General features: G+C 46.8%; 1 protein-coding gene across 1 annotated transcript; it reads left to right on the top strand.

The window, feature by feature from the left end:
- The first annotated feature begins 31,922 nt into the window (after window positions 1-31,922).
- Window positions 31,923-66,641, top strand: MRGBP (MRG domain binding protein). The gene is made up of 5 exons (XM_063959288.1): window positions 31,923-32,298; window positions 35,084-35,205; window positions 37,124-37,205; window positions 65,235-65,309; window positions 65,695-66,641. The coding sequence occupies exons 1-5, from the start codon at window positions 31,938-31,940 to the stop codon at window positions 65,889-65,891; spliced, it is 837 nt and encodes a 278-aa protein (XP_063815358.1). The 5' UTR covers window positions 31,923-31,937; the 3' UTR covers window positions 65,892-66,641.
- The last annotated feature ends 5,448 nt before the right edge of the window (window positions 66,642-72,089 follow it).

Below are 72,089 nucleotides of genomic sequence, written 5' to 3'. Positions count from 1 at the left end.
ATATTAGATAGGAAAAAACAGACTCCCAACTGACTTTTGAAACAATTCCCCCATTATTGTCTACCATTTGTAGGTTTAATTTTTAGGCCTTTCTGAGCTTGACCTTAATGCTCTATTATTTTATTTTTATTACTTGATTAGGTCTATCATAGTTTTAGAAGAGAATATGAGAACTTGTGCTAATGGTGGTAATGTATAAGATGTGATTGGAGAACCAAACGAGCAATGAATCGCGCACCCTCCTCATGGGGCAGGTCATGGCTAATCCATCCGTGGAGCTGAAATTGTTAAAATCAAAGAGCCACTCATGGAGGTAAGAAAAAGAATGACTTGTCTGAGGCTTAGCCCAGAAAGGTGATGAGGATTTTATGATTAATGTGTCATTTCAGTTTTGTGACATACTGTGCAAAAACACAGCATAGCCTCCCTCGCAGCCTCCGGAAACTGACACTGTGTGCATGTGCAGTGTCACATTCCCATGGAAAGTCTTTTGAAATGGGGTAACTCCTCGATGGGGCCAAGATGTAATGCTCAGGGACAACAGTTATCACTACCGCTGTCCCTACAAGTTACATTTAGTACATAGAAGGGAAACTTTGTTAAAAATGAAAAAGTCTGTTGTGATAGGGACTGTAATACCCCTTTCACCACACAAATAACCTGTCACAGACCCGGCATATTGCCGGGTCGACACGGGTCAGCGTGCGGTGTGAAAGGGGCATTGCTGAAATCCCGGGTCGCCTGACCCGGCAATTCAACCCGGGAATAAAGTAGGGTTAGTCCCGGGTTGAATACCGGGTCACTGGCAGCGTAAACGGGCTCCCGGGTCGATGCGACCCAGGACCCGTTCACTACAACAGGGAGAGGCAGCACGGAGATGATCTCATCTCCCAGCGCCGCCTCCGCATCCACCCCCGCCACTATGGCAACCCGCCCGGCATATTGCCGGGTCAGGGAAGCCAGCGGCAGCGTACAATGCCGGATCCCACCCGGGAAGGACCCGTTTCCATTTCCCGGGTGGGATCCGGCATTGGCAGTGTGAAAGGGGTATTAATAATTCTGGTACTGCAACTATTATTAATACATAGGCCCCATAATCTTTATTTAAGTTTTGCAAATATGAGGATACAAAACAAAAAAAATAGCAGTAACAAAAGAACTAAATTATATAAATAGGTGTAGCAGAAAAAAGGATTTAGATACATTTAGGAATAATTATACTAAGCAATGCTTTTCAAACCTCTGTATCTGGCAATTTTGGGTCACCAGATTTAGGGGGACATTTACTAAGCAGTGATAAGAGCAGTGAAGAGAGCCAGTGAAGAAGTTGCCCTTGGTAACCAATCAGCACTGAAGTAACATCTATAATTTGCATACTATAAAATGATACAGAGCTGCTGATTGGTTAATGAGGCCACTTCTCCGCTCTAATCACTGCTTAGTAAATGTCCCCCTTAAAGAGGCAATAATATTAACTGCAAAACCAGACAAGTTCTACATTTAATATTAATGCCCTTAAATGCAGTGTCCAATACTGCCCAAATATATGGTGGCTTTGAGAAATGTAGCTTAGTAAATTTACCCCTTAATAGAAAACAAATAAGAGGGGGCAAGTGATATGCAATTTGTCACAAGGCAAACAACAAAGATGTTCTGGAAATGGAACTGTTATACGGATCGGTTGGCTATAGGGTTTTCATCTGGGACACTTCTTATCCCGGCCTCTGAACTTCAAGTTCAAGAAGTGCACAGACAACGGAGTCCGTAGGTCAGGTGACCAACTGTTTATGTGGTTGCCTAGCTACGGACCGGGGAATTTGTCCGCGAACGGAAGTGACGTGTTCTGTGCCGGAGATTTGTTTACTCAGCACAGACACGTACGCGCCGTGAGCGCGGGTTTGCGATCGGCCTCTAGATATATAGGAGAGCCGGCATCACTTAATCTGTGGTCGATCCCGCAAACAGAATACTTATAGTTAAGTGACTGTCAGGCCTTCCTGGGGACAAGGTATAACATATTGTTATGAATGAAGGTTGCTAGGCAACAGTACCATATGACCCAGAAGCAACCTAAGTAATTGGAGCTAAAGGAATCACATGACTACTAAGATATAGAGTAACCTGGAAGGAATATATATTAAATGGATTAAACTTATGTTTTTTCTAAATATATCCTTTATGAAAATGTCCAGTACAATAGAGTCTAACTTGTATTACATTTTATGTATCATGTATACCGTATTTGCTGGTGTATAAGACGACTTTTTGGCCCTGCAAAACATGCCACCAAGTGGGGGGGTCGTCTTATACGCCGGGGTCGTCTTATACGCGGGGGGTCGTCTTATACGTCGTATACGCCGCAGTGCCTCCCGATGCACTGCGGCCGCGGCGGGTCATCAGCGTGGCTGCGGCGATACAGGGGTGCCAGCCTTTTCTGCGTGACCGGCCCGTTCTGCTCGGGAAGCAGCGTCGCTCCGGCCCGCCCCTTGCAGTCATAATACAGTAATGTCACTTGGTATTAATAGACTGCTGCTAGTGACAGGGAGACAGGGAGGGCAGACAGGGAGCAGGGACCAATCCAATCAGGCTTTGTATACAGCCAACAGCCAACCACAGTACTGCACCATTGTACAGTACAATACAGTACAATACAGCATAGAAAAAGTCCAGCCGTCAAACGCCTATCAACCCTATCATGGCACCAGCAAAAAGAAAGAAATATGATGCAAGTTTTAAACTTCTTTGTTCTTTTACGTTTCATTTGGTGTGTGGAAGGTGTGCGGAAGAGGGGGTAGTCTTATACGGCGAGTATATAACAAACTCTATATTTTGAGTGGAAATGTTGGGGGTCGTCTTATACGCCCAGTCGTCTTATACGCCGGCAAATACGGTATATGTTTTGTGGAGGAGATTGACTAGTTTGGAGGTGAATGGATCAAACAGGTGTGGCCAATTAGCAGCCATCTTTAGGGTATAAATATAGAGGTATTTGGAAATGGTAGGTTAGCGCGCTCTGCGGGGATCGGGTGGGGGAGGGGTGATGGGAAAGAGGCAGGGGATCAGTATGTGCTATAAAGATGATCGCAATATATCTGTGAGTATATTGATGTGCATGAAGCATGAACCATATACCTTGGATATGGATTTGTGATTTTATTTGATACACAAAGTACAATGTACAATTGGTGGACCCTCTTCAGGTATGTCTTGCAGACTACCCTTTCTGTGTGTACCTTCCTTAATGGTACACTTATGTTAGGGCTCTTTATGTGTAGTGTCCGTATACCACTTTCAGGTGTGTCTTGCAGACTACCCTTTGTTGGTATACCTTCCTGATGGTATACCTTATCAGAGAACCCCTGCTGGGGTAAATGTCAGGTGTACCTTAATAGGTTACCTTTACCATAGGTGTGGCGAGCCTATGTATTTCTGGTGGGTTTGTTGGTGTGTATTTTTAGTGTGCCAGTTTGCGGCGTCCCGCCTGTCACACTGTTACTTATGTCCTTGTCTGTGGGTAGCGGGTGTGGGGCTGTGAGATCTCACTTACCGCCGGGGAAGAGATTGTCCGTCTGCCGCCGGTGTCTGCAGTCCCGTGCCCGCTTGCCTCGTTTCCTTGGTGTGTCTCAGTAGAGGCGCCGGTCCCCGTCTCTGTAGTCGGCGCCGCTTCTCTCTGCTCCTTCCGTGGTCTCGTCTGTTTCTCCCTGATGCCGGCGTCACGTGTGTTGTCACGTGAGCGGGCGATCGGGCTCCGGGTCTATGTCTTTCTCCTTCTCCAGCCGGAGAGAGGAGTGTGTTTAGCGTGGAGTGGTAATTTTTCGTGTGTGTCTTCTGGTCTCCAACGCGTTTCAGCTTTCCAGCCTTTTTCTAGGATTCCGTTCCTGCTGATCTGGATGTCATTTAAACTAATGTCTGATTCGTGATTGGTTAAGTTAATTACCGCCCTCTTATTCGATTGGTTCCCTCTCATGTTGCTAATGTCAATCAATTAATTGTCTGGTTCGTGTGTCTTGGCTGTTAAGTGTAATGTATTTGTTAATTAAACTTGGAGTGATGTATGTAAAGCGGCGGGGTGTATGTTTATGTAAATCTCATTAGTGACTATGAAGAATTACATATCACCATGATATGATGTATTCTGTGGAGTATCAGATTAGTGAGCCATGATTTAATATTCCGGTGACGAGGTCTGGGTTTGTGTATATCTTCCTAATGAGTGTAAAGATTTACACATCTCCAATTGTATCTATATATCCAATTTATGTTGTACAGGTGTGTATTAACAATCCCGTGTTTATGAGTCTGTATGTTTGTCAATGAAGTGTATTTTGCTTCCTTACCCCCACTATTCTGCGTGGGTGCTTAATTTGTTTTTGATTGGGTATTTTGCATCACAGGTGGATCTTATCATTGTGTGTTGTGTCGGTTGTGTAGATTACAACATTATCTCTGTCACCTCCAGGGGGATGTATCCTTCATCCCGGTGGGTGGTGTGGGTGTCAACTAAATTTCGTGCATTTGTGTGTCCACTATATAACAGAGGTGATGTTGTAATCTATGTTAAGTCCCTTCGGTGTGAGAGTCTTTAAAGTGAAAATCCATTTGAGTTCTTCTCTGTTGATCTTTTTGAGATAATCTCCTCCTCGCCAGTTCTTGTTTATTTGCTGTATTGCCATGAATTGCATCTGGGTGGGGTCTTGCATGTGTTTCTCCTTGAAATGTTGTGAGACACTGTGTTTCTCATATCCTTTTTTTATGTTTTGTATGTGTTCTGATATCCTGACTTTTAATGCTCTGATGGTCCTTCCAATGTATTGGAGACCGCATGAACATGTGATGAGGTATATTACCCCTTTAGTGTGGCATGAAATCTCATCCCTCACTATGTGTGTCTTTCCTGTGATGTTGGATACAAATTGTGAGATGCTTTTGGTTGTTCTTGTACTTGTGGTTCTGCAGCCTAGACATGAGCCACAGTAGTGGAATCCCTGCCTTTTGGTGGTGCCGTCTATTCTCGTCTGATGGATCTCTGTTGGTGGAATGTGGTTGTGTACCAATTTCTGTCTCAGGTCGGGGGCCTTTCTATACACTATTTTAGGTTGCATCGGTAGTATTCTTGCTAGTGTTTCATCCTGCATTAAAATGTCCCAATGTTTTTTGATGCTTTGTTTGATCTTCCCGGCTGCAGTGTTATATTGAGTTATGAAGTATATGTCATTGTCATGTTGAGCTTGATTTTTATTTTTGTATGTCAGAAGTGTGTCTCTATCTGTTTCTTCCAGTTTCTGATACGCCTTGTCCACCGTCTCTTTATCGTATCTTTTGTTTAGGAACTTTTGTTTTAATTCATGTCCCTGCTCTTTGTAATCCTCTATTTGTGTGCAATTCCTCCTCAGCCTTGTAAATTGTCCTGTGGGGATGCTTTTGAGCCAGTTCGGATGATGGCTACTTGTAGATAAGATGTAACTGTTCACATCCACTTGCTTGTGGTGTGTGCGTGTTTCTATCTTATTGTTGGTGACACGAATCTCTAAATCTAGAAAAACTACCTTTTCTTTACTGTAGATGGTTGTGAAATGTAGGTTTCTGTCATTGTCATTCATATGAGATGTGAATTATTGCAAGTCTCTCTCTGTTCCCTTCCAAATGAATAGTATATCATCTATATATCGTCGCCAGAGGACCAGGCTTGCCCCGAAGTCATGCCCCTGCCATATGTGGTCTTCCTCCCACTTGCTCATGAACAGGTTAGCATAGCTCGGAGCAAACCTGGTCCCCATAGCTGTCCCTGTGCGTTGTTTGTAATATCTGTTATCGAACCATGTGTAGTTGTGTTCTAAAATGAATGTAATGGCCTTAAGAATGAAATCTGTCTGTGCTTTTTGAAGTGTGTCGTCCTGTTGTAGGAAATGTTTTGCGCTTTCAATACCTTGTGTGTGTTTTATTACTGTGTAGAAGGATGTTACATCACTGGTCACTAAGAACATGTCTTCTGTCCATAAATATAGAGGCCCTTGCACTGACCAGATCACCTTTGAGAAAGCTGCAGGTTCTGCAGCGAAACGCGTCAGGTGTTTGAATCAGGATCACCTTCAGCAATTGGGAGCAACATTTGCCATACCCGGACCTTTAGTGGACTACTACAAACATCTGCAGAGAAACAGGTGAACAACTCTGCCAACTGGTAACACAGTCTTGCCACTCAGCACTGAGGACTCCGCATTCTGGTGAGGACATAAGATCTGCATGGTTCTACCCGTTTAAAGGGACGCTACCCAGAGAACCCCCTCCTCCAGCGGTAACTACTGTGGTAATATTGCCATCAGGACTGTGCCATCAGCCCAGTTTTTACTTCTTTGATTATCTATCAGTCCACAAAAATTAAGGAACGGATAGCATGATTGAGGCAGCTCCATGGTGATTCTGTTTTCTACTTTTAATCATTCTCTTTTTTACTGTTACATTGTATGTATTTTTATTAAATAATTCCTTTTTTCACCTTTAATCCATTCAACTCCACGTGTCTTAATCTCCACCACAATCATGAGATTTATATGTTGATTATTATACTAATTAATGTACAGCGCTGCTACTTTGTTTTATGTTTATCACTACCGCTGTCCCTACAAGTTACATTTAGTACATAGAAGGGAAACTTTGTTAAAAATGAAAAAGTCTGTTGTGATAGGGACTGTAATACCCCTTTCACCACACAAATAACCCGTCACAGACCCGGCATATTGCCGGGTCGACACGGGTCAGCGTGCGGTGTGAAAGGGGCATAGCCGAAATCCCGGGTCGCCTGACCCGGCAATTCAACCCGGGAATAAAGTAGGGTTATTCCCGGGTTGAATACCGGGTCACTGGCAGCGTAAACGGGCTCCCGGGTCGATGCGACCCAGGACCCGTTCACTACAACAGGGAGAGGCAGCACGGAGATGATCTCATCTCCCAGCGCCGCCTCCGCATCCACCCCCGCCACTATGGCAACCCGCCCGGCATATTGCCGGGTCAGGGAAGCCAGCGGCAGCGTACAATGCCGGATCCCACCCGGGAAGGACCCGTTTCCATTTCCCGGGTGGGATCCGGCATTGGCAGTGTGAAAGGGGTATTAATAATTCTGGTACTGCAACTATTATTAATACATAGGCCCCATAATCTTTATTTAAGTTTTGCAAATATGAGGATACAAAACAAAAAAAATAGCAGTAACAAAAGAACTAAATTATATAAATAGGTGTAGCAGAAAAAAGGATTTAGATACATTTAGGAATAATTATACTAAGCAATGCTTTTCAAACCTCTGTATCTGGCAATTTTGGGTCACCAGATTTAGGGGGACATTTACTAAGCAGTGATAAGAGCAGTGAAGAGAGCCAGTGAAGAAGTTGCCCTTGGTAACCAATCAGCACTGAAGTAACATCTATAATTTGCATACTATAAAACGATACAGAGCTGCTGATTGGTTAATGAGGCCACTTCTCCGCTCTTATCACTGCTTAGTAAATGTCCCCCTTAAAGAGGCAATAATATTAACTGCAAAACCAGACAAGTTCTACATTTAATATTAATGCCCTTAAATGCAGTGTCCAATACTGCCCAAATATATGGTGGCTTTGAGAAATGTAGCTTAGTAAATTTACCCCTTAATAGAAAACAAATAAGAGGGGGCAAGTGATATGCAATTTGTCACAAGGCAGTGGTTCTCAAACTTTTTTGAATCACGGCGCCCTAGAGTATCAGAATTTTTTTCATGGCACCCCTAGGACAAAAGTTTCTTATTGAGAAATTTAGAAAGAAACATTAAATTATGTAAACTGTATTTATATGTCATCCTTAGGTTCAATTCAGAGCCAGATTAAGACTCCGGGGGCCCATGGCACTTATGACAAGGGGGCACATATGGACCCAAAATGTGTCCCATGCTAACTATTAGAAAGATGCCTATATGTATATTAAGAATGGTATAAGTTGTGGTTTGACCCCTGGTGTAAAATAGAAAAGGATGATAATGACGATAGGCCGACACTCGCAACTGACTGAATGCATCTGAATATCACAATATTAAAATTTAAATATGACTGCTGTACTCTATTCACATTATATCAGTTATACTTACTACCTCAATAATGCAGATTCTCATTTGAGCTTTTAAAAGGTGATGGATGTATGCAATGGTTTGAGCTTAATTTTGTATTTGCATCTTGTACACACACAGATAGATAGATAGATCTACACATAACTCATATATATATATATATATATATATATACACGTGTGTGTGTGTGTGTGTGTGTGTGTGTGTGTGTGTGTGTGTGTGTGTGTGTGTGTGTGTGACTGTGTCTCTCTCTCACACACACACACTCGTTGCACACACATACATTGCACACCACACACTTACTGTACATACATGCATACAAACATACAAAGGCACATACATACCCAGGCCCGGCTGAGGGGAGGAGACAGGTAGCCAAGTCAATGCAGAGATGAATGTGAGGGGTGGGACCCGTCGTAGCTGCTGTCTGTGTCTAAGCATGTGTAGAGAGCTCTTCCAGCTTGAGCTCCCTGCAGCAGCTGTGATTGCGGTTGCAGCTTCTATTGAGATGGAGACGTCCTGTACCCACAGTAGTACGGGGTGCAGGATGGCAGGCTCGGAGGGCCCCTAAGAGAGGGGGGCCCAGGGTAACGTACTCCCTGTGCCCCCCCCCCCCCTTAATCCGGCTCTGTGTCAATTGGGTGTAATATGTTATGTCGGCGCTTGGGATCCCGGCGCGCAGCATACCGGCGCCAGGATCCCGACCGCCAACATGCAGGCAGCGGGGTGAGCGCAAAAGAGCCCCTTGCTGGCGTGGATCCACGCTACATGCACCACGCTATTTATTCTCCCTCCAGGGGTGTCGTGGACACCCCAAGAGGGAGAATAGTTGTCGGTATGCTGGCTGTTGGGATTCCGTGGGATTCCGGTGAGCGCCTGGATCCCGTCAGACGGCATATCAAATGCCTCCTGGTTCAATTGTGTAGTGAGGGACAAGACCAGCTTCTGTTTGTCCACATATTTTATGATTGACAGACATAACCACTGGTTTTGCCTTTACATTGACCATAAATAATTTGAATCAGTCCTGGACCACCAACCCAGGGCACCCCTGCAAGTGTTCCGAGGCACCCCAGGGAGCCATGGTGCACAGTTTGAGAACCACTGTCATAAGGTCACATTATATATTATAAATAGACTGTTAGACACCCCTTGCTGTGTGCAACTTTAGCAGTAAAACACCACTGCATGATTATATGTTTATATATCCTATAAATATAACTTTATATATGTAGAGTGGTGATGTCGCATAAATCATTTCTAGAGTGTTCAGTGAAATACTGTATAATTGACAGTAATGCAAAACAACCCTGTATATGAAAGTCATCTTGCAGAAGAAACTTGTTTGACATCTAACTGAAATTGTGTATTATATGAATAAAAAGAATAGAGGCTCCTGGATCCTCTTCCAAGAGATCCAAGAAGTAAAAGGAACAAGATCCATCAAAAAGAAGACAGAAGTCAGTGGGGCATCTAGTATGGATGCATTTTAACTTCAGTCCTGTGCTCCAAGGATTTATCCTGTGCCATCCACCTTTATAACTGACTGTACAACCTGCTTTTCAGTCCAAGAACTTCACTAACTCCCTGGGAATCAATTGTGTTTGGTTTGACCGTGAAGTGAGCATTACCCACCAGAGTCTGGCCTTCTCTTAAGTATCCTCTTAAGACTGCAAGCTACCTATCTAGGGTGTGCAACATGACTCTGATTGTGTCTGGCATGTGTCTCTTACCACCTACAAACTCTGTTCCACCGGTATCCATCCTGGCAGTCGAGATACTGATGCTGGAATCCCAACACTGCTTGGAATGCCGGTGCTGGCATCCCAAATGAGATCACATTCCCAGTGCTGGCAGCATGACAGCCGGTTTCCCGAATAAGTGACTGGCGATCCGCCCGAGAGGTAAGCCACGGAGAGGAAGGAGGTTAGGTTTAGGGTGCGGGTTGAGGATTAGGCTGTGGGGAAGGGGGGGAGGGTTAGGTTTAGGATGCGGGAAGGGGAGAGGGTTAGGTTTAGGCACCCATGGGAAGGGTTATGGTTAGGCTGCAGGGGGGAGGGTTAGGTTGAGGCTGCGGTAAGGGAGAGTTAGGTGGTTAGGGGGAGAGGGTTAGCATACTTGCACGACCCCTGTTGGGATTCTAGACATTGGGATGCTGCGGTTGGTATTCCGACTGCCAGCATTAGCCCCAACCCTTTCCGCCAGTTGTATTATACCTGCAAAGGACTCTATTCCCTCCTGCAACCTTGGCTGTTGGCTGGACTGTGCTGTGCCGGACACCAGGACTGCTCTGTGGCCCTCTTCCCAGCCCACCAGTGGTGGTTACTTACCTGTGCTCATTCAGCTGCTCTTGGGGGAGGATGTGTTGGTGCTCCCTAGTTCCTGATCTGCTCACTGCTTGGCTGCAGACTGGCAGCTTTCCTACTCTAGTCCCTGCAGCCTTCCTATGACAGTTCTACAGGGGTATTAGCCTACTTCAGGCATGTCCAAACTGCGGCCCTCCACTGTTGTGAAACTACACATCCCAGCATGCCCTGACACAGCTTTAGCATTCTCTGACAGCAAAACTGTGTCAGGGCATGCTGGGATATGTAGTTTCACAACAGCTGGAGGGCCGCAGTTTGGAAATGCCTGACCTACTTGGACCATCTGGGGGGATTGAATCACCTCCTTTTATGATGGCTCCCTCTCTCTGACTCTGCTGTCGCTATTTCAGGTGTCAGGGAAATGCTGTAGCTGAGCTGATCCCGAGCTCTCTCTTATACCGCCGGTTGCTGTGGCTGACCCTTTTCCTCTGCTTGCTGTATCCTCCTAACCTAAAATCTTTCCATAAACTATATACTACTGTATGTTGTGATTAATGACCATAAATCTAGTATTTTACCATTGGGTATATATATTTATTAACAGTGCATGTAGGTACAAAATTTGCCCCAAATAATGGCAACAGGACATTTTCTTCCATTGTCTATCCTGTATGTATAGTATGTCCTGTACTATGGGGGTTATTCAGGTTTTTTAACAAACCAAAAAAGTTAGCAATTTGGGCAAAACCATGTGCACTGCGGCTGCGGGGGGGGGGGGGCAGATGTAATGTGCAGAAAGAGTTAGATTTGGGTGGGTTATATTGTTTCTGTGCAGGGCAAATACTGGCTGCTTTATTTTTACACTGCAATTTAGATTTCAGTTTGTACACACTCCAACCAAATCTAAATTTCTCTGCACGTTATATCTGCACGCCCCCTGCAGTGCTACATGGTTTCACCCAATTGCAAACCCTTTTGGCTTACTAACAAACCTAAATAAGGCCCTATGGGGGTCATTCCGAGTTGTTCGCTCGCTAGCTGCTGTTAGTAGCATTGCAAACGCTAGGCCGCCGCCCTCTGGGAGTGTATCTTAGCTTAGCAGAATAGCAAACGAAAGGTTAGCAGTTCTGCTACTAAATATTTTCTTGCAGTTTCTGAGTAGCTCCAGACCTACTCCTAGATTGCGATCAGCTCAGTCCGTTTAGTTCCTGGTTTGACGTCACAAAGACGCCCTGCGTTCGGCCAGCCACTCCCCCGTTTATCCAGACACTCCCGCGTTTTTCCCTGACACGCCTGCGTTTTTTAGCATACTCCCGGAAAACGCTCAGTTACCTCCCAGAAACGCCCCTTTCCTGTCATTCATTCACCGATCAGTAGTGCGACTGAAAAGCGTTGCACGAACACCAGCAAATCTACTAAGTTTTGTGTTAAATAACTTAGCGCATGCACCCTGCGTACCATGCGCATGCGCATTTAGCAACAAATCGCAGCATAGCGAAAATCGGCAATGAGCGAACAACTCGGAATGACTACCTATGTACGGATATAGGACAATTGCTGATTGGTGAATCTAAATAACATCTAAATAAAATGTTAGTAAAATTAACATTCTGATCCAATGCTAAGATTAGGTTAAAAATACTCCCTGCAATAATATATATCATGGTGGAGGAGCACATCCCATAAGATTAAAGTGATCTCAAAGCAGAGGGTAAGATGTTTCTGTACGCTGTAAGATCCACTGCTGGGCTGACTGGTGAAGGGCTTAGAATTACATTCATAACGTTTATGTCATCATTAGCTGTGGTTAGCTTAGGCTTACCAATTGAAATAGGGCCAACACATCAGGCATCTGGGACAACTGGCAATGCGGGAGGCCGGTCATGGCATGGTCTGTAACCTGCAAATATACAGTAATAAAAATAGTACGTGATTACCTCCATTTATTTTCAGTAAAGGAACAAATTCTAGGAATACATACAAATTCGCTTGTAAAAGTATTAAGCGCTACCTAACATTAGAGGGAGGTGATTGGCTGCAGCCCTGTTACTGTGGAATGGCAAGTCCCAGCATGCAATGCAAATAGCTGGTGAGTTGTACATTCCAGGGCCTGCCTGATGTGAACTTTGTATTATTTAATTAATTCTTCATGTTTTCTAAAACACAAGGCATCCACTACCCCATCCAATGAAGGCTGATTTCTCTATGAGAGGGTGCACTAAACATTTACCATCACAGATTTCTGCTTGGGTTTACTTCTAAATTACGTAACAAGGAGTGGGATAGCTGTGTCAAGAGGGCAAAGAGAAACATTGATAGAGGTGGATTGTTACCAATGTAATCTGGGTTTAGTGAGGAGGTAACATGCAGATACAAACAGCTGCCCACTGCAGACTCCCAACAAACTGCAAGAGACTGTACTCCCACTCCCTCCATAAGGCTCAGCTATCCTACTTTCAGCAGCCTGAATATATTATTGACATAGTACCACGAACCCAACTGGTGAATTGATAGAGCCATTTTGGGAAATGACATTGTACTGTTTGAATGTCCTCTTTCCCTGACTGCCATAACCGGTGTTGTTGCACTGCTGCCAAGAGCAATTTTTCTGAAACTACAGATGTCCATGGCATGGAACCCTCATGGTCATATCAGTTGGTAGGGAACAGGATGGGAAATATATTACACTTTAATAATGGACAGGTAGTACGTAAGTTTTGCAAAACAACAATAGGCTGAGAGTGCATAAAACCTTGTACTTTTGGGGTAATTCCAAGTTGATCGCAGCAGGAAATTTTTTAGCAGTTGGGCAAAACCATGGCCCTCATTCCGAGTTGTTTGCTCGCTAGCTGCTTTTAGCAGCTTTGCACACGCTAAGCCGCCGCCTACTGGGAGTGTATTTTAGCATAGCAGAATTGCGAACGAAAGATTAGCAGAATTGCGAATAGAAATTTCTTAGCAGTTTCTGAGTAGCTCGAGACTTACTCCTACACTGCGATCAGTTCAGTCAGTTTCGGTCCTGATTTGACGTCACAAACACACCCAGCGTTCGCCAAGACACTCCCCCGTTTCTTCAGACACTCCCGCGTTTTTCCCAGAAACGGCTGCGTTTTTTCGCACACACCCATAAAACGGCTAGTTTCCGCCCAGAAACACCCACTTCCTGTCAATCACACTCCGATCACCAGAACGAAGAGATTTCTTAGTTATGCCGTGAGTAAAATACCAAACTTTTTATCAAATTTACTTGGCGCAGGCGCACTGCGAACGTTGCGCATGCGCAGTTTGCGACTGATCGCACCGATGCGAAGAAAAATAACGAGCGAACAACTTGGAATGAGGGCCCATGTGCACTGCAGGGGAGGCAGATATAACATGTGCAGAGAGTGTTAGATTTGGGTGGGTTATTTTGTTTCTGTGCAGGGTAAATACTGGCTGCTTTATTTTTACACTGCAATTTAGATTGCAGATTGAACTCACCCCACCCAAATCTATCTCTCTCTGCACATGTTATATCTGCTTCTCCTGCAGTGCACATAGGCCCTCATTCCGAGTTGATCGGTCGCAAGGCGAATTTAGCAGAGTTACACACGCTAAGCCTACGCCTACTGGGAGTGTATCTTAGCTTCTTAAAATTGCGACCGATGTATTCGCAATATTGCGATTACAAACTACTTTGCAGTTTCTGAGTAACTTCAACCTTACTCTGCCTGTGCGATCAGTTCAGTGCTTGTCGTTCCTGGTTTGACGTCACAAACACACCCAGCGTTCGCTCAGACACTCCCCCGTTTCTCCAGCCACTCCTGCGTTTTTTCCGGAAACGGTAGCGTTTTCATCCACACGCCCATAAAACGCAGTGTTTCCGCCCAGTAACACCCATTTCCTGTCAATCACATTACGATCGCCGGAGCGATGAAAAAGCCGTGAGTAAAAATACTATCTTCATTGTTAAATTACTTGGCGCAGTCGCAGTGCGAATATTGCGCATGTGTACTAAGCGGATTTTCATTGCGATGCGATGAAAAATACCGACCGATCAACTCGGAATGAGGGCCATGGTTTTGCCCAACTGCTAAAAAATTTCCTGCTGCGATCAACTTGGAATTACCCCCTTTGTCCTTAATTTAACAAAGAGGTAGAAGCGTGTTCAGAAATGTGTCCTATGGTTTCCTTACAGCATGGTGTGACACGTGTTTGTTTTCACAGAACTGTATTCTATTCTACCAAATGTTAACATTTTTATATGCTGCATGAAATGTGGAAATGGACTCAAAGCAAAGCAAACAATTGCTAGAAACAGTCAGGACTAGATTAGTAACAAACATTGGCCCTCATTCCGAGTTGATCGCTCACTAGCTGCTTTTAGCAGCAGTGAAAACGCTAAGCCGCCGCCCTCTGGGAGTGTATCTTAGCTTAGCAGAAGTGCGAACAAAAGGATCGCAGAACGGCACCAACATTTTTTCAAGCAGTTTCTGAGTAGCTGCAGACCTACTCCTACCTTGCGATCACTTCAGACTATTTAGTTCCTGTTTTGACGTCACACTACGCCCTCCGTTCGGCCAGCCACGCCTACGTTTCCCCAGCCACTCCTGCGTTTTTATCTGGCACGCCTGCGTTTTTACACACACTCCCCGAAAACAGTCAGTTACCACCCAGAAACACCCACTTCCTGTCAATCACTCACCGATCAGCAGTGCGACTGAAAAGCGTTGCTAGACCTTGTGTGAAACTGCATCGGCTTTTGTGAAAGTACGTTGCGCGTGCGCAGTGCGCACCATACACATGTGCAGTGCGCACCATACGCATGCGCAGAAGTGCCGAATTTTTTGCCTGAATGCTGCGCAGCGAACAACGGCAGCTAGCGATCAACTCGGAATGAGGGCCATTGTTCCCAACATCATCACCAAAGAGCATTTTATAGGCTTTGGAAAGCTTAGAAGAAGATCACCACCTGTACGAGGCATTATACTGAAAAATGTGACATCACATTTAAGGTGATATTTACTGCAGTACAATGGACACCGCAGTTTTTTCAGGAATTGTCTTGGTGGTTTTCAACATGTAATATTTACTAAAGGCAAAACTGTGACAAAGACACTAGCCAAAAGAAAAAATACATATTTCAGGCAGCGGCGGCACTCACCAAATAAATAAATACCGGGTCATTGACCTACATGTCAATCAACGTTTCAGTATCTTTCAACTTTTGTCCGGAGCATAAAGTGTACAAACAAGTGCTTACAGTTAGAAAAACACATTACCCAGTGCAGCTGGCGGTCCAGTCGGCGTCTGAAGTCTTCACAGCACACGTCGCAGTAGGCGTGACGCCAGTACCCTCCAGCTACATTACTATGTGTCACAGTTTGATGCACAGTGTTATCTGCTTCAGGTGTTGATTGGTGTCCAGCAGCTGCTACTCTGGGCTGGAACCCAGGAGGCTGTATATACTGTAGCTCTTTTGCATTAGACTTGGGTAGCAGTGAGAACTGCTGTTGGTATATATTTCAAGTAATGAACCACCAAGTGGCTCTATTCCGGACTGGCTACTGGCTGAGGAATTATAGCTGAACCGGACTGGCTAACGGCTGGAGAATAGAGCTGGAACGGGCTGGCTACTGGCTGAAGAGACGCTGCTGGACTGGCTACCGGCTGAGGAATACAGCTGAACCGGACTGGCTACCGGCTGAGGAATACAGCTGGACCGAACTGGCTACCAGCTGAAGGGATGCTGCTGAACCAGACAGGCTACCGGCTAAAGAGATGCTGCTGGACCGGACTGGCTACTGACTGAGCAATATAGCTGGCCTGGACTGGCTATCAGCTAAACAGACGCTGCTGGACCGGACTGGCTACAGGCTGAGGAATACAGCTGAACCGGACTGGCTATGGGCTGAAGAGATGCTGCTGGACCGGACTGGCTTCCGGCTGAAGAGATGCTGCTGGACCGGACTGGCTATCGGCTGAGGAATACAGCTGGACCAGACTGGCTACCGGCTGAAGAGATGCTACTGGACTGGAATGGCTACTGACTGAGGAATACAGCTGAACCGGACTGGCTACAGGCTGAAGAGATGCTGCTGGACCGGACTAGCTACCGGTTGAGCAATACAGCTGAACCGGACTGGCTACCGGCTGAGGAATACAGCTGGACCGGACTGGCTAACAGCTGAAGGAATGCTGCTGAACCAGACAGGCTACTGGCTAAAGAGATGCTGCTGGACCGGACTGGCTACTGACTGAGGAATACAGCTGGCCTGGACTGGCTATCAGCTAAAGAGACGCTGCCGGACCAGACTGGCTACAGGCTGAGGAATACAGCTGAACTGGACTGGCTATGGGCTGAAGAGATGCTGCTGGACCGGACTGGCTTCTGGCTGAAGAGATGCTGCTGGACTGGAATGGCTACTGACTGAGGAATACAGCTGAACCGGTCTGGCTACAGGCTGAAGAGATGCTGCTGGACCGGACTGGCTTCCAGCTAAAGAGATGCTGCTGGACCGGACTGGCCATCAGCTGAGGAATACAGCTGGACCAGACTGGCTACCAGCTGAAGAGATGCTACTGGACTGGAATGGCTACTGACTGAGGAATACAGCTGAACCGGACTGGCTACAGGCTGAAGAGATGCTGCTGGACCGGACTAGCTACCGGTTGAGCAATACAGCTGAACTGGACTGGCTACCAGCTGAAGAGATGACACTGAACCTGGTAACTGCACAGAAGACAAAATCCAGGTTCACTTGTCACACCTACTATGTAACTAGTTACACAGGCCCAGAATGCTGCAGCTGGAATTCCTTTAAACCCCTTGCTGGGCTGTGATTGGATGCAGGGTAACTGACAGGCTGGACTGATACTTAGGATGGTGAAGTGGGGATCAGCTAGAAAACATGGAATGCAGCAATGTCAGAAAATATCATGTACTGCACACAGGAGCACACAAATGGTTAACAACTGGTCTGAGAACATTACTGCAATCAGGAATCTGTGACCTGTGTAATCAGCCTGGGAAGGTGCTGTAGTTTGGAAACTAATATGCACAGCAAACACTGGAGTCCCCAGGAATCCTACAGATGATCATCATAGCTTGCCAGACGGCGGAGCCCTTCTGTCAGAGGACCCGACAGACCCCCCGCCACACCAGAAGTGACACTGGTGAGTGTTTAGGCCGCTGATGCTGGTCGCGCATCTTGACAGTACCCCTCTCTTCGGGGTGGACTCCGGACACCTCTTGGGCTTCTGAGGAAATCTCCAATGAAAACTAGAAATCAAACAAGATGCATCAACATCCTTAGCTCTAATCCATGATCTCTCCTCTGGTCCATAGCCCTTTCAGTCAATGAGGTACTGTAATTGGCTGAGACGATGCCGTGAGTCAAGAATCCCTGAAGTTTCAAATACCACTCCTTGCTCTGTCTGAACATTTGGTAACGTGAACAACTCTATAGAAATGTTAATTGCCCTCGGCGCCAACAGTTAATTTGCAGCTTTAGTAAACCTAAGAGAGACTCTTCTAGTCCCAATAGGGTCAGACAGAAAAAACAATAAAGGTTCACCAAAAGCGCTGTTTACAAAACAACAATCTTACATTAGAGATGAGTCCCACGTGCAAATTTTCTATTCCAAGTTTGCCGGGGGGATGGTGTGAGTGACAGAGCACAGATCAGTAGTATCCTTGTGTCTCAGATGTATTTCCTCACAGTGCGAATAGAGGTCACCTTCAATTAACCCAAAAACAAATGGACATGGTGCAAGTACAGCCAGACATTTGAATAAAATAGGTAATTTAATAAAGTGCACTCACAATCAACATAAATAAAACAGCATATGACCACTATTGTGGGTTAGGACATATGACCAGGCATCCAAGCAGTTACCCTCCCAGATCTCATAGGAAGAAGCAGATCAGAGCTCCGGACACACTGAACCACCGGTAACAGAAAGCTGCGTCGGCCAGGAATCATCCCCAAATAAATCAGTCACCACGCCTAAAGCTTTTCGGACCTTAGTCCTTCATCAGAGGCATGGTGGCTGACTGAAAATGTTCCTCCTAAAACCCTCCCTAATCACACAAATAATGCCAGGTGTGGCCACCAGTCCCGCCACACTGATTCCCGCTAATTCTACCAGCGGAAATAACGCTTGCGGGATTCAATCCGGAACCGGAAGTGCGCATCGTGCGTTCCACTTGTTCTACCGCCGGAATTAGGCTTCTTGCGCTCCATGGTGCGCTCCAAGTGTCGGAAATGGTAATTTCAGATGTCATAGTGTTTCCATTCTCACGTAGACGGTTATATATGATGTCCATCAATCAATGTGAATGAAAAGTGCAATATATAGAGGAAATCCAAGTCCTTATACAGAGGTCATAACGTCCATATAAATATAACCGGGGAAAAAACCCATCAAAACATAGTAAGACTATATCAATTTTAAAACAACTTTTTTTTTTTTTAAATAAAATCATAAAAACCATTTAAGCTCAAACTCAGAGTTAAGACCATTTGGGATTAATGAATTTAATTTAAACATCCATTTCATCTCTGATCTTGCCAGGTTAATTTCTAAATCACGATTTCTCCAACTAGGAATAATAGCTTGAATCCCAATAAATGATTTCAGATGTTTAGGGTTACTTTGATGTACTTTCTTAAAATGCATGGAGACCGTATGTGTCTCCAGCCCCTTTCTTATATTGTACGTATGTTCGGCAAGACGAACATATGCAATTTTATTACGTGTAATACCAAAAATGTAATTTATCTTTTATCCTGCACTTGTGATCTTTTTTATGTCGGCAAGACTAGCAGGAATTTAAAGACTCGTCTTGCCGAACATACAATATAAGAAAGGGGCTGGAGACACATACGGTCTCCATGCATTTTAAGAAAGTACATCAAAGTAACCCTAAACATCTGAAATCCTTTATTGGGATTCAAGCTATTATTCCTAGTTGGAGAAATCGTGATTTAGAAATTAACCTGGCAAGATCAGAGATGAAATGGATGTTTAAATTAAATTCATTAATCCTGAATGGTCTTAACTCTGAGTTTGAGCTTAAATGGTTTTTATGATTTTTTTAAAAAAAATTATTTAAAATTGATATAGTCTTACTATGTTTTGATGTTTTTTTGTTTTTTCGGTTATATTTATATGGACGTTATGACCTCTGTATAAGGACTTGGATTTCCTCTATATATTGCACTTTTCATTCACATTGATTGATGGACATCATATATAACCGTCTACGTGAGAATGGAAACACTCCGACATCTGAAAGTACCATTTCCGAGACTTGGAGCGCACCATGGAGCGCAAGAAGCCTATTTCCAGCGGTAGAACAAGTGGAACGCATCGTGGAACGCAAGATGCGCACTTCTGGTTCCGGATTGAATTCCGTGAGCGTTATTTCCGCTGGTAGAATTAGCGGGAATCAGCGTGGCGGGACTGGAGGCCACACCTGGCATTATGAGATCTGGGAGGGTAACTGCTTGGATGCCTGGTCATATGTCCTAACCCACAATAGTGGTTATATGCTGTTTTATTTATGTTGTTTGTGAGTGCACTTTATTAAATTACCCATTTTATTCAAATGTCTGGCTGTACTTGCACCATGTTCATTTGTTTTTGGGTTAATTGAAGGTGACCTCTATTCGCACTGTGAGGAAATACATCTGAGACACAAGAATACTACTGATCTGTGCTCTGTCACTCACACCATCCTCCCGGCAAACTTGGAATAGAAAATTTGCACGTGGGACTCATCTCTAATGTAAGATTGTTGTTTTGTAAACATCTGTTAACAGCGCTTTTGGTGAACCTTTGTTTTTTTCTGTCTGAACATGTGGTAACTTAGGTGGAGAAGGTCTGAACTAGTTAAGGACAAGCAGACGTAACAAGGAGACATGAAAAGAATTTGGAATTTTAAAGGGTCCAGGCAGCTTAAGTCTACAGGCCACAGGATTAATTACCTTCTCGATGGGAAATGGGCCAATAAACGATCGAGCAAATTTCATGGTAGGAACTTTCAGTCTTAAATTCTTGATGGATGACCAGACCCGATCTTCCAGCTGCAATTTTGGACGAGCCTGACATTTCTTACCAGCTTGAATTTTATAATTTTGGGATGCTTTGTTTAAAGAAATCTGAATGTCCTTCCAAGTGTGTGAGAGGGCTTGTATTCCAGATAAAACTGCTGGTACTTCAGAGGAGTTGTATTAGATATAGTATGATAACAAAGATTGCGTGCAAATTCAGTCAAAAGAAGAAGTTCCAGCCAGTTATCTTGGGAAAGAAGAAATATACAGACAGAAAAAAAAGTGTCTAATTGCTGGTTGACATTTTCTCCTTGACGATTGGATTGCGGATGATAGGCCGTTGAAAAATTTAACTTGACTTGAATAGCTGTATATAAGGCCCACCAGAATCTAGCAATGAACTGGACACCATGATCTGACACAATCTCTAATGGTACTCCATGCAGTCTAAAGATCTCACGAAAAAAGATCTGGGTGAGTTTAGCAGCAGAAGGTAGTGTTATGCACACCAGTGCCTGCAGGAAAGTACTGGTGTCAGAACTGTTATGCACTCCAGTGTCTGCAGGAATGTACTGGTGTTTGAACTGTTATGCAAAACAAATGGACTCACAGACAAACTGGGGAATATGACATAACGTACACAGAAGGTAATAGGGTAACAAAATACACACAAAGTGAACAGAGAAGCCCAGAGGCTAAGGAACTGGGTATCTCCCTTGTATTAGAACTGCACAGATGGAAAAAGCAAGATGTTGTGTTTTAATACGTAGAGAACCCGAAATGCTGTTGCTAAGGGCAACAGCAAAACCCTAAAGGGTTACCAACGGGTGTGGCAGTAAACTCCTTGGTCAGAGATGGAATGATAGACACAAGGAGAGTCTCCACAATCCTATTTCTCACTTGCAGTGCACAGGTTTTAGCTTACTGCCACTAAACTGACCCCTGACACCTAGCACAGTGAGACAGGATTAGACAGGCAAGTCTTAGAATACAGCCGCAAACTTGCTAAGTTCACAGAGTAGTAACAGAACCCCAGCAAGCTAAACGACTGACTCCAGTCTTACTGCTAGGTCTGGATTGGCAGAGTGTAATACCAAATCCCCAGGCCTATTTGCAGTAAGCAACAAACAAATACAAAGCTACACAGTACTGGCTAACTTTCATGAACTGACTAACCAACAAAGATTCAGCAGCATCTGCTTACCCTGAAAATAGGCCTTATAAAGCAGGTGCTGTCCACGCCCCACTCAGACCTCACAGACTGTGAGCACAAAAACCAGCACCGGATCCCCTGCCGTGCACAGAGCCTATAACCACTGCACAGCAAAAGACCCGAACCGGAGTATCAGCTGCGCTCAGGTTACTCCACTAGCACTTGTATCCCGGTTGCCATGACGACGTGGCAGCACAGGGCAGGAGACCCTAACAGTACCCCCCCTCTGACGAGGGGTCAAAGAACCCCTACCACCGGGTTTATCGGGGAACTGCGAGAAGAAAGAGCGTATCAGTCTGGGGGCATGAAGATCACAACTGCGCACCCACGACCGCTCCTCCGGGCCATACCCCTTCCAGTGCACCAAAAATGACAGCCGACCCCGAACCACCTTGGAGTCAAGAATCCTTTCAACAACAAACTCCCTCTGGCCACGTATCAGAAGAGGGGAAGGTCTTCCACTGGAAGAAGGATTACTAATCGCCCGTTTTAAAAGGGAACAATGAAATGTTTTATTGATACCCAAAGAACGGGGCAGATCTAACTGAAATGCCACCGGATTGATAACCCTGGTGATCTTATAAGGGCCGATGAACCGGGGCCCTAACTTATGAGATGGCTGTCTCAACTTCAAATTCTTGGTAGACAACCAGACGAAGTCTCCTAATTTGAAGCTGCAGGGTCTTTTCCGCTTATCAAAAACCCTTTTGGTCACTAAGGACACAGACACAAGGGCTTTCTTCACTTTCCGCCAAATACCTCTAAGGACCGAAACCACAGAGGAACCACCAGGCGTGGAGTCCAGGGGGTCAAAAGAATTGGCCTTAGGATGATGCCCATACACACAAAGGAAGGGAGAGATCCCTGTAGCAGAGTGAGCCGCGTTGTTATAGGCAAACTCCGCCATGGACAGATGAGCAACCCAGTCAGTCTGACACTTGGAGACATAACACCTGAGGAACTGCTCCAAGGACTGGTTCACCCTTTCAGTCTGCCCATTAGACTGCGGATGGTAGCCTGACGACAAGCTGACAGAAATCTGGAGATCGGAACAAAATGCTCTCCAGAATTTGGCCACAAACTGGGATCCGCGGTCAGAGACCACATCAAGTGGCAACCCGTGGAGACGCACAACATGCAGCATAAATAATTCAGACAGGCGTCTGGCTGATGGCAGCCCAACCAGTGGAACGAAGTGCGCCATCTTCGAAAACCTGTCAACGACAACCCAGATGGCTGTCATCCCCGAGGATTTGGGCAAGTCCACCACAAAATCCATTGAAATGTGGGTCCATGGCTTAGATGGGATAGAGAGTGGATGTAATGGGCCAACAGGAACCCCTCTAGGAGTCTTATTTCGGGCACAGATGTCACATGCCCGAACCCACTGATCCACATCCCTAGCCACCGAGGGCCACCACACCGCCCTAGATAGCAACTCCCGAGTTCTGGCAATACCCGGGTGACCTGCCGACTTCTTGGCATGGAATTCCAGGAACACTCGCTGTCTTAACCTAGGAGGCACAAACAAAAGACCTACCGGAAGGTCTGGAGGAGCCTGCTCCTGTGCTCTAAGGACTAATGATAAGAGGTCCTGGGTAATGCCCACTTTAATACATGATGGGGAAACAATGGGCAACGGCTCCTCGGTGGTCTCCTGGATTGGAGCAAAACTCCGCGAGAGCGCATCAGCCTTGATGTTTTTTGACCCAGGGCGATATGTTATCAAAAAATTAAAGCGAGCAAAAAACAAAGCCCATCGTGCCTGCCTGGCATTGAGACGCTTCGCTGACTCTAAATATGCCAGATTCTTATGGTCAGTGAGAATTGAGACCACAAACTTAGCCCCCTCAAGCCAGTGTCTCCACTCCTCGAGTGCATCCTTAATAGCCAACAATTCCCGGTTACCCACGTCATAATTCATCTCGGCAGGCGAAAATTTACGGGAAAAGTAAGCACAGGGATGAAGGCGATTATCAGACACTCCCATCTGAGAAAGCACTGCCCCAATACCCACCTCAGAGGCATCCACCTCCACCACAAAAGGACGCTCTGGATCTGGGTGTCGCAGCACCTTGGCCGAAACAAATGCCCTTTTGAGACGGGCAAAAGCCGCTTTAGCCTCACAAGACCAGTGAGCAACATCCGCCCCTTTCTTAGTGAGTGCCACCAAGGGCACCACTATAGACGAAAATCCAGCGATAAATCGTCTATAAAAATTCGCAAAGCCCAGGAAACGCTGAAGCGCCTTCAAACTAGTGGGCTGCACCCAATCCAGGACTGCCTGTACCTTGGAACCCTCCATTTGGAAACCTTCTGGGGAGATAATATATCCTAGAAATGCGATTTGCTGAACTTCAAATTCGCACTTCTCCAGCTTCGCCCCAAGCCGGTGGTCTCTGAGTTTCTGGAGGACTAAGCGTACATGCTTCCGATGTTCCTCCAGGGAATGGGAGAAGATTAGGATGTCATCTAAGTATACAACTAAGAATCTATCCAAATATTCCCTGAGCACATCATTCATGAAATCCTGGAAGACTGCCGGGGCATTACAGAGCCCAAAAGGCATCACCAAATATTCATAATGCCCTGAGTGGGTATTAAAGGCAGTCTTCCATTCATCCCCCTCTCTTATTCGGATTAGATTGTACGCACCGCGTAGGTCAATCTTAGAAAAAATGGTGGCAGTACGAAGCTGGTCAAACAAGACCGAAATGAGAGGCAGTGGGTATGAGTTTTTAATCGTGATACGGTTCAATTCCCTGAAGTCGATGCAGGGTCGCAACGAACCGTCCTTTTTACCCACGAAGAAGAACCCCGACCCAACTGGAGACTGTGAAGGTCTGATATATCCCTTAGCCAAGTTCTCCTGAATGTACTCTGCCATAGCCTGAGTCTCAGGACGTGACAGGGAGTACAACCTGCTCTTGGGAAGCTTAGCATTTGGCAACAAATCAATGGCACAGTCATAGGGGCGATGGGGAGGTAGTACCTCTGCAACTTGTTTGGAGAACACGTCCGCAAAATCTGCATAACACCCTGGCAATCCTGGCAAACTTAGCTGCGAGAGCCTGACTGGAAGGCTCAAGCAACTCCTGAAACAATCAGTACCCCAACTAAGAATCTCCCCAGAGACCCAGTCAAATTGAGGATTGTGGGCCCTTAACCAGGGTAACCCCAACACCAATGGGGCAAAAGTACAGACAGTCACATAAAAGGACAATTTTTCAGAGTGTGTGGCTCCAATAAACAAAGAAATCTGGCTAGTGCAAGAGGTAATTTTACCTTGGGATAATGGTTCCCCGTTTAACCCACAAATCTCAATTTCCGATGCCAAGGGTACTAAGGGAACAGAGTGTTTCAGGGTGAATTGGCGGTCCATAAAAACCCCGTCGGCCCCACTGTCCACAAAGGCCTCAGTCTTGACAGTTTGACCGAGGATCTTCAAGGTCACCGGAATGATAAAAGTCTTCTTGGGAAATTCTGACTTCTGGCCTGACAGGATATTTCCCATCACCCTCAGGCCCTGAAGTTTTCCGGCTTTTCTGGGCATGATACTACCACATGACCTTTATTCCCACAGTACAAACACAACCCCTGCTGTCTCCTCCGCGTCTTCTCACGCGAGGAGAGGCGGGTAGCCCCAATCTGCATAGGCTCCTCAGAAAATTCCTCAGAGTCTGAGGTTCCCTTGGGAAGGAAGGAAATCTCAGTCTCCCTTTCAAGCCTACGCTCTCTCAGCCGTCTATCCACCCGGATGGATAACTGCATGAGCTGATCCAAGCTATCAGGCAAGGGATATTGTACCAGTTGGTCCTTTATCTGGTTAGAAAGACCTCTTCGGTACTGGTGTCTCAGGGCTGGGTCATTCCACTGGGTATCATGGGCCAACCTCCGAAACTCCGTACAGTAAACCTCAACTGGCCTTCGCCCTTGCTTAAGGATCGAAATCTGAGCCACGGCTGAGGCCGTCTTGTCAGGGTCATCATACAACATGCCCAGTGCCGTAAAAAAAGCATCAACACTTTTAAGCGACGGACAGTCAGGCTGCAACCCATATGCCCAGACCTGTGGGTCTCCTTGTAGCAAGGAAATCACTATGCCCACCCGCTGAATCTCCGACCCAGAAGACTGAGGCCTAAGCCGGAAGTATAGCTTGCAGCTCTCCTTGAAACAAAAGAACTGCGAGCGATCTCCAGAAAAACGATCCGGGAGATTTACTTTCGGCTCCTTAACCCCTGCAGGTGCTGCTGCTGCGGGAGCTCCGCCAGCAGCCTGGGAGGTGTGCATTTTAATGGACAAATCATTAAATTGTCGAGTCAGGACCTGCACCTGATCGACCACCTGTTGCAACGTATTTTGAGGGGTATGCTCCATATTCCCACAAAATTTCAACAGGAGTATTAGGCTGCTGAATATGTTATGCACACCAGTGCCTGCAGGAAAGTACTGGTGTCAGAACTGTTATGCACTCCAGTGTCTGCAGGAATGTACTGGTGTTTGAAGTGTTATGCAAAACAAATGGACTCACAGACAAACTGGGGAATATGACATAACGTACACAGGAGGTAATAGGGTAACAAAATACACACAAAGTGAACAGAGAAGCCCAGAGGCTAAGGAACTGGGTATCTCCCTTGTATTAGAACTGCACAGATGGAAAAAGCAAGATGTTGTGTTTTAATACGTAGAGAACCCGAAATGCTGTTGCTAAGGGCAACAGCAAAACCCTAAAGGGTTACCAACGGGTGTGGCAGTAAACTCCTTGGTCAGAGATGGAATGATAGACACAAGGAGAGTCTCCACAATCCTATTTCTCACTTGCAGTGCACAGGTTTTAGCTTACTGCCACTAAACTGACCCCTGACACCTAGCACAGTGAGACAGGATTAGACAGGCAAGTCTTAGAATACAGCCGCAAACTTGCTAAGTTCACAGAGTAGTAACAGAACCCCAGCAAGCTAAACGACTGACTCCAGTCTTACTGCTAGGTCTGGATTGGCAGAGTGTAATACCAAATCCCCAGGCCTATTTGCAGTAAGCAACAAACAAATACAAAGCTACACAGTACTGGCTAACTTTCATGAACTGACTAACCAACAAAGATTCAGCAGCATCTGCTTACCCTGAAAATAGGCCTTATAAAGCAGGTGCTGTCCACGCCCCACTCAGACCTCACAGACTGTGAGCACAAAAACCAGCACCGGATCCCCTGCCGTGCACAGAGCCTATAACCACTGCACAGCAAAAGACCCGAACCGGAGTATCAGCTGCGCTCAGGTTACTCCACTAGCACTTGTATCCCGGTTGCCATGACGACGTGGCAGCACAGGGCAGGAGACCCTAACAGGTAGTCTGGTGAGTGCAATAAAGTGGGCCATTTTTGTAACTCTGACAACTACCACAAGAATGGTATTGAATCCTTGATGGGCCAAGTGGTTCTTATCTGCCATCAAATTCTTTGTTTCTATGTTTCTTCTGATATATCTGTAATGAAATCCATAGCTATGTGAGTCCATGGACAACCTGGAATAGGAAGAGGTTGAAGAAGACTAGCCGCTGGAGAATGAGATGACTTGTGTTAAGCACATGTAGAACAAGATTTAGTAAACTCATATCTTGCCTCATTGTAGGCCACCAATTATTTGATTGCAGAAACTTAAAAGTTTTAAAAACTCCAGTGTGCCCAGCAAAACGGGAGAAATGAGCCCACATGAGAAGACGCTTCCTTAAATGTTGAGGAACGTGAGATTTCCCCAGAAGTACTCTCAGTTTTGTAGCAACAAATGCAACAGGAATGATGATGGGTCTCTCATGGATGTAATCTCCTTCTTCATCAGATGAAAAGGATCTAGACAATGCACCAGCCTTTTGGGACCCCGGATGATACCTGATACAAAAATAGAAACAAGCAAAGAAAAGAGCCCAATGAGCCTGTCTTGCATTCAAACAGTTAGCAGAAGATATAAAGCAGGTTTTGTGATCAGTGAAGATGGTAACTGGATGAAGAGTTCATTCAAGTAGATACCTCGACTCCGTCAAACTGAGCTTAATCGCAAGGAGCTCCTGATCCCCGATGGAATAATTTCGTTCAGCCTGAGAAAATGTATTTGAAAAGAAGCCGTAAGGATGTAACTTCTTATCCTCTGCATACTGAGATAAAATGGCCCCAGTCCTGACACTAGACGCATCGACTTCCAAAAAGAACGTTTTTTTCCAACACTGGCTGCGAGAGAATAGGAGTGGAAATAAATTCTTGCTTCAGGTGATGGAAAGAAGTAAGAGCCTCCTGAGACCATTTTGTGGGATTTGCTCCGTTTTTAGTCAAGGCAATGATGGGAGCTGCAACTGTAGATAAGTTCTTAATAAAATTTCCAGTAATAATTGGCGAAGCCAAGAAAACGTATAGCCTTTAGTGTAGTAGGAACAATCCACTCTTAAATGGCAGATAGCTTTTCTGGATCAATGTGAAGTTCAGAGCCGGAGATTATGTACCCCAGGAAAGGTAAGCTAGTGACTTCAAAAGTGCATTTAGACAATTTACTGTAAAGTTTATTCCTGCTTAAATGTTGAAGTACCTCCTTGACTTGTAATCTATAACTTTGAAGATCTTGTAAAAAAATAAAAATATCGTCCAAATATACCACTATATAAAGATAAAGGACGTCAAGGAAGATTTTGTTATTGAAAATCTGGAAGACAGCTGGAGCGTTGCAGAGTCTGTAGGGCATAACCAGGTATTCATAATGGCCATCCCTTGTGTTGAAGACAGTATTATATTCATTGCCCTCATGGAACCTATTCAAATTGTATGCTCGTCTCAGGTCAAGTTTCATAAATATGAAATATGAACAGAGACGGCGCTTCCAGTAGGCAGCTTTAGGCAGCTACCCATGGGCGTCGGCACATGAAGGGCGGCTCTGCGTGCACCAAAAAAAAAAAGGTGAGGCACCCGCTCTCTAGTCACCCTCAGGAGCTGTTCCCCCTGCTGCTTCGCTCACTCCCCCTCCCCCCCCAAACCCCATGACCGGGGGCAGCACCTTCACTCAGGGCAGAAGGGGCTTCCCCCAACACTGGCTGACCTATCCCCAACACGTCCTGACTGGTGGTGATGTGGGCTGATTATCCTGTCAATCCGCACACTTCTCTGTCCCTGCGTGGTGCTTGTAGCAGAGGCGCTGCAGACATGTTGGCCGAACAAGAGCACCTCTACCTGCTCTACCAAGCTGTGACGCCAGCACCAGCAAACAGAACAAAGTGAGTGAGTGGGGAGATGTAAGTGCAGAGAGCAGAAGGGGAGGGAGGAGGAGACTGGCTGTACTACTAGGAGGCTTCCCTTTGTATCCGCCTTATACCTCCTGCTGTCCTGATAGAGGACCACATTTGAGAGCGCTCCCCAGTCCGCAGTCACCGCTGGTATACCTGACACCGGCTTCTCACCCTGTGGCTGTGTGATAAAACTGTGGGGTGCAGATTGCACCCAGCAACTTTATGCTACCCTGTGCAAGGTGTCCATAGACCTCCCCAGTCAGTGTGTGACTGTGTGTCCCATAATTATAGGTACCGCCAGCCTAACCCTCTCCTCCACTCCCACAGCCTTTCTCCAACCTCTCCCCAGTGCCTAATCCTAACCTCCCCTCCCCTCAGGCTAACTCTAACCTCCCCTCCCATAGACTAACCCTAACCTCCCCTCCCCACAGCCTAACCCTAACCTCCTCCCCCAGTGCCTAACCCTAACCTCCCCTCCCACAGCCTAACCCTAACCTCTCCTCCCACAGCCTATCCCCAACCTCACCCCAGTGCCTAACCCTATCAGGTGGTGGCTGTGGAACTTATAATATGCCATGTCTGCATTTTTTCACCTAAGGGGTTTGATATTTTGGCGGCGGAGGGGGCCTGGGCTGACGATGAATATGAATATTGGCCACGCTCATGGAGGCGTAGATCAGTCTTAATGCATAAAGAGATCAGGGCTTACAGGGTTTCAGGCAAATCGTTAGTCGCCAGCTCATCCTTCAAATGCTCAGATAAACCAATGAGAAAGGCGACTTTCAAAGCATCATTGTTCCAGCGCAGCTCTGAGGCAATAGTTTGAAATTTAACTACATATTGTCCCACCGGGCGAGAACCCTGTTTAATACGAGGTAAATCCATAGAAGCTGCCACCGGTCTACCTGGCTTGTCAAAAATGCGCTTGAAAGAAGAAATAAATAATGAGTAGTCTGAAGTGATGGGATCCGAACGTTCCCTTAAGGGAGACATCCAGTCAAGAGCTGATCCTTCCAAGAAAGATATTATGGGGGTCATTCTGACCCTTTCACACGCAGCGGTTCTTCGCCGCAGTGCGAACAGGTCGGAACTGCAGCTGCGCTGCACCCGCATTGCGCATGTGCGTCATTGCCCAGCGATGGCAGTCGCGTGCAATGACGCCAGGACCGAAGAAAGCGATTGCAGGCCCGATTGCAAGAAGATTGACAGCGGGAAGGAGGATAGGGGCATCTACTCACCTTTTCCCGGGCGTGGCAAGGCGAATGCAGGCGTGTCCAGGCGTTTGGAGGGCGGATGTCTGACGTCACAGCCGGGACCTTCATCACTGGATCCGTTGCACTGGGTAAGTAGGTATAGGGCTGGTCTTGTTCTGCACAAAACTATTTTAGCATAGCAGGGCTGCACAAGCGATCGCAGCCCTGCTATGCTAAAATACACTCCCCCATAGGCGGCGTCTAGTTGATCACACAAGCAGCAAAAAGCTGCTACGTGTGATCAACTCGGAATGACCACCTATGTACGCAATCTACTAGAGTCTGCATAGGAAAATTCTGTGTAAGTAATTCGAAGTGCACTTCGCACTGATTAATGAATCTTCAACAGTTCTTAGGGTTACCATTGAAGCGACTTGGAGTGGGATGAAGAGACACTGCTGGACCAGACTGGCTACCGGCTGAGGAATACAGCTGAACCGGACTGCCTACCGGCTGAGGAATATAGCTGAACCGGACTGGCTACCGACTGAAGAGATGTTACTGGACTGGACTGGCTACCGTTTGAAGAGATGCTGCTGGACTGGACTGGCTGCCGGCTGAGTGATACAGTTGAACCAGACTGTATTCCTCAGTGGAGGCTGGAACCTCGGCTTACCGCCCATACACAGCGATGCACCAATATATCGGTAGATATATTGATCATCGGCTGTGCTGCAGGGCCAACGTGATACTTCTGTGAACAACACACTGGCTGAGGGACATGCGATATATAGGCCGTTCAACAGAACGACCAATATAATAGGCAAAAGTATATACGCACCATTACTTGGAAGCAGCAGTGATAGCTCTAATACTGCCTCCTGCTTGCATTAGTGATACGAGATGCATCCTATGACACAGCATCAGATCACACGTGACACTATCAGCCAGGTGTGACCCTTGGCAACATACTACCAATCACTGACAGTCTGCTGCTGATCTGCATCCGACATCATTGCAGACCCGTACTGCATACCTATACGGCACATGTGCAAAGTACTGAACATCGGTACTTTGTGTCATGCACCACACTACCGTCGGGACCCAAATCAGACCCCATGTCTCAGTTGCTGAAACAGGAGCTCAATAAGAGGCTAGTCTGTCCCAGTGATCAGTAAATAATAAAGTGATCACATATGCAATCACTTTATTTCTGAGTCATGTCCCTGCCACACTACTGCGATGGCCATCCCTAATGTCCTCACAAGGGGGGTCATTCCGACCCATTCGCATGCTGTTGTTTTTCGCAGCGGTGCGAACGGGTCGGTTCTGCGCATGCGCGGCGGCCGCAATGCACAGGCGCGTTGTTGCCCAGCAACGGCCGTCACTGGGCAACAACAAAAGAACAAAGAAAGCGATCGCAAGAAGATTGACAGGAGGAAGGCGTTCCGAGGGGTCAACTGACCGTTTTCTGGGAGTGGTGGGGCGAATGCACTCTGCAGGCGTGTCCAGGCGTTTGGAGGGCGGATGTCTACGTCAATTCCGGGACCAGCAACGCTGGATTAATCGCACAGGGTAAGTAACTCTTACCATGGTCTTGTTCTACACAAAACATTTTTTGCATAGCAGGGCTGCACAAGCGTTTGCGGCCTTGCTATGCAAAAAAAAAATCCTCCCCCATAGGCAGCGTCTAGTTCAACTGGGACTGACCCCCAAGTTGTCGCTACCAGAGGTACTGTAGTTCAGTGACGTGCGGTGGGCCAGTGATTCCTGAGCCATTTAGCTCACCGCACATCCCTGCTGTAGGTAGCTATACTAGCAAGTATGAGCCGGGCCGCGCTCTCCTCCTCAGCGCTGTACAGTAGATCTCCTCGCGGTGGCGCTGTTCTCCACACAACGACGACCCTGTTTCCACCCTCGCTGCTGTCACACGCACTGCGTGTAGTAACCCGAAACTGGCACGCGGTGTCGCTGCGTCGGCTGCAGTACCTCTGGCTTCCAGCGGAGGCCGCTGCTCCCCGGTGTTTCACGGCAGTGGCGGCTGCAATGGGTGAGACGGAGACCGGGGAAGTGGCGGTGGAGAGACCGGAGCCGGTCCCCGGATTCCCAGCGGAAGAGCCAGTGCTGTGGAGCCCAGAGGTGGAAGTGTGCCTGTTTCACGCCATGCTCGGCCATAAGCCCGTCGGTGAGTGGAGGCCTCATCCAAATCCTCGGACTCGCGTAGGCTGTGTATGCGGGAAGGATGAGATGGGAGCGGGACACGCACTGTAGGCAGCTGGCGATAAGACACATGCTGTATATTTATATAACGGCGACTTATTTGGCAAGCGATCATATGGCCGGTGAAATTCGCTCGGTCGTTAATACAAAATGTCGATACTAGTGATTCATTGTAGGCAACACATAATGGAGCTGTGTGGTGATAGCACACCTTGTGGTGGCGGCGGCGGCAGCAGCAGCAGCATATGTGGCACAGCACAATGGGGCCACTGATCGATGGCAGCTGGAAGCACTCCCTTGTACACAGCCCATAGCAATGAAGCACTTCAGTCATATTGATCTAAACAGCAATTCACTGTCCGTTTTCTTCTGTTATTATTAATAATAAATTATGGGGCGTCACTTCCAATGACGGGGAGTTATAAAATGTGAGGCTGTCTGATTTACACTACAGAACCAGGCCATGAAAACTTAGCTGCTTGTTGACACTGTTGTATTGGATTCAGTATCTGTTGTTATTCTGTATCCGGTAAGGGGTACGGGTGGATAAAGTTAAGGTCAATGAGCATAATGGAACTATGAACTAAAATGCAAAATCTATTTGTTTATGTGCCATTGCCAACATACCAGCACTGTTGTAATGGCACATCAAGGGCATCGCCCGCAGTTCAACCCTGTTAGAAGTAGGATGATGTTTCAGTTGCTATGTGTTTTATATGTCATTTAGCTGGGTAATATTGATCAGTTGTAGTGCTCTATATATTTATAAAATGTATTAGGATTTCATTGTGATGAGTTTGTTCCCGTAGAGTTTTGTCATGTTTTCACATACAGTAGTTCTTCCTGATCTAGTACATAGAAAATTAGGCACATGGGGGCAGATGTATAGGTATTAACCTGGAGAAGTGATAAAGCAGTGATAAGTGCAAGCTGATAACGCACCAGCCAGTCACTACAGGTTTGAAGAATGACAGAGGAGCTGACTGGCTGGTGCGTTATCACCTTACGCTTATCACTGCTATATCACTTCTTTATCCCTTCTCCAGGCTTAATACATCTGCCCCATGGTTTACAGCGCAGAGAAAATCTCCAGGTTTATTCTGCATTTTTCCTGCACAGTAATCTATCACTTCTGTGGAGAGTGTATTGCAATCTATGGGTTTCCCAGCACGTTAAAATTCGGTGTGTGCATTTACCACAGATTTTTACTCGCAACTTCTGAGGTTGCTAGGAAAAATCCTTGCTACACTTGGGGCTGCTGGACCTAAATGGTTCGGTCTGAGTCTACAATTGGAATATGTATAATTTAAAATAATGTTGTCAGTACAATCCTGTTACAATTCTGCCCAGTTTTTACAGCCACATGGGGAGGTGGTGTAGTTCTTAGAACATTGCTGTAAAGAAAGTTCTGGTCAGCATGGAATTGTCTCTGCAACTTTTGTTCATATTTATTAAATTATTGGGCTATTCTCAGGATTGGTATCTTTCTCCTTGCTGCAGCTCTGTCACATTGGGGCCAATATAGAGATAAATGTAAAGGCGGGAACATACTACCCGACGGCGGAACGACGGCGATGGATGACTATATCGTTGAACAATATAGTGTGTACACACTGAAAGTTATTGTTCAACGATAACATTCAGTGACGTCATCGCTGCCATTCCGGAACATGCAGCTCAGCCCAACATTGACGGGTTGAGCTGCATGTCAGCTCAATATTGATAAACGCTGAGCGACGTGCGGGAGCGCGCATCGTTCATCAAGCTGACCCCCATACACACTGGTCGATTTCAAGCTAAAAATAAACGATAACGACATAAATGTCGTTATCATTTATTTTTTTTATGCAGAAATCGGACAGTGTGTACCCCCCTTAAGTCGATTGTGATTTCTCCCACATTGTGTACACAGAACTATACAAAGATGATTTGCCTGTATGCAGAGATCCCTGCCGCTGGCCGGTCCCTATTTGGGTGATACCTGTCATTATCAGTGCGCACTTGTGACCCAGACCTATCCTTGGTGCAGAGTAGGCGTATTTACTTGTTTGCACAACTTTGCATAGACTGCAGTTCCGCCCTTGATAAAATTATTCTACATGGGAACTTCCTCTTACCTTATAGTTGCGCCCCATCGCAGCTGGGTTGTGTGTGACTCAGCATAATCCTTAGTTGTGTATGCTTGGCTCCGCCTCGTGCGCAGTGCAACCGGACACAAATTTAGTCTATGAACAAATGTGTGTTTAACTTTGGATTAGCCCGTCAGTGTAAGAAATTCTTATTGATTTTCTTTTGTGCGCAGTACTATGTACACCTGTATGCATTGCATGTGTCACTGTTACTTTAGTACTTTTGTTACTATATGCAGCATCTGAACCTGTCTGGTGAGTGCAGGTATAGTGTGATTGGTGCCAGCAGCTATTTCATTCTTGTGTTGTGTAATGTGTCTATTTGTTGCCAAATTCCCTTTCCTGGAATTCTATAATGGTAAGAGGAGGTGTAAATATTTGCAAATATTGTGTGTGTCCTGAACACAGCACTGGTTGTCCCATGTTCAGCACTGTATCAGCTGTGGGTAGGATCTGTTCCTATATGTGCTCTAGTGAGTGAAAATCTAATCTTAAAATGTTTGTAGAATTCAGATATTTGGGTAAAAAAAATAAATGAGTGAAAATGTGAACTGGCTGTGACTTCATGATGTTCTCTAATTGTCTTTAATACTGCACCCTGCATATACTGCCTCATTACAGGAGTGAACAGACACTTCCACATGATCTGCATTCGGGACAAGTTCAGTCAGAACATTGGTCGACAGATATCATCAAAGGTCATCTGGGAGCATCTTCGCACCATGTATGACATGCAGGCTTTGGTGAGTACATCCAGACCACACTTGCTGCTCTAAGAAAAATATGATAAGGCATCAAGAGGTATTGTGGTTGATAGTTATATTGGTAACGCTGGTGATGAAGTGCAGTTGATTTTTAGATTAGAAACCTAAGATCTTGGCTAGAATTTAATTTCTGCATTAAGGAAAAACTTTGCATGTACATCACTAAGGAAAACCTCCTTGTTGTCTGGTTAGGCCAGAATACTTCTAAGGGCTTTATTAGGGGGAGATGTACTAAGCATTGGAGAGAGATGAAGTACCAACCAAATCAGCTCCTAACTGCCATGTTGCAGGCTGTGTTTGAAAAATGACAGGAGCTGATTGGCTGCCAGCCGGCAACGCGATCCTAACCCTTACAAAGGCCTGTAATGAGGGTTGGCTGATATCATACAGCATTACACATTATCTATATGGGATACAAACCATTCGTACCACTTCATTACATAAGTCACCATCTAATGTATACAAGGCAATACTTGGATCAGTCAGAATATTTTTGAAGCAATATGCTGTGAAATGATGAAACAAAAATGAAATTGTATGGGGGCGATTCAGTTGCTATGTAGGTGACCAAACATAATGGGCACCACCCAGAGCTGCCTGGCCGAGGTGATGTCATCAGGAGGCTGCCAGCTGAAATATGTCCAGCCAGCTGCATGTGCACCCAAACAGAGCAACAATTGAATTGCTCCATTGGGTGCCATCTAGTGGCAGCTGGGGCGAACAACGATTGAATTCTTCCCAATGACTGCAACTAGGAATAATTATGCATTTGGAGAACAGGCGAAGTGTATGAAGAAGAGGACACCATGGCAACTGGTGGGGAGATTAGATTTCTGTAAATATAAAAAAAAACCTAAGACCTTATGTTCCAGAAAAGAGGTAGGATGTTTTAGCAAGACAGCCATCCAAAACCTACAGTTAAATCATGTAGCACTAATAGGAGAAAAAATAATAATATTTGAAACTCTGTGTAGATCCAAACACGCAGTACGTGATGCAGACCTTAATAGTATATCTGAGCTAGATGAGTTCTGCAACAATATAAAGGCTCTTAGCTGAGTACAAGAAATGTGTGGAAGCTGGGGTTTCTGACAAAGGAGGTGTCACTCAGTGCTGATGGACAGGGCGCCCTTGTCAGGTTCATAGTGCTATTTCTTTAGTCTGATAATGTGCAAAAATATCCTGTTTAACTGCAGAGAATGAGCAACATTTCTACAAAATGGTGCTTTTCCTTACACTGGCATCATCCTTTTCTGCTGTTCATTAGGGTGCTGTCCTGCACATACAGGGCCTAATTCAAAGACATATGCAAACCCAGTGTTTTACATAATCCCTGATGTTAGGCAATTGGTGCATACGCAGGATCTGTTTCTGCGACGACGGTTGCAATGCCCCCTAAGCCACAGCCTGATTGATATTCTGTAGACAGGGGCAGGGCAGGGGCGATGACAGCCAGCGTTTCACAAAATGGGGCGTGTCTGCCCTGTTTTCGTGGCATGCAAATGCTGGTGTCTGCATCCTTGGTCACAGCTTTACTGGTCCTGACAGTGAGAAAATACCAGCTATCCTGTGTAACCTGAGGATTTCTCAGATGGCCAGTGGTCATGCAGCGATACAATGCTGCATCCTGGACATAGCAGCGGATCAGAGAGAGTGGCAGGAGGTGTCTATTTACATAAGACACCTCCTGCAGCATTAGCATACTATTGCACAGCCACTGCGGACAAAGCTACAGCGGCTGCGGGATCTGCATCCATCACTGAATCAGGGCCACAGTACAGAGCATTTAATTGCTTATCTTTCACTTTTCATATGCGTTTGTCTAGAGATTTGGCATTTCTATTTATCTGCATTACAGGCAAAGCTCACAGAGTAATATTTTCCTTTTCTTTGTAAGCATGAGTCGGAGATTCTCCCTTTCCCAAACTCTGAGAAGAACTTTATCCTCCCTGAGGAGATCATCCAGGAGGTGAAGGAAGGTGAGCCTTTTTATAATTTCTTTGACAGATGGTATATCCTATATTATTTTGTAGCTGTTTAAAATCTATATTCGTACATGAAAGCTGAAAATACAGTGGGTAAAATAAGTATTGAAAACATTTTTCTCAGAAAATATATTTGTGCTGGGACTGTTGTAATGAAATTGTCAACAAAAGTCATCAACCCATGCAATCCACACATGCAAAGAAATGAAAACATAGATGTCCAGAAATGAAGTTGTGTAATAATGTGAAATGACACAGGGGAAAAGTATTGAACACGCTTACTGAAATTTATTCAATATTACCAACAAAGGCTTTTGTACGAAGTAACAGCTTGAAGACGCCCCCTGAATCGCATGCACTGCTCAGGTGTGATTTTGTCCCATTCTTCCACACAGTCTTCAAAGCTTGAAGGTTCCGTGGGCCTCTTCTATGATCTGATCTTTAGTTCTTTCCATAGATTTTCAATTGGATTCAAGTCAGGTGATTGGCTGGGCCATTCTACCAGCTTTATTTTCTTTCTCTGAAACCAGTTGAGTGTGTCCTTGGCTGTGTGTTTGGGATCATTGTCCTGCTGAAATGTCCACCCTCGTTTCATCTTCATCATCCTGGTAGATGGCAGCAGATTTTGTTCAAGAATGTCTCTGTACATTTTTCCATTCATCCTTCCTTCAATAATATCAAGTATGCCAGTACCATATGCTGAAAAACACCCCCACACCATGATGTTCCTACCTCCAAGCTTCACTGTTGGTATGGTGTGTTTGGGGTGATGTGCAGTGCCATTTCTCCCCCAAACATGGTGTGTATTATGGCATCCAAAGAGTTCAATTTTGGTCTCCTCTGACCAGACTATATTCTCCCAGTATTTCACAGGCTTGTCCAAATGATCTGCAGTAAACTTTTTTTTTTTTTGTGTAAACTGTTTTTTATTATTAATTGAAGCAGCAGACAAAACATTACAGCAGTACCTTTCCAGAGAAAGGGAAGGGACAAAAACATCACAAATCTGCACACTACACATAGAGCGCCCAAAGTATGAAAATAACTTGTCTGCTTCGCTTACAAAATCACAACTTATATATGAGGAACATTTTAACAAAACAGCATAGGAAAATAGGGAAGAGGAGAAGAAGAGAGAAGAGGAGAAAGAAGAAAGAAAAGGGGGGGAAATTTAGAACAGGTGGAGTCAGGGGTGAGTGTCTGTGCAGTAAGGACGGGTTGTTTAGGGGACAGGGGGGAGGGTGGTCTCCGCCAAACAGGGGTCAGAGGCCTATTAGAAAGATATCATAATCGGGATATGAATTTGAATATGAGTATGAATATGAATCTGACGGGGGTTATGTCACCATATAGGATTGATACAAAGGTGTGTCCTTAAATTCGTACCAGGGAAACCAGATAGCTGTAAAGTCAACGGTTTTCCCGGATGAGAAGGAGACAAGGTCTTCCATATCTAAAAAGTAATCGATCTTTGTGAACCATAATTTAATCGAGGGTGGTGAGATGGATCTCCAAAGAATTGGAACAACCGCTTTTGCTGCATTGCTAAGGTGTCTCATCAGGGAGTGTTTGTATGAGTGTGTTTCTGCAGAGGTGTGGTTGAGGAGCCAGAAACACGGGTCTTTCGGGATCTCATCTCCCACTATCTGTTCGGAACACTTGAATACCTCTGCCCAAAATGGAATTATAAGAGGGCAGTCCCACCAAATGTGTATAAAACTCCCTGGGGCATTTTTACATCTCCAACACAGATTCGAGAGAGAGGGGAACATTTTATTGAGAACAAGAGGAGTCCTATACCACCTATATATAAGTTTATAGAGGGTCTCTAATGTCGATAAGCATAGAGAACTTGCCTGGGTGTTGTTGAAAACGGAATCCCAGTTGATCTGCGTGGGTAGCCCTGCCAGCTCTCTATCCCAGGAAGCCATGAAGGTAGGAGGTTGTGGGAAAAAGTTTTCTATGATAAGCGCATAGATTTGTGAGATAGTATGTGTGGGAGAACTAGGAGAAGTGCATAGTCTTTCAAACCCAGTGAGATCCCTAGTTATGTCAGAGAGGTTCTTTGAAGATGATATGAAATGATGAACCTGCCGGAACCTCCAATACTCAGCACTGTTAAGATTCCAAGAGGACTGAACATCTGAAAAGGAGCGCACCCTACCCGAGCTCACCAGCTGACCGACTCTAAAAATCCCGGCTTCCGCCCATGGAGCAAAAGCTGTCCCGTGAAGACCTGGAGCAAATTCGGAGTTATGGAGAAGGGAAGTTAGGGGGGACCATTTGGAGGATATATGGCTCTGGGATCTCAGCGTGGCCCATAATTTAAGCGTGGGGGAGACCGTGGGGTGTGTAACCTTCGGAAGAATAGGAAGCCAAGGTGCTATTTCAATATAGTATGGAAGACAGCCCTCCTCTAGCAGGACCCATTGTTTTCGGTCTTTAGCACGCGTCCATTCCAGAATCCTATTCAAATGTACTGCGTGGTAGTACAGGTTGAGTCTCCCTTATCCAAAATGCTTGGGACCAGAGGTATTTTGGATATGGGATTTTTCCGTATTTTGGAATAATTGCATACCATAATGAGATATCATGGTGATGGGACCTAAATCTAAGCACAGAATGCATTTATGTTTTATATACACCTTATACACACAGCCTGAAGGTCATTTTAGCCAATATTTTTTATAACTTTGTGCATTAAACAAAGTGTGTGTACATAAACACAATTAATTTATGTTTCATATACACCTTATACACACAGCCTGAAGGTCATTTAATACAATATTTTTAATAACTTTGTGTATTAAACAAAGTTTGTGTACATTGAGCCATTAGAAAACAAAGTTTTCACTATCTCAGTCTCACTCAAAAAAGTCCGTATTTCGGAATATTCCGTATTTCGGAATATTTGGATATGGGATACTCAACCTGTAGTTAGAAATATGTGGGAGTTGTTGCCCCCCTTGATGTTTTCTCCTGAATAAAATATCGTGTTTAAACCTGGGTGTCTTACGTCCCCAGACAAACGCGCGAATAAGATTCTGGACGTTTCGGAGCCACAGTAGAGGGATGTGTATCGGAAGGGTCTGGAGAAAGAATAGTATCCTAGGGAGGGCATTCATTTTGACAACGTTAATCCTGCCGAACCAAGACAGTCTTAGTTTCTTCCATTTCTGGAAGTCTAGGCGAAGCCTGGCCAATAAGGGGTTAAAATTTAGGGAGAATAGTTTAGATAAATCGTTGGTCAGTAACACCCCCAAATATTTTAATTTGTGATCGTGCCAGGTAAAGGGGAAGGCGTGTTTCAGACCCACTACTATATCAGGAGGAGTGGTTAAATTCATGGCAATAGATTTGGAATAATTTATTTTGAAGTTAGAGAGGGCTCCAAACTTCTCAAATTCTACCATCAAGTTCGGCAAAGAAGTGACCGGTTTTGAAATTATAGCAAGTAGGTCGTCTGCATATAAAGCCAGTTTGTATTCAGTCCCCTTCACCAGCAAACCCGAAATATTCGGGTTAGCCCTAATGCTTCGAGCTAATGTTTCCATGCAGAGAACAAAGAGCAATGGAGATAGTGGGCAGCCCTGTCGCGTGCCGTTGGAGATAGGAAAGGAATCGGAAAGGGAGCCATTAATCCTAATTTTGGCGGACGGGGAAGTATAAAGAGATAGGATTCTGTGAAGACAAGTGTTACCGAGCCCAAGATGCTTCAGTATACCAGCCAGAAAGTCCCAGTCTACTCTATCAAAAGCTTTTTCAGCATCGGTCGACAATATGACTGATGGGGATGAAAGCTGGCCTGCATAGTGAATCATGTTGAGCACTTTAGAGGTGTTATCTCTAGCCTCTCGGCCTAAAACAAATCCAGCTTGATCTCCATGTATCAGACCAGGTAATAATAGTTTAAGGCGGTTTGCAATCAGTTTGGCAAAAAGTTTTATGTCTATATTTAATAGTGAAATTGGCCGATAACTGGAGCAAAGACTAGGGTCTTTACCCTCTTTGGGAAGGACTGCAATATGGGCTTCAAGAGATTGTGGGGAGAAAGGCGATTGTTCTGATATAGTATTAAAGGCTCTCGTGAGTAGAGGGACTAATTTCTCTTTGAAAGCTTTATAATAAGCAATGGTATATCCATCAGGGCCGGGACTCTTGCCGTTGGGAGAGGATTCAATAACTTTCTGAACCTCCTCAGTAGAAAAAGGGGCATCTAGATCTTCCATTTCTTTTATGGACAGCGTGGGGAAGTCTAAGGCCCGTAAGTAGTCAGCTATAGCTGTTTGATGGGACAACTTGTCAGGTCTTCCGGTCGGGCCAGAAAGGTTATATAAAGTGGAATAATATGCCCTAAAGGCCTTAGCGATGTGAGGTATCTCATGTTGGGACTGTCCGTGATTATTTTTAATTGTGTGAATAAAAGTAAGAGCACGTTGCTCTCTAAGAGCTTTGGCTAGTAATTTCCCAGGTTTGTTGCCCCATTGGTAGTATCTGCTACGGCACTTCCGATAAGAAAATTTGACTCTATCAGAGAGTAACTTATTTAGATCTGCCCTAGCAGCTTCGAGATCAGCATAATGTTGTGGGATTTGGGATTTCTTGTGTAAAATCTCGAGGGATTGTATTTTAGACAGTAAATCACCCCGGAGTTTCTCTCTCTGCTTTTTGCGTAAGGATCCTAACTGGACACAAACCCCCCTAATGACACATTTGTGTGCTTCCCGTACTGAGACTTTAGAAATGTCATCTAAGTCATTGGTACAGATATAAGAATCTAAGGCGTCGTCGATTCGAGACCGACAATCTGCGTCCTGCAAGAAAGTGTCGTTAAAGCGCCAAGACCAATGGCGATGTGCACTGGGAGGCAAGCGTAAAGTGAGATTAACTGGGGCATGATCTGACCAAACGATCTGTCCTATAGAGGCATCAGAAAGGAGGTGTAAATGCCGGTGGCTCAGAAACAAGTAATCAATTCTGGAATATGTCTGATGTGGGTGTGAGAAAAAGGAGTAATCTATCTCAGTAGGATGTGTCAGTCTCCATGTGTCAATCAGCTGGTGGTCGAGCAGGGCGCGCCTCATTCCCCTATGCTCCTTCTCCGGCCTGCAGGAGATCTTTTTAGAATTGTCCTGGCTGGGATCTAGGGTCCAATTTAGGTCGCCTCCCATCACCACCACCCCCTCCAGGAGAGGTTCCGCATTATCTAGAACTGAGGACAAAAAGGAAGGTTGTTTAGCGTTAGGAGCGTATATGTTCAAGAAAGAAAACCGTTGACCGTGTATGTCGCATTTCACCAGCAACCCCCTACCCTCAGCTATTCTATGGGAAGAAACGTTAAGGACAGGCAGGTGGCGAGCCATTAATATGGCCACACCCAATGTCTTACCAGCAGAATTATTAGATAGGAAAACATGAGGATAATAGTGACATTTTAGGGACGGCACGTGTCCCATCTTGAAATGTGTTTCCTGAATAAAAGCAACGTCAACTTTCTCATCTCTAAGCCATTTAAGAAGTTTAGACCTTTTCTCAGGAACATTTAACCCTTTGACGTTAAGGGTAGTTACATGTAAATCATTCACCCCCATTATCAGGCGGGCCTAAGTGCTTCACAATAGTCTTCCCTACGTCAGACACTGGGGGAGGGGAAGGAAGAGCAGCAAGGGAAGGAAATAGAAAAAAAGAGAGAGTAGAGAAAAGAAGAAAAAAAGATGCAGCGTGGGAAATCGCGCCGAAAAATTCTTTGACATTAAACAGAAATAACAAAACTACAAAAAGGACTGCTGCAAAAAGGACAGGAGCGGAATCCTGCCGACTCCCAGTCCAAAGAAACAGGGGATGCAGCATAGTGGGGGTCCTACGGGGGGCCCAGGACAGCGACCATCCACAAAATAAAATCTAAACAGATATATAATATTACCGAGGTGTGCACAAAGGCACAGGTTAAACAAGAAATAAAAATATGAATATGAAAATATGAAAGCTTATATAAAAGTATACATATAATCTTTAAGCTATCAAACCTGATTTCTTGCAGGTTGATCAATTGTGTATATGAACATCGTCACCAACACAATAAATACAGCATGAGAGGGAAAATTCCTAAATAACATGTCGATGATACCTCATCCCTTATCTATGAAACCATAACAACTATAAACTTTTATAAAGTTACAAGAACCGATCTCACGTGTGAGCAACACATAGCACTATTTAAGAGAAAGAACTCAGTGCATAACATGGGAAGTAATAAAATTCACATCCGCTAGGGACGAGACGACTCATTCAGGGAGGTTCTGAGGAACGTGGACCAGAAGTGGCCCCCCGCGTCCGTGGGGAATGCACTTGTTGCCACGCGTCGTCTGGAGGGAGCACAACAGGTAAGACCGGTAGATGGTGAAAGGCGTCCCAGTCTGGTAGCGGTATCGGAGGAATTCCCAGGATCGTGAAGAAGGCCTGTAAGTCCGAAGGTCTAGAGAGACTCGCGACTTTACCACCATGAGAAACCTGGAGGGAGAAAGGGAAGCCCCATCTATATTTCAGCTCGAGTTTCCTGAGAGAGTCTGTAAGAGGCTTCAAGGCTCGACGTTGTTGTAAAGTCGACCAGGCAAGATCAGGAAATATCTGGATCTTATCCCCTTGAAAGTCAATGCTATCTAACTGACGGGCCGACCTCATTATTTCCTCTTTTTGGACATAATAGTGGAGCCTGCAAATCACGTCTCTTGGTTTGTCAGAAGGCAAGCCGCGGGGACGAAGGGCTCGGTGGGCTCTATCGAATATAATGTCCTTGTTCGAATCCAGGTCAATAAGTTCTCCAAATATCGTAGTTAAGGCCGCTGTCAGGTCAGCCTGTTGAACGCTCTCAGGTAGGCCCCTGACTCTGATATTATTTCGCCGTCCGCGATTATCCATATCCTCAATACGCGATTTTAGAAATGAGACATCGTCCCGTTGATGAGACAGCACCTCCCGAAATTTGGTCAGAGAATCCACATTAGACGATTCGTGGCGTTCCAGGACATCGACACGGGTCGCAACTCGGGACATATCTTGTCGGAGCGCTGTCACTTCCCGGGTGATGGTGGAGAGCAAGCGAGTCTCCAAGGCTGAGAAATCGTGCTTCGTGGGGAGTGTCCTAACATGAGACAATATCTCGCTTATCTCCGCAGACAGAGAGGGGGCCTGTGGAGGCAACGGAGTCTCAGGGGATGTCATGTCGACCACCAGGCCGTGTATATTCGGAGAGGTCGGAACAGTAGAGGAAGTAGCGGGGCTTGAGGTTGGAGTAGTTAAGAACTGACGTAGGTCCGACGAATGTCGGTTCGCAGGGGATGGGATCGCGTCCGGCTTGGTCTTGGCCTTCTTTTTCTTTATCCCTCTCACCATGAGATCGGTCTTCAAATAAAGCAGTATATAGTTACACTTTCACATATCTTCGGCAGTATGAAACATGTGGGTCGTCACCGTGCAAGAGCCCCCACGTGGTCTTGGGGCAGCATCAGGCAGGCAGGCACATAACTAGGGCGCCATATGTCGACTCACAGTGGCCGAGCATCCGACTTGGTCTAATTGAGGTGTCTCTGCTGGACACAATGTGTTAGAAAATACGTTGCTAGGACACCACTCCACAGTGTTATAAATGAATGGCGGCAGCGGGTGGTAGGCTGTGCGGAGACCACTGGGTAGGGAACCGGCTGGTGCAGGTACCTGAATGAGTGTAAGGATGGATGGATGGGGGGGGCACTGTAGCAAGTGTTAGGTAGCCAAAGGTATGTGTAGCCCAGCTTTATATGCACCTCTCCCCCTCTTCCCTTGCTTGGGCACCTCAGATCACTGATACTTTTATTTCTGGGGGCCCAGAGGGAGAGAAAAACTTTTACTGCTTTATTACTTCAGCCGAGACCAAGATGGCCGCCGGGCGCCTGCCGGCGCCGTCCCGCACGGCGAGTCTCAGAGTCCACGTCTGGCGGAAACGAGCCGCACACAGCTGGCAGCCGGGAGACACTCCTAGCCGCGGCTAGCGGCAGTGAGGGGAACGGAGCTCCGGAGGAGGTCCGCGGCCCGAGCTGTGGGTCCCGGACCCGTCCTCGGCGTGAGTATATACTCGAGGCCCCGGCTTCCGTGCTCCCCGTAGGCCGCAATCCGCAGGAGCAGTAAAAACTGCTCCCCGATTCCGCGGCACCTCGGGGGGGTTCAGCAGGGGGTACTGGAGGGGCAGGGGGGGTATTGGGGCGGATGGGAGGGTTTTGGAGAGCCAAATATATATATTATGAGCTGCGGATCCCGGGAGCTCAGTAAGAACACAGCTGCTTCCTTCAGCAGCCAGACCACGCCCTTGCAGTAAACTTTAAACAAGCTTCAACATGCTTTTTCTTCACCAATGGAGTCTTGCATGGTGAGCGTGCATACAAGCCATGGGGGTTGAGTACATTACTTTTCTCTGACGTCCTAAGTGGATGCTGGAACTCCGTAAGGACCATGGGGATTAGCGGCTCCGCAGGAGACTGGGCACAACTAAAGAAAGCTTTAGGACTACCTGGTGTGCACTGGCTCCTCCCACTAAGACCCTCCTCCAGACCTCAGTTAGATTCTTGTGCCCGGCTGAGCTGGATGCACACTAGGGGCTCTCCTGAGCTCCTAGAAAGAAAGTATATTTAGGTTTTTTATTTTACAGGGAGATCTGCTGGCAACAGACTCACTGCAGCGAGGGACTAAGGGGAGAAGAAGCGAACCTACCTAACAGGTGGTAGTTTGGGCTTCTTAGGCTACTGGACACCATTAGCTCCAGAGGGATCGACCGCAGGACCCGACCTTGGTGTTCGTTCCCGGAGCCGCGCCGCCGTCCCCCTTACAGTGCCAGAAGCATGAAGAGTCCGGAAAATCGGCGGCAGAAGACTTCGGTCTTCACCAAGGTAGCGCACAGCACTGCAGCTGTGCGCCATTGCTCCTCATGTACACCTCACACTCCGGTCACTGATGGGTGCAGGGCGCTGGGGAGGGGCGCCCTGAGGGCAATATAAGACACCTTGGCTGGCAAATCATCACAATATATAGTCCCAGGGCTATATATGTGATAAATTACCCCTGCCAGAATCCATAAAAAAGCGGGAGAAAAGTCCGCCGAAAAAGGGGCGGGGCTTCTCCCTCAGCACACTGGCGCCATTTTTTCTTCACAGTGCAGCTGGAAGACAGCTCCCCAGGCTCTCCCCTGTAGTTTTCAGGCTCAAAGGGTTAAAAAGAGAGGGGGGGCACTAAATTTAGGCGCAATATATGTATACAAGCAGCTATTGGGGGAAAAATCACTCAGTTATAGTGTTAATCCCTGCATTATATAGCGCTCTGGTGTGTGCTGGCATACTCTCTCTCTGTCTCCCCAAAGGACTTTGTGGGGTCCTGTCCTCAGTCAGAGCATTCCCTGTGTGTGTGCGGTGTGTCGGTACGGCTGTGTCGACATGTTGGATGAGGAAGGTTACGTGGAGGCGGAGCAGAGGCCGATAAATAGGATGTCGCCCCCTGTGGGGCCGACACCAGAGTGGATGGATAGGTGGAAGGTATTAACCGACAATGTCAACTTCTTACATAAAAGGCTGGATGACGTAGCAGCTGTGGGACAGCCGGCTTCTCAGCCCGCGCCTGCCCAGGCGTCTCAAAGGCCATCAGGGGCTCAAAAAACGCCCGTTACCTCAGATGGCAGACACAGATGTCGACACGGAGTCTGACTCCAGTGTCGACGAGGTTGAGACATATACACAATCCACTAGGAACATCAGTTACATGATCTCGGCAATGAAAAATGTGTTACGCATTTCTGACATGAACCCAAGTACCACATAAAAGGGGTTTTATTTTTGGGGAGAAAAAGCAGCCAGTGTTTTGTTCCCCCATCAGATGAATGAATGAAGTGTGTAAAGAAGTGTGGGTTCCCCCGATAAGAAACGGGTAATTTCTAAAAAGTTACTGATGGCGTACCCTTTCCCGCCAGAGGATAGGTCACGTTGGGAGATATCCCTTAGGGTGGATAAGGCGCTTACACGTTTGTCAAAAAAGGTGGCACTGCCGTCTTAGGATACGGCCACCTTGAAGGAGCCTGCTGATAAAAAGCAGTAGGCTATCCTGAAGTCTGTATATACACACTCAGGTTATATACTGAGACCTGCAATTGCCTCAGCATTAATAGTGCTGCTGCAGCGTGGTCTGATACCCTGTCAGATAATATTAATACTCTAAGACAGGGATAATATTTTGCTAACATAGAGCATATTAAAGACGTTGTCTTATATATAAAGGATGCACAGAGGGATATTTGCCGGCTGGCATCCAGAATTAATGCAATGTCCATTCTGCCAGGAGGGTATTAGAAACCCGGCAGTGGACAGGTGATGCTGCCTGTAAAAGGCACATGGAGATTCTGCCTTATAAGGGTGAGGAATTGTTTGGGGATGGTCTCTGGGACCTTGTATCCACAGCAACAGCTGGGAAGAAAATTTTTTACCTCAGGTTTCCTCACAGCCTAAGAAAGCACCGTATTTTCAGGTACAGTCCTTTCGGCTTCAGAAAAGCAAGCGGGTCAAAGGCGCTTCCTTTCTGCACAGAGACAAGGGAAGAAGGAAAAAGCTGCACCAGCAGCCAGTTCCCAGGATCAAAAATCTTCCCCCGCTTCCTCTGAGTCCACCGCATGACGCTGGGGCTCCACAGGTGGAGACAGGTGCGGTAGGGGCGCGTCTCGGGAACTTCAGGGACCAGTGGGCTTGCCCACAGGTGGATCCCTAGGTTCTGCAAATAGTATCACAGGGATACAGGCTGGAGTTCGAGGCGACTCCCCCTCGCCGTTACCTCACATCAGCCTTGCCTGCTGCCCTCGGGGAAAGGTAGTACTGGCGGCAATTCACAAGCTGTACTTCCAGCAGGTGAAATCAAGGTACCCCTCCTTCAACAAGGCCGGGGTTACTATTCCAAAATGTTGTGGTACCGAAACCAGACGGTTCGGTGAGACCCATTCTAAAATTGAAAGCCTTGAACACTTATATACGAAGGTTCAAGTTCAAAATGGAATCGCTCAGGGCGATTATTGCAAGCCTGGAGAATTTCATGGTATCACTGGACATCAAGGATGCTTACCTGCATGTCCCTATTTACCCTCTTCACCAGGAGTACCTCAAAATTGTGGTACAGGATTGTCATTACCAATTCCAGACGTTGCCGTTGGTCTGTCCCCGGCACCGAGGTATTTACCAAGGTGATGGCCGAAATAATTATCCCGTACTTGGACGATCTCCTTATAAAGGCGAGGTCCAGGGAGCAGTTGTTCGTCGGAGTAGCACTATCTCGGATTCTGAATATTCCAAAGTCGCCGCTGGTTCCTACGACGCGTCTACTGTTCCTGGGTATGGTTCTGGACACAGAACAGGATAAAAAGGGTTTCTCCCGGAGGAGAAGTCCAAGGAGTTGTCGTCTCTAGACAGAGACTTCCTAATACGTATACAGGTGTCGGTGCATCAATGCACGCGAGCCCTGGGAAAGATGGTAGCTTCTTACGAAGAAATTCCATTCACCAGGTCCCATGCAAGGATTTTCCAGTGGGATCTGTTGGACAAGTGGTCCGGGTCGCATCTTCAGATGCATCGGCGGATTACCCTGTCTCCAAGGGCCAGGGTGTCGCTGTTGTGGTGGCTGCAGAGTGCTCATCTTCTAGGGGGCCGCAGATTCGGCATACAGGACTGGGTCCTGGTGACCACGGATGCCAGCCTTCGAGGCTGGGGGGCAGTCACACAGGGAAGAAACTTCCAAGGCTATGGAAAAGTCAGGAGACTTCTGGAACTAAGGGCCATTTACAATGCCCTAAGTCAGGCTAGACCCCTGCTTCAACACCGGCCGGTGCTGATCCAGTCAGACAACATCACGGCGGTCGCTCATGTAAACCGACAGGGCGGCACAAGAAGCAGGATGGCGATGGCAGAAGCCACAAGGATTCTCCGATGGGCGGAAAATCATGTGTTAGCACTGTCAGCAGTGTTCATTCCCGGAGTGGACAACTGAGCAGCAGACTTTCTCAGAAGACACGACCTCCACCCGGGAGAGTGGGGACTTCATCCAGAAGTCTTCCAAATGATTGTACACCGTTGGGAAAGGCCACAGGTGGACATGATGGCGTCCCGCCTCAACTAAAAGTTACAAAGATATTGCGCCAGGTCAAGGACCCTCAGGCGATAGCTGTGGACGCTCTGGTAACACCGTGGGTGTACCAGTCGGTGAATGTGTTCCCTTCTCTGCCTCTCTTACCCAGGCTAATGAGAATAATAAGAAGGAGAGGAGTAAGAACTATACTCATTGTTCCGGGTTGGCCAAGAAGAGCTTGGTAACCAGAACTCCAAGAAATGATCTCAGAGGACCCATGGCCTCTGCCGCTCAGACAGGACCTGCTGCAGCAGGGGGCCTGTCTGTTCCAATACGTACCGCGGCTGCGTTTGACAGCATGGCGGTTGAACGCCGGATCCTGAAGGAAAAGGGAATTCCGGAGGAAGTTATCCCTACGCTATTTAAAGCTAGGAAAGAAGTGAACGCAAACCATTATCACCGCATATGGCGGAAATATGTTGTGTACTGTGAGGCCAGGAAGGCCCCAAAGGAGAAATTTCAGCTAGGTCGATTTCTGCACTTCCTACAGTCAGAGGTGACTATGGGCCTAAAATTGGGTTCCATTAAGGTCCAGATTTCGGCTCTATCGATTTTCTTCCAAAATTGAACTGGCTTCACTGCCTGAAGTTCAGACTTTTGTTAAGGGAGTGCTGCATAGTCAGCCCCCGTTTGTGCCTCCAGTGGCACTGTGGGATCTCAACGTGGTGTTGGATTTCCTGAAGTCGCATTGGGTTGAGCCACTTAAATCCGTGGAGCTATAATACCTCACGTGGAAAGTGGTCATTCTGTGGGCCTTGGCGTCGGCCAGGCGTGTATCAGAATTGGCGGTTTTGTCATACAAAAGCCCTTATCTGTATTTTATATGGATAAGGCAGAATTGAGAACTCGTTCCCAATTCCTTCCTAAGGTGGTATCAGTTTTTCATGTGAACCAACCTATTGTGGTGCCTGCGGCTACTTGGGACTTGGAGGATTCCAAGTTACTGGACGTAGTCAGGGCCCTGAAAAGTATATGTTTCCAGGACAGCTGGAGTCAGGAAAACTGACTCGCTATTTCTCCTGTATGCACCCAACAAGCTGGGTGCTCCTGCTTCTAAGCAGACGATTGCTCGCTGGATCTGTAGCACGATTCAACTTGCACATTCTGCGGCTGGACTGCCGCACCCTAAATCTGTAAAAGCCCATTCCACGAGGAAAGTGGGCTCTTCTTGGGCGGCTGCCCGAGGGGTCTCGGCTTTACAACTTTGCCGAGCTGTTACTTGGTCGGGTTAAAACATTTTTGTAAGAGTCTACAAGTTTGATACCCTGGCTGAGGAGGACCTAGAGTTTGCTCATTCGGTGCTGCAGAGTCATCCGCACTCTCCCGCCCGTTTGGGAGCTTTGGTATAATCCCCATGGTCCTTACGGAGTCCCAGCATCCACTTAGGACGTCAGAGAAAATAAGATTTTACTCACCGGTAAATCTATTTCTCGTAGTCCGTAGTGGCTGCTGGGCGCCCATCCCAAGTGCGGATTGTCTGCAATACTTGTTTATAGTTATTGCCTAACTAAAGGGTTATTGTTGAGCCATCTGTTGAGAGAGGCTCAGTTATATTTCATACTGTTAACTGGGTATAGTATCACGAGTTATACGGTGTGATTGGTGTGGCTGGTATGAGTCTTACCCGGGATTCAAAATCCTTCCTTATTGTGTCAGCTCTTCCGGGCACAGTATCCTAACTGAGGTCTGGAGGAGGGTCTTAGTGGGAGGAGCCAGTGCACACCAGGTAGTCCTAAAGCTTTCTTTAGTTGTGCCCAGTCTCCTGCGGAGCCGCTAATCCCCATGGTCCTTACGGAGTCCCAGCATCCACTACGGACTACGAGAAATAGATTTACCGGTGAGTAAAATCTTATTATTGTTTTCTTTGAAACATTTATACCTGCTAATTCCAGGTCTTTCTGAAGTTCTCCACAATTGGCTCTTGGAAAACTCTTTTCACTCCTTTGTCAGAAAACTTGTGAGGAACACCTGGTCATGGCTGGTTTATGGTGAAATGCTGTTCTTTCCACTTCCGGATTACAGCCCCAACAGTGCTCACTGGAACATTCAGAAGTTTAGAAATCCTTCTGTAACCAATGCCATCACTATGTTTTGCAACAATAAGGTTGCAAAAGTATTGAGAGAACTCTTTGGGCCTAATTCAGATCTAATCGCTGGGCTGCGTTTTTTTGCTGTCCTGCGATCAGATAGTCGCCGCCTACAGGGGCAGTGTATTTTCACTGTGCAAGTGTGTGTTCCTATGTGTAGCAGAGCTGCTAAAAATCAGTTTGTGTAGGCTCTGTGCAACCCAGCACTTACTCTTCCAGTGCGATTGAATCCTGCTGATTGGGGCTGGAGCTGACGTCAGACACCCTCCCTCAAAACGCTTGGACACGCCTGAGTTTTTCCAGATACTCCCTGAAAACGGTCAGTTGCCACCCACAAACGGCCTCTTCGTGTCAATCACCTTGTGAACGCCCGTGCAAATGGATCCTTCGCGCCATCCCGTCGCTGACCGCTGATGCCCATTGTAGCTGTCCAACGCGCCTGCGTATTGCGGCTCAGACGCATGCGCAGTTTGGATCTGATCGCCCGCTGTGTGAAAACGCACAGCAGCGATCAGATCTGAATTAGGCTCTTTGCTTTTACCCATCATGAGATGTTTCTTGTGTGACACCTTTTTATAGGCCATCAGTTGGGACTGAACCAACTTATATTAATTTGCACTGACTAGGGGCAGGATTGTTTTCTAATTACGGATAGATTTCAGCTGGTGTCTTGGCTTTCCAAGCCTTTTTGCACCTCCCTTTATGTGTTCAATACTTTTCCCCTGTGTCATTTCACATTATTACACATAACTTAATTTATGGATTTAATTTTTATGGTTCAATTTTTCTCTTACGTCCTAGAGGATGCTGGGGTCCACATTAGTACCATGGGGTGTAGACGGGTCCACCAGGAGCCATTGGCACTTTAAGAGTTTGAGAGTGTGGGCTGGCTCCTCCCTCTATGCCCCTCCTACCAGCCTCTGTTTAGAATTTATGCCCGGAGGATCCGGTCACAGCTAGGGGAGCTCAATGGGAGTTTTTCTAGTTTTATTATTTTTCTTAGAGTTAAGCACAGGGAGACAGCTGGCAACAGCCTCCCTGATTCGTGGGACTTAGGGGGGATTAGTGTCCTCCAGCCCTGAGAGGTTAATGGCCACTATCTCCGCTGACAGGACACTGAGCTCCTGAGGGTGATGATCGTTAGCCGCCCGAGGCGACCGCTCACTCCCGCAGCATGCCGCCACCCCCTAACAGAGCCAGAAGATTCCGGTGGCGAGTGTGTCACCGGCGACCCGACAAGCGGGGAGCCGGTGCGAATGGCGGCAACAGGGTAGGAGCGTAGTACTAACTGCACTCCGGAGAGCTCAGCTCCATAGAAGTTTCTTTAGTTTCTCTAACGTCCTAGTGGATGCTGGGACTCCGTCAGGACCATGGGGAATAGCGGGCTCCGCAGGAGACAGGGCACATCTAAAAAAGCTTTTAGGTCACATGGTGCGTACTGGCTCCTCCCCCTATGACCCTCCTCCAAGCCTCAGTTAGGTTTTTGTGCCCGTCCGAGAGGGTGCAATCTAGGTGGCTCTCCTAAAGAGCTGTTTAGAAAAGTTTTTTTTTAGGTTTCAATCTCAGTGATTCCTGCTGGCAACAGGATCACTGCATCGAGGGACTTAGGGGAGAGATTTCCAACTCACCTGCGTGCAGGATGGATTGGAGTCTTAGGCTACTGGACACTTAGCTCCAGAGGGAGTCGGAACACAGGTCAGCCTGGGGTTCGTCCCGGAGCCGCGCCGCCGATCCCCCTTACAGACGCTGAAGAGACGGCAGAACGGAGGTCCGGAAAGCAGGCGGCAGAAGACTCCTCAGTCTTCTTGAAGGTAGCGCACAGCACGGCAGCTGTGCGCCATTGTTGTCACACGGCTCACTGACTCAGTCACGGAGGGTGCAGGGCGCTGCTGGGGGCGCCCTGGGCAGCAATATAATTACCTTTAGTGGCAAAATAAATACATCACATATAGCCATTAAGGCTATATGTATGTATTTAACCCAGGCCAGTTTTCTTAAAAACCGGGGAAAAGCCCGCCGAAAAAGGGGCGGAGCTTATTCTCCTCAGCACTCAGCGCCATTTTCCTGCTCAGCTCCGCTGGTGAGGAAGGCTCCCAGGTCTCTCCCCTGCACTGCACTACAGAAACAGGGTAACAAAGAGAAGGGGGGCATAAATTGGCGATATTTATATATTAAGAGCGCATATATAGTAAACAACACCTTCTAGGGTTGTTTATATACATTTATAGCGTTTTTGGTGTGTGCTGGCAAACTCTCCCTCTGTCTCCCCAAAGGGCTAGGGGGTCCTGTCTTCGATTAGAGCATTCCCTGTGTGGCTGCTGTGTGTCGGTACGTGTGTGTCGACATGTATGAGGACGATGTTGGTGTGGAGGCAGAGCAATTGCCGATGATGGTAATGTCACCCCCTAGGGAGTCGACACCGGAATGGATGGCTTTAGTTATGGAATTACGTGATAATGTCAGCACATTACAAAAGTCAGTTGACGAAATAAGACGCCCGGCAAACCAGTTAGTACCGGTTCAGGCGTCTCAGACACCGTCAGGGGCTGTAAAACGTCCTTTACCTCAGTCAGTCGACACGGGTACCGACACAGATGAATCTAGTGTCGACGGTGAAGAAACAAACGTATTTTCCAATAGGGCCACACGTTATATGATCACGGCAATGAAGGAGGCTTTGCAGATCTCTGATACTGCTGGTACCTCAAAAAGGGGTATTATGTGGGGGGTGAAAAAACTACCTGTATTTTTTCCAGAATCAGAGGAATTGAATGACGTGTGTGATGAAGCGTGGGTTAACCCCGATAGAAAACTGCTAATTTCCAAGAAGTTATTGGCATTATACCCTTTCCCACCAGAGGTTAGGGCGCGCTGGGAAACACCCCCTAGGGTGGATAAGGCGCTCACACGTTTATCAAAGCAAGTGGCGTTGCCGTCTCCTGATACGGCCGCCCTCAAGGATCCAGCAGATAGGAGGCTGGAAACTACACTGAAGAGTATATACACACATACTGGTGTTATACTGCGACCGGCAATAGCCTCAGCCTGGATGTGCAGTGCTGGGGTAGTGTGGTTGGATTCTCTGACTGAAAATATTGATACCCTGGATAGGGACAGTATTTTATTGACTCTAGAGCAATTAAAGGATGCTTTCCTTTATATGCGAGATGCTCAGAGGGATGTTTGTACTCTAGCATCAAGAGTAAGCGCGATGTCCATATCTGCCAGAAGAAGTTTATGGACGCGACAGTGGTCAGGTGATGCGGATTCCAAGAGGCATATGGAAGTATTGCCATATAAAGGAGAGGAATTGTTTGGGGTCGGTCTTTCGGACCTGGTGGCCACGGCAACTGCCGGCAAATCCACTTTTTTACCTCAGACCCCCTCCCAACAGAAAAAGACACCGTCTTTTCAGCCGCAGTCCTTTCGCTCCTATAAAAAGCGACCAAAAGGACAGTCTTATCTGCCGCGAGGCAGAGGAAAGGGTAAGAAAGGGCAGCAAGCAGCCCCTGCCCAGGAACAGAAGCCCGCCCCGGCTTCTACAAAGCCATCAGCATGACGCTGGGGCTTTACAAGCGGACTCAGGAACGGTGGGGGGTCGACTCAAGATTTTCAGCAATCAATGGGTTCACTCACAAGTGGACCCGTGGGTCCTGCAGATGGTATCTCAGGGTTACATGCTGGAGTTCGAAAGGTCTCCCCCTCGCCGGTTCCTAAAGTCTGCTTTACCAACGTCTCCCTCAGAAAGGACGTCGGTTTTGGAAGCCATTCACAAGCTGTATTCTCAGCAGGTGATAGTCAAGGTACCCCTCCTACAACAGGGAAAGGGGTATTATTCCACACTATTTGTGGTACCGAAACCGGACGGTTCGGTAAGGCCTATTCTAAATCTGAAATCCTTGAACCTGTACATAAAGAAATTCAAGTTCAAGATGGAGTCACTCAGAGCAGTGATAGCGAATCTGGAAGAAGGAGACTTCATGGTGTCCTTGGACATAAAAGATGCTTATCTACATGTCCCGATTTACCCCTCACACCAAGGGTATCTCAGGTTCGTGATACAAGACTGTCATTATCAGTTTCAAACGCTGCCGTTTGGGTTGTCCACGGCCCCTCGGGTCTTTACCAAGGTAATGACCGAAATGATGGTTCTTCTACGAAGAAAAGGCGTATTAATTATCCCTTACTTGGACGATCTCCTGATAAGGGCAAAGTCCAGAGAACAGCTGGAAGTCGGTGTAGCGCTAACACAAGTAGTGCTTCAGCAACACGGGTGGATTCTAAATCTTCCAAAATCTCAATTGACCCCGACAACACATCTGCTGTTCCTGGGCATGATTCTGGACACGGTTCAGAAAAAGGTATTTCTCCCGGAAGAGAAAGCAAGGGAGTTATCCGAACTTGTCAAGAACCTCCTAAAACCAGGAACTGTGTCAGTACATCAATGCACAAGAGTCCTGGGAAAGATGGTGGCTTCGTACGAAGCGATTCCATTCGGCAGATTCCATGCACGAACATTTCAGTGGGATCTGCTGGACAAATGGTCCGGATCGCATCTGCACATGCATCAGCGGATAACACTGTCACCGAGAACAAGGTTGTCTCTCCTGTGGTGGTTACAGACTGCCCATCTGTTAGTGGGCCGCAGATTCGGCATACAGGACTGGGTCCTGGTGACTACGGATGCCAGCCTACGAGGTTGGGGAGCAGTCACAAAGGGAAGAAACTTCCAGGGCGTGTGGTCAAACCTGGAGACGTCTCTTCACATAAATATACTGGAGCTAAGAGCGATCTACAATGCTCTAAGCCTGGCAAAATCGCTGCTTCAGGGTCAGCCGGTGTTGATCCAGTCCGACAACATCACGGCAGTCGCCCACGTAAACGACAAGGCGGCACGAGAAGCAGGAGTGCAATGGCAGAAGCTGCAAGGATTCTGCGCTGGGCGGAGAATCCTGTCGTAGCACTGTCAGCAGTGTTCATCCCGGGAGTGGACAACTGGGAAGCAGATTTCCTCAGCAGACACGACCTTCACCCGGGAGAGTGGGGACTTCATCCAGAAGTTTTCCACATGATTGTGAACCGTTGGGAAAAACCAAAGGTGGACATGATGGCGTCTCGCCTCAACAAAAAATTGGACAGGTATTGCGCCAGGTCAAGAGACCCTCAGGCAATAGCTGTGGACGCTCTGGTAACACCGTGGGTGTACCAGTCAGTGTATGTGTTCCCTCCTCTGCCTCTCATACCAAAGGTACTGAGAATTATACGGAAAAGAGGAGTAAGAACAATACTGGTAGCTCCGGACTGGCCAAGAAGAACTTGGTATCCGGAACTTCAAGAGATGCTCACGGAGGATCCGTGGCCTCTACCTCTAAGAAGGGATCTGCTTCAGCAGGGACCTTGTATGTTCCAAGACTTACCGCGGCTGCGTTTGACGCCATGGCGGTTGAACGCCGGATTCTAAAAGAGAAGGGCATTCCTGAGGAAGTTATTCCTACTTTAATTAAAGCCAGGAAAGAAGTGACCGCACAACATTATCACCGCATTTGGAGAAAACATGTTGCGTGGTGTGAGGCCAAGAAGGCTCCAACGGAAGAATTTCAATTGGGTCGATTCTTACATTTCCTGCAAGCAGGATTGTCTATGGGCCTCAAATTGGGGTCCATTAAAGTTCAAATTTCGGCCTTATCAATTTTCTTCCAGAAGGAATTGGCGTCAGTGCCTGAAGTACAAACTTTTGTCAAAGGTGTACTACATATACAACCCCCAATAGTGCCTCCAGTGGCACCGTGGGATTTGAACGTGGTTCTAAATTTTCTCAAATCTCATTGGTTTGAGCCTTTAAAATCGGTAGATTTAAAATACCTTACATGGAAGGTAACCATGCTGTTGGCCCTGGCTTCAGCCAGGAGAGTTTCGGAGTTGGCAGCTTTGTCATACAAAAGCCCATATCTGCTATTCCATTCGGACAGGGCAGAATTGAGGACACGTCCTCAATTTCTCCCTAAGGTGGTTTCGGCATTTCACTTGAACCAGCCTATTGTGGTGCCTGCGGCTACTAGCGACTTGGAGGACTCCAAGTTACTGGACGTTGTCAGAGCATTAAAAATATATATTTCAAGGACAGCTGGAGACAGAAAATCTGACTCGTTGTTTACATTGTATGCACCCAACAAGTTGGGTGCTCCTGCGTCTAAACAGACGATTGCACGTTGGATATGTAGTACAATCCAACTTGCACATTCTGTGGCAGGCCTGCCACAGCCTAAATCTGTAAAGGCCCATTCCACAAGGAAAGTGGGCTCATCCTGGGCGGCTGCCCGAGGAGTCTCGGCATTACAACTTTGCCGAGCAGCTACGTGGTCAGGGGAGAACACGTTTGTAAAATTTTACAAATTTGATACTCTGGCTAAAGAGGACCTGGAGTTCTCTCATTCGGTGCTGCAGAGTCATCCGCACTCTCCCGCCCGTTTGGGAGCTTTGGTATAATCCCCATGGTCCTGACGGAGTCCCAGCATCCACTAGGACGTTAGAGAAAATAAGAATTTACTTACCGATAATTCTATTTCTCATAGTCCGTAGTGGATGCTGGGCGCCCATCCCAAGTGCGGATTGTCTGCAATGCTTGTACATAGTTATTGTTACAAAAATCGGGTTATTACTGTTGTTGTGAGCCATCTGTTCAGAGGCTACTTCGTTTGTGTTATCATACTGTTAACTGGGTTCAGATCACAAGTTGTACGGTGTGATTGGTGTGGCTGGTATGAGTCTTACCCGGGATTCAAGATCCTTCCTTATTGTGTACGCTCGTCCGGGCACAGTACCTAACTGAGGCTTGGAGGAGGGTCATAAGGGGAGGAGCCAGTACGCACCATGTGACCTAAAAGCTTTTTTAGATGTGCCCTGTCTCCTGCGGAGCCCGCTATTCCCCATGGTCCTGACGGAGTCCCAGCATCCACTACGGACTATGAGAAATAGAATTATCGGTAAGTAAATTCTTATTTTTTTTCATTTTAAAAGAGTTTAGGCACAGGGAAGCTGCTGGCAACAGCCTCCCTGCTTCGTGGGACTAAGGGGGGGGGGGGGGGGGGAGTAGTGTCCACACTAAGGGGTCTGAGCCACTTTCTCCGCTGAGAGGACACTGAGCTACTGAGGGAGCAGATCGATCGCCACCACAGGGGATCGCTCACCCCAGCAGTATGCCGCCTACCTCCTTACAAAGCCAGAAGACTTCAGTGGCGAGTTAGTCACCGGCCCCACTGGCAAGCGGGGAGCCGGTGTGAAGATGGCTGCAGTACAAACTGCGCTCCGGGGCTCAGCAGTACATGGTGGGGCGCCCTGAGCCAGCGCCTACACCCTAAACTGGTCACACAGCCTATCGGGGACCCTGGATCACCGCCAGCAATATACCTCAGACCAGTATAATTTCAAACAAGAGCGGGAGCCATCGCCAAAAAAGGGGGCAGAGCTTCTCCTCAGAGCGGACACAGCAGCGTTCAGCGCCATCTTTCCTGCATGCAGAGCCGCTGACGGGAGAGCTGTCCCTCCACTTCAACTCCAGCTATCTGTACGGTACCAGGGGTTTGTAGAAGGGTGGGGGTGCGGTGTAATAGACTGTGTAATCTATTAAGGTACACAGTTGGCACTGGTAAAGGGTGTCCTTTATCTTTGGAAGCGCTGTGTGTGGTTTGGCTCTAAACTCTTTGTCTCTCCTGGCATGCTTAGGAGAGAAACTCTTTCTGCATTTCCGTGTGTGTGTGCGCTCACAATAAGAACTTATGTCTAGGGACTCTGTGTCATATGCTGCAGAGGATTTGTCCTCTCAGGATGATCCCATGCCATGTAATCAGGATTGTTTTAGCACAGATTCCTATAAGAGAACCGGAGTGGTTATCCTCTATTAAAAGTATGATTTCTCAGATTTCTACTAGGGTAGCACAAAATGAAACTGCAACTCGGGTTTTGCAGAACTCTATGGCTGTTTGGTCTGGGTCGGCACCTTCAGGGCCCCCTGGCACTCACTCTCAAAAACATGCTCTTGCCCAGATTATGCAGGACGACACGGATACCGACTCTGACACGGTATACGGTGATGGGGACGTGCTGAGGGGGGCGGCATCTCTTGCAAAAGTGTTGCAGTTGATGATCGAAGCCATTAGAAATGTGTTAAATATTGCCGAAGCAATACCGGAGCAGGTTGAGGAGGCTTACTTCACGGATAATAAGAAAGCCTCGCTAACCTTTCCTGCGTCAAGAGTTAAATGCTATATTTGAAAAATCTTGGGAAAAGCCAGAAAAAAAAATTCCAGATCCCAAGAAAGGTTCTGGTTGCATTCCCCTTCCCTGAGGAGGATAGGAAAAAATGGGAAAACCCACCCATAGTTGACGCATCTGTGTCTAGATTGTCAAAGAAGGTGATTTTACCTGTTCTGGGATCTGCCGCGTTAAATGAACCGGCTGATCGCAAGATTGACACTACGCTCAAATCCATATACACGGCTTCGGGGGCGATATTACGGCCTACCATTGCCTGTGCATAGATTTCTAAGACTATAGTAAAGTAGTCTGGCACGTTACTTGGGGAATTGGATACAATGGATAAAAGTGACGTTGAATTGTTCTTGCGTAACATACAGGATTCTGCGGGATTTATGGTGGAATCCATGAAAGACCTGGGTTCAATGGGTGCAGGGATTTCTTCCATGTCTGTCTCAGCTCGTAGAGGACTCTGGCTGCGCTAATGGCCTGCCGACACAGAATCCAGGAGAGGTGTAGAGAACCTATCCTACCCAGGTCATGCTCTTTTTGGGGAAGCGCTAGATGCGTGCATTTCCACGGCAACTGCGGGTAAGTCACCTTTTCTTCCTTCAGCTGCGCCTGCTACGAAGAAACCTTTTTCTTAAGCTACGTCACAGTCCTTTCGAACGCCTAAAACAAGAAGGTGCAAGCAGCCCAACACCTTCTTTTGAGGAGGTCGGGCAAATTTAAAAAAATTTGCTACTGCAGGCTCCCATGACCAGAAGCCTACTTCTGGTACATCAAAATCTTCGGCATGACGGTGGAACGCACGTCCTGGAGGAAGGACCATGGGGGCAAGGCTAAAAAGGTTCAGCCACATTTGGGTGGCGTCCAGCCTGGACCACTGGGTGCAGGATATTGTTTCCCAGGGTTACAGGCTGGAGTTTCAAGACCTCCCGCCTCACCGATTCTTCAAATCAGTCTTACCAGCTTTGCTGGCAGACAGGGCTATCTTACAGGAAACCATCTAAAAATTGGTAGGGTCACAAGTTATTGTCCCAGTTCCAGCTCATATGCAAAACAAGGGTTATTATTCGAACCTTTTTGTGGTACCGAAGCCGGATGGTTCGGTCAGGCCAATTTTTTATTTGAAATCGTTAAACCCCTATATGAGGGAGTTCAAATTCAAAATGGTATCTCTGAGAGCGGTGATCTCAGGTCTGGAGGAGGGAGAGTTCATGGTTTCCCTGGATATCAAGGATGCGTACCTCCACATTCCAAATGGCCGCCCCATCAGGCTTAGCTCCGATTCGCACTGTTAGACAGTCACTTTCAGTTCCAGGCACTGCCACTCGGTCTCTCCACGGCACCGAGGGTGTTCACCAAGGTGATGGCAGAGATGATAGTTCTTCTGCGCAGGCAGGGTGTGAACATAATTCCGTATCTGGACGATCTGCTGATAAAGGCAGTGTCCAGGGAGAAGTTGTTGCAGTCCATTGCTCTGATGACTGCTCAGGAATCACGATAGGATCCTGAACCTTCCAAAATCGCATTTGGAACCGACGAGATTGTCTTTCCTGGGGATGATCCTCGATACGGAAGTGCAGAGGATGTTTCTTCCACTGGAGAAAGCGTTGGTGATACAATCCATGGTCCGGGATGTCTTGAAGCCTGCCTGGGTATCAGTTCATCAGTGCATTCGCCTTCTGGGGAAGATGGTTGCCTCCTACGATGCTCTACAGTACGGAAGATTCCATGCTGGTTCTCCTAGACAAATGGTCGGGATCTCATCTTCACATGCACCAGGGAATACGTCTCTCGCCGAGGGCAAGGATTTCGCTCCTCTGGTGGTTGCAAATGCCTCACCTTCTGGAGGGCCGCAGGTTCAGAATTCAGAACTGGATCCTTCTGACCACGGATGCAGGTCTCAGAGGTTGGGGAGCGGTCACCCAGGGGGAAACCTTCCAAGGAAGATGGTCAAATCAGGAAGCCATTCTTCCAATAAACATTCTGGAATTAAGAGCCGTGTACAACGGTCTTCTCCAAGCAGCTCATTTTCTACAAGATCGGGCCATTCAAGTACAGTCGGACAATGTAACAACGGTGGCCTACATAAACCGACGGAGGTACAAAGAGCCGAGCTGCAATGTCAGAGGTGACAAGAATCCTCCCCTGGGCAGAAAGGCACGTGTTGGAGCTATCAGCGATCTTCCTCCCAGGAGTGGACAACTGGGAAGCAGACTTCCTCAGCAGACACGATCTCCATCCAGGAGAATGGGGCCTCCATCCGGAGGTGTTCGCAGACGTAACCTGTCGTTGGGGCGTGCCTCAAATAGACATGATGGCCTCACGTCTCAACAAGAAGCTTCGGAGGTACTGTTCCAGGTCGAGAGACCCTCAAGCAGTGGCAGTGGATGCCCTGGTAACTCCGTGGGTGTTCAAGTCAGTGTATATGTTCCCTTCACTTCCACTCATTCCAAGAATTCTAAAGCTCATAAAGAGAACAAGGGTTCAGGCAATTCTCATTGCTCCGGACTGGCCAAGGCGAGCTTGGTATGCGGATCTTCTGGACCTACTGCTAGAAGAACCGTGGCCTCTTCCTCTTCGCGAAGACCTTCTGCAACAGGCGCCATTCGCTTATCAGGACTTACCGCGGCTATGTTTGACGGCATGACGGTTTGAACGCCAGATCTTAGCCAGAAAGGGTATTCCAAGCAAGGTTATTCCTACCCTGATACAGGCTAGGAAAGGGGTAACGTCTAAACATTACCATCACATTTGTAGAAAATAGGTGTCTATGAATCCAAGAAATTTCCTACCGTGGAGTTTCAACTTGGACATTTTCTCCTCTTCCTGCAAGCCGGTGTGGATATGGGTCTGCGTTTGGGATCCATAAAGGTCCAGATTTTAGCCTTATCCATTTTCTTCCAGAAACAATTGACTGCCCTCCCTGAGGTTCAGACCTTTTTGAAATCGGATTGGTTTGAGCCTTTACAGGAGGCTGAGGTTAAGTTTCTCACGTGGAAGGCTGTCACTTTGTTGGCCTTAGCTTCTGCTCGACGTGTGTCGGAATTGGTGGATTTGTCCTGTAAAATCCCCTACTTAATTTTCCATGAGGATAGAGCTGAGCTCAGGGCGCGTCAGCAGTTCCTTCCAAAGGTTGTGTCGGCTTTTCTTATCAACCAACCTATTGTGGTGTCAGTTGCTACTGAGTCCTCAATTGCATCAAAGACCTTGGATGTTGTGAGGGCTTTGAGAATCTATGTGAAGAGGACTGCTCGTCACAGAAAATCGGACTCTATTTGTACTGTATGATCCCAAGAAAATTGGGTGTCCTGCTTCTAAGCAGGCGATCTCTCGCTGGATCAGGTTCACTATCCAGCATGCATATTCTACGGCAGGATTGCAGTGTCCAAAATCGGTTAAGGCCCACTCTACTCGTAAGGTGGGGTTTTCCTGGGCGGCTGCCCGGGTGTCTCGGTTTTACAGCTTTTTGCGAGCGGCTACTTGGTCAGGGTCGAACACGTTTGCTAAGTTCTACAAGTTCGATACTTTGTCCTCTGAGAACCTAAAGTTTGGTCAGTCAGTTCTGCAGAAGCCTTCGCGCTCTCCCTCCCGTTCTGGGAGCTTTGGTACATCCCCATGGTACTAATGTGGACCCCAGCATCCTCTAGGATTTAAATTACCTACCGGTAAATAATTTTCTCGTAGTCCGTAGAGGATGCTGGGTGCCCGCCCTTCGTTATCCTGCAGTGGTTATCTGGTTCAGTACGACTTTGTTCTTAGTTGCGTACGGCCTTGTAACTTGGTTAAGTGTTGTTTCAAGCTAGTTAGCTTGGTTTGCCTTATATGTGTGAGCTGGTATGAATCTCGCCACTATCTGTGTATAATCCGTTTCTCGAAGATGTCATTCTCCTCAGCCAGCCCACACTCTCAAACTCTTAAAGTGCCAATGGCTCCTGGTGGACCCATCTATACCCCATGGTACTAATATGGACCCCAGTATCCTCTACGGACTACGAGAAAATGATTTACCGGTAGGTAATGAAAATCCTATTATTTGCATGTGTGGATTGTATGGGTTACTGACATTTAGTAAAAATTTCATTACAATAGTCCCATTACAAATATAATTTACTGAGAAAAATGTGTTCAATACTTATTTTACCCTCTGTATTGCTAAATCTGTAGGTGCTTTTTCCAGCAAATGACAAATAGGAGTAGTTATCCTGACACCCTGAGGAAGGATTTACATCCGAAACGCGTTGGTGCTATTATAGAAGGACCCCAGGCTTGAACCCTACCACCTATGTGGATATCCACTTGGATTGAATATAACAGCTAATATCTTAGTGGTTTATACCTATCCCCTATTCCATCTAAGGGGTATAAGTGGAAGTGGCCTTGCCTGTCTATAGGAGGGTGCCTTGTTTTTATTGTTATATTTTTTCACTTTGGGTGAAAATAAAACTGTGCTTTTAAAGAGAACACGCAGTTGGATTTTAATATCGTATGAAAGGCTATATTTGAAGTACGGAAAATCTCGGTGAAGGAATACTAAAGATATCTTTGGATGCACATAGGGCTTTTTATAAAGGTAAGCCATGTTTTAATGGATGGATATCATTGGTGTCACTATGCAGTGAATGGAAGAAGTGGAAAAAATCTTGAAAGAAACCTTTATGGGAACGTATTGTTTGTAAGAAAGGTCAGTTTCAGTGACACAGCAGGATAACAGCAAACAGATTGGAGACCTTCTCATATATGGTGTTATATTCTGTTTGAGGATTCCCAAGATATAAGGATTTCGGGTTTATGTAGCAGCGCTTGGAGATCGTTCATCATATGTATTTGTCCATTACAAATATAATTTACTGAGAAAAATGTGTTCAATACTTATTTTACCCGCTGTATTGCTAAATCTGTAGGTGCTTTTTCCAGCAAATGACAAATAGGAGTAGTTATCCTAAATACTTAATACCCAGAATAAGATCATCCACAGTTGATCTCCATTTTGTGATCCAGAACATTCATATACATTGTTTTTCATGTCCGCCTCTGTTTTATCTAGTAGCATAGTTATCACAGGGGGTAATTCCAAGTTGATCGCAGCAGGAAATTTTTTAGCAGTTGGTCAAAACCATATGCACTGCAGGGGGGCAGATATAACATTTGCAGAGAGAGATAGATTTGGGTGTGGTGAGTTAAATCTGCAATCTAAATTGCAGTGTAAAAGTAAAGCAGCCAGTATTTACCATGCACAGAAACAAAATAACCCACCCAAATCTAACTCTCTCTGCAAATGTTATATCTGCCCCCCCCTGCAGTGCACATGATTTTGCCCAACTGCTAAAAAATTTCCTGCTGCGATCAACTTGGAATTACCCCCAGTGATAACTTTTAGTAAGTAAACCAGAGAAACTCATGAATTTTGACTAATTTTAGGTTCTAGAAGTTCAGGTTTCCAAACCTGCTACACATGGACAGAAAAACATTAAAATCGCCAATATTATTGTTTTAGGTAAAGTGACCACAGAGGAGGAGATTAAGGATGAGATCAAGGAGGAGGTTGATCCACACCCTGTATCTGATGAAGGTGAGACATCTTCTATTTCCTCTGCTAGATCTACAGGTACTTTCATCTAATCTGTTCCCAGGAACAACATATATAATTACCTTACAGGTTGGGATGTAAAGAACCCCTTCTTATTATGCTCGTATACAGTCGTGAGGTGGTTTGACAAACCTGGCAGCGGTGTGTTTTCCATTAGACACTCCATGTGCAGTTACTATTTAGCAGAGAACATTTTTACAAGTGCCGGACATTATGGGACCATTTATAAACCTTAGTTTGCTTCGGTAATAACCACTACAGCACAGTACTGCAGTATGTCCCCACCATACTGGACAGGACGTTTTTCTTTGCATGTCTCTTGTGTCTGTACAGTTTTATTTATCCATATTTTTTCTCTCCTTTACAGCTTTTACAAACTCATCTGTGACCTCAGTAAAGAGTCTGGACAAACCGAGTGGGAAAGAGAAGGAGAGAACACTGTCAGAGTCTGGCTCTAAGGAGTCTGGTGACAAGAGGAAACGGAGCCGCCTCACTGAGAAAGTTGTTAATGCTAATAACAGCAATCCGTCTAGTCCTAATGCAAGCAAGAGGAGACGCACGTAGGGAGGACACCAGCCTGGAGGGCTGCTTAACATGACACCAGAGCACACCCTTGCAAGAAACTCATATGTTGCCATTGTAATATTGATGATCACAAGGCCTCAGTTTTGATATTTCAGATTTAAGACTAAGATATGAGCCTTTGTGAGTGTGTCACATGGTGCTCCGTGGTGGCTATTCTCATGTGCTCTCTGGTCTGGGCACAGGATGAGTCTTGTTATATACACGTGTGTCTGGGCTATTTTACTCCCATTCTTTCATAGATGTAGACAAGTTGTTTTCATTCAACCCTTGAATTGAAATAGCAGCTGTATAATGTTAGGCAACTTACTGTAGCTACCGTTGAACTACAACTGCGAGCAATCCCTCCTACTCAGACCACTGAGAGGAATAGAAGTATGGTGGAAGTTGTGGTTCAAGAACCCTTTTATAGCCACCATCTTAACCCTGTTGTAGATACCTTTGTACTGTAGGTGGCACCTGTGGTCTTGCACCTTGAATTTTATAGGAATTTTGTACTATGCCTATATTCTTGGAGGCTTCTAGTCATCCTGATAATAGTTAGTGGAGCTTTCCTGGATTTCCGGAATTGTAAACTGGTTGCAGAGACTGAAACCCAGTAGCTGACTGCAGCTCTATTTAAGATCTGTAGATTTTTATGTTACATACCGCACATCATTTGTTAATCCCATTATTTAAGAAAATTTTTAAGGATGTTTTAGAGATGTTTTGTATATAAACAGTTCAACTGTCTGTCTCCAATTTTGTTTCTTACATGTTCACACACAGATATTGGTCATATGTCCAGTGTCCGGTCATTTATAAGTCTGATTATACCCTGCGGCAAAATTTAGGTCTAAGCGCTTCTATACAGGTCACTGAACTCCTGAGAAGTGACTTCCAATACTGTTTATTTCTCTGACGTCCTAGTGGATGCTGGGAACTCCGTAAGGACCATGGGGAATAGACGGGCTCCGCAGGAGACTGGGCACTCTAAAGAAAGATTAGGTACTATCTGGTGTGCACTGGCTCCTCCCTCTATGCCCCTCCTCCAGACCTCAGTTAGAATCTGTGCCCGGCCAGAGCTGGATGCACCTAGTGGGCTCTCCTGAGCTTGCTAGAAAGATAGTATTTGTTAGGTTTTTTATTTTCAGTGAGATCTGCTGGCAACAGACTCACTGCTACGTGGGACTGAGGGGGAGAGAAGCAAACCTACCTGCGTGCAGTTAGCTTGTGCTTCTTAGGCTACTGGACACCATTAGCTCCAGAGGGTTCGAACACAGGGCCTGACCTCGATCGTCCGTTCCCGGAGCCGCGCCGCCGTCCCCCTTGCAGAGACAGAAGAAGGAGATAAAATCGGCGGCAGAAGACTCCGGTCTTCATTAAGGTAGCGCACAGCACTGCAGCTGTGCGCCATTGCTCCCACTGCACACCCCACACTCCGGTCACTGTAGGGTGCAGGGCGCTGGGGGGGGCGCCCTGGGCAGCAATAAGTATACCTTTTGGCAATATATACACATAATACAGTCTGGAAAACTGTATAGGTGTAAAACCCCCGCCATTTTTAGTCAGAAACAGGACAGAAGCCCGCCGCTGAGGGGGCCGGGCCCTCTTCCTCAGCACACCAGCGCCATTTTCTCTTCACAGCTCCGCTGGAAGGAAGCTCCCCAGGCTCTCCCCGGCAGTATCCTGGTACACAAAGGGTGAAAAGAGAGGGGGGGGGGCACATAAATTTAGGCGCAAAATTTGTATATACAGCAGCTACTGGGTAAACACTGAGTTGTAGTGCAATCCCTGGGTTATATAGCGCTGGGGTGTGTGCTGGCATACTCTGTCTCTCCAAAGGGCCTTGTGGGGGAACTGTCCTCAAATAGAGCATCCCCTGTGTGTGTGGTGTGTCGGTACGCGTGTGTCGACATGTCTGAGGTAAAAGGCTCCTCTAAGGAGGTGATAGAGCGGATATGTGTGTGAGAGGGTGTCTCCGTCGACAACGCCGACACCTGTTTGGATATGTGTAAGTGCTAAGGTGAATTTCTCTAACGTCCTAAGTGGATGCTGGGGACTCCGTAAGGACCATGGGGAATAGCGGCTCCGCAGGAGACTGGGCACATCTAAAGAAAGCTTTAGGACTAACTGGTGTGCACTGGCTCCTCCCCCTATGACCCTCCTCCAAGCCTCAGTTAGATTTCTGTGCCCGACGAGAAGGGTGCACACTAGGGGCTCTTCTGAGCTTCTTAGTGAAGGTTTTAGTTTAGGTTTGTTATTTTCAGTGAGACCTGCTGGCAACAGGCTCACTGCATTGAGGGACTAAGGGGAGAAGAAGCGAACTCACCTGCGTGCAGAGTGGATTGGGCTTCTTGGCTACTGGACATTAGCTCCAGAGGGACGATCACAGGCCCAGCCTGGATGGGTCCCGGAGCCGCGCCGCCGGCCCCCTTACAGAGCCAGAAGAGCGAAGAGGTCCGGAAAAATCGGCGGCAGAAGACGTTCCTGTCTTCAATAAGGTAGCGCACAGCACTGCAGCTGTGCGCCATTGCTCTCAGCACACTTCATACTCCGGTCACTGAGGGTGCAGGGCGCTGGGGGGGGGGCGCCCTGAGACGCAATAAAACATGATAAAAATACCTTACATGGCAAAAAAAATACATCACATATAGCTCCTGGGCTATATGGATGCATTTAACCCCTGCCAGAATATACAGAAAAATGGGTGATAAGGCCGCCGAAAAGGGGGCGGAGCCTATCTCCTCAGCACACTGGCGCCATTTTCCCTCACAGCTCAGTTGGAGGGAAGCTCCCTGGCTCTTCCCTGCAGTCACTACACTACAGAAAGGGTTAAAAAAAAGAGAGGGGGGCACTAATTAGGCGCAGCATTAAAACATACAGCAGCTATAAGAGGAAAAACACTTATATAAGGTTATCCCTGTATATATATCTAGCGCTCTGGTGTGTGCTGGCATACTCTCCCTCTGTCTCCCCAAAGGGCTAGTGGGGTCCTGTCCTCTATCAGAGCATTCCCTGTGTGTGTGCTGTGTGTCGGTACGTTTGTGTCGACATGTATGAGGAGAAAAATGATGTGGAGACGGAGCAGAGTGTCTGTAACAGTGATGTCACCACCTAGGGGGTCGACACCTGAGTGGATGTACTGTTGAAAATTACGTGACAGTGTCAGCTCTGTATAAAAAAAAAAAAACAGTGGTTGACATGAGACAGCCGGCTACTCAGCTTGTGCCTGTCAAGACGTCTCATAGGCCGTCAGGGGCTCTAAAGCGCCCGTTACCTCAGATGGCAGATACAGACGCCGACACGGATACTGACTCCTGGGTCGACGGTGAAGAGACAACCGTGATTTCCAGTAGGGCCACACGTTACATGATTGAGACAATGGAAAATGTTTTATACATTTCTGATAATACGAGTACCACCAAAAAGGGGTATTATGTTCGGTGAGGGAAAAACTACCTGTAGTTTTCCTGAATCTGAGAAATAAAATGAGGTGTGTGATGATGCGTGGGTTTCCCCCCGATAACAATTGATAATTTCTTAAAAAGTATTGGCTGTATACCCTTTCCCGCCAGAGGTTAGGGTGCGTTGGGAAACACCCCCTAGGGGGGATAAGGCGCTCACACGCTTGTAAGAACAAGGGCTCTACCCTCTCATGAGATGGCCGCCCTTAAGGATCCTGCTGATAGAAAGCAGGAGGGTATCCAAAAATGTATTCACACACATACTGGTGTTATACTGCGACCAGCAATCGCCTCAGCCTGGAGGTGCAGTGCTGGGTTGGCATGGTCGGATTCCCTGACTGGAAATATTGATATCCTAGATAAGGATAGTATATTATTGCCTATAGAGCATTTAAAAGATGCATTTCTATATATGCAGGATGCACAGCGGAATATTTGCCGACTGGCATCAAGTATAAGTGCGTTGTCCAATTCTACCAGTAAAATGGTCAGGTGATGCGGATTCAAAACGGCATTTGGAAGTATTGCCTTTGAAAGGGGACATTTGGGGTCGGTCTTTTAGACCTGGTGGCCACGGCAACAACTGGGAAATCCACGTTTGTACCCCAGGTCGCCTCTCAAAATAAGACGCCGTATTATCAGGCGCAGTCCTTTGTTGGCAAGCGGACAAAAGGTTCCTCTTTTCTGCTCGTGACAGAGGGAGAGGAAAAAGGCTGAAGAGATTACCCAGTTCCCAGGAACAGAAATCCTTTCCCGCCTCTGCAAAGCCCTCAGTATGACACTAGGGCCTTACAAGCTCAGGCACGGTGGGGGCCCGTTCTCAATGAATTTCAGTGCGCAGTGGGCTCACTCGCAAGTAGACCCCTGGATCCTTCAGGTAATATCTCAAGGGTACATATTGAAATTCGAGACGTCTCCCCCTCGCCGTTTCCAAAAGTCGGCTTTACCGACGTCTCCCTCTGACAGGGAGGCAGTTTTGGAAGCCATTCACAAGCTGTATTCCCAGCAGGTGATAATCAAGGTACCCCTCCTGCAACAGGGAACGGGGTATTATTCCACACTATTGTGGTACCGAAGCCAGACGGCTCGGTGAGACCGATTCTAAATCTAAAATCTTTGAACACTTACATACAGAGGTTCAAATTCAAGATTGAGTCACTCAGAGCAGTGATTGCGAACCTGGAAGAAGGGGACTACATGATGTCTCGGGACATCAAGGATGCTTACCTTCATGTCAAAATTTACCCTTCTCACCAAGGGTACCTCAGGTTATGGTACAGAACTGTCACTATCAGTTCAGACGCTGCCGTAGGGATGGTCCACGACACCCCGGGTCTTTACCAAGGTAATGGCCGAAATGATATCCCTTCGAAGGAAGGGAATTTTAGTTATCCCTTACTTGGACGATTCCCTGATAAGGGTAAGATCCAGGGAACAGTTGGAAGTCGGTGTAGCACTATCTCAGGTAGTGTTGCGGCAGCACGATTGGATTCTCAATATTCCAAAATCGCAGCTGGTTCCGACGACTTGTCTTCTGTTTCCTAGGGATGTTCCTGGACACAGTCCAGAAAAAAGGTGTTTCTCCCGGAAGAGAAAGCCAGGGAGTTATCCGAGCTAGTCAGGAACCTCCTAAAACCGAACCAAGTCTCAGTGCATCAATGCACAAGGGTTCTGGGTAAAAATGGTGGCTTCCTACGAAGCAATCCCATTCGTTAGATTCCACGCAAGAACTTTCCAGTGGAACCTACTGGACAAATGGTCCGGGTCGCATTTTCAGATGCATCAGCGGATAACCCTGTCACCAAGGACAAGGGTATCCATCCTGTGGTGGTTGCAGAGTGCTCATCTTCTAGAGGGCCGCAGATTCGGCATTCAGGACTGGGTCCTGGTGACCACGGATGCCAGCCTGCGAGGCTGGGGAGCAGTCACACAGGGAAGGAATATCCAGGGCTTAGGGTCAAGCCTGGATACATCACTTCACATAAATATCCTGAAGCTAAGGGCCATTTACAATGCTCTAAGCTCAGCAAGACCTCTGCTTCAAGGTCAGCCGGTGTTGATCCAGTCGGACAACATCATGGCAGTCACCCACGTAAACAGACAGGGTGGCACAAGAAGCAGGAGGGCAATGGCAGAAGCTGCAGGGATTCTTCGCTGGGCGGAAAATCATGTGATAGCACTGTCAACAGTATTCATTCCGGGAGTGGACAACTGGGAAGCAGACTTCCTCAGCACGACCTCCACCCGGGAGAGTGGGGACTTCACCCAGAAGTCGTCCACATGATTAAAAAACTTGACAGGTATTGCGCCAGGTCAAGAGACCCTCAGGCAATAGTTGTAGACGCTCTGGTAACACCGTGGGTGTACCAGTCAGTGTATGTGTTCCCTCCTCTGCCTCTCATACCCAAGGTACTGAGATTGATAAGATGGAGAGGAGAAAGCACTATATTCGTGGCTCCGGATTGGCCAAGAAGGACTTGGTAACCGGAACTTCAAGAGATGCTCACGGAGGATCCGTGGCCTCTACCTCTAAGAAGGGACCTGCTCCAGCAAGGACCCTGTCTGTTCCAAGACTTACCGCAGCTGCGTTTGACGGCATGGCGGTTGAACGCCGGATCCTGAAGGAAAAAAGGCATTCCGGATGAAGTCATCCCTATCCTGATCAAAGCCAGGAAGGATGTAACCGCAAAAACATTATCACCGCAATTGGCGAAAATATGTTGCGTGGTGCGAG

The sequence above is a fragment of the Pseudophryne corroboree genome, chromosome 3, assembly GCF_028390025.1.
Source record: "Pseudophryne corroboree isolate aPseCor3 chromosome 3, aPseCor3.hap2, whole genome shotgun sequence".
Classification (NCBI taxonomy): Eukaryota; Metazoa; Chordata; class Amphibia; order Anura; family Myobatrachidae; genus Pseudophryne; species Pseudophryne corroboree.
This window is presented reverse-complemented; position numbering and strand designations above follow the sequence as displayed.

Excerpts from the sequence above, each read along its gene's own strand:
- MRGBP (XM_063959288.1), top strand. The coding sequence starts at position 31,938 with ATGAGCCGGGCCGCGCTCTCCTCCTCAGCGCTGTACAGTAGATCTCCT. Across the intron at positions 35,206-37,123 it reads TGTATGACATGCAGGCTTTG|CATGAGTCGGAGATTCTCCC; the intron begins GTGAGTACATCC and ends TTTCTTTGTAAG. Across the intron at positions 37,206-65,234 it reads CATCCAGGAGGTGAAGGAAG|GTAAAGTGACCACAGAGGAG; the intron begins GTGAGCCTTTTT and ends TTATTGTTTTAG.